Source organism: Schistocerca gregaria, chromosome 2 (assembly GCF_023897955.1).
Source record: "Schistocerca gregaria isolate iqSchGreg1 chromosome 2, iqSchGreg1.2, whole genome shotgun sequence".
Classification (NCBI taxonomy): Eukaryota; Metazoa; Arthropoda; class Insecta; order Orthoptera; family Acrididae; genus Schistocerca; species Schistocerca gregaria.
In genome coordinates this window covers 498849131-498921219 of record NC_064921.1, presented here as the reverse complement: position 1 = coordinate 498921219, position 72089 = coordinate 498849131, and the positions used below count along the sequence as shown (strand labels likewise).

The 72089-nt window shown below is 42.9% G+C and overlaps 1 protein-coding gene across 1 annotated transcript; it reads right to left on the bottom strand.

Moving 5' to 3' along the window:
• Nucleotides 1-28237: 28237 nt before the first annotated feature.
• Nucleotides 28238-39333, bottom strand: LOC126328190 (cuticle protein 79-like). Its single transcript, XM_049995988.1, has 2 exons — nucleotides 39255-39333; nucleotides 28238-29458 (listed from the first exon to the last, which is right to left on the bottom strand). The coding sequence occupies exons 1-2, from the start codon at nucleotides 39264-39266 to the stop codon at nucleotides 28898-28900; spliced, it is 573 nt and encodes a 190-aa protein (XP_049851945.1). The 5' UTR covers nucleotides 39267-39333; the 3' UTR covers nucleotides 28238-28897.
• Between the last annotated feature and the right edge of the window lie 32756 nt (nucleotides 39334-72089).

Below are 72089 nucleotides of genomic sequence, written 5' to 3'. Positions count from 1 at the left end.
ATAGCCCAGCAGGTAGAACATCCAGTAGAGCCATTCAGCTACAGGAAACATATGAGGAGAGACTGGGAAGTAGGCGATAAATGAAGGAAAGAAACACTGAATGTTGTACATGCACCTGGCCGAGTTACTGTACAGCTCCATGTTCTACCAGCTATATGATACCGGCACCGACTTCCTTTAACACTGAAATCAACTACACAGAGTGGTGTATTATTGACCCAAGGCTTACAATATTATTAAAGCAAGGTTGCAAATTAGGAACTGCTCAAATGTCAAGTGGACAGATCACCAATGCCCTGTGAGGGAAATGGCGCAGTTGTTAGACACTTGACTCACACTGGTCCTGTCTTCTAGATTTAGTTTTTTCGTAGCTTTCCTAAATCGCTTAAGGTAAATACCGCGATGGTTTCTCTGAAAAGGACGTGTTCAATTCCGTTCCGCAAACAGAGTTTGTGCTCTGTCATTGATGATCCAGTCGTCGACGACCTTCTTTCCCTCTTTTACCTGCACCCCTTGGATTCTCAAATTAATTACTGTCAACTGGCCGATGACTAATAATAGAGATCAACACGCTAAAATTCGAATATTTCCACATTCTTTATATTATTCATCACATATATGTAGAAGGTTCGTGGCGGTAAGAACCACGACTCCTAACACGAAGTACCAATATTTATTAAATTAATTGGTGAAGTTCTTTGACAGGAGGAACAGGACTTCTGGTGGTGCGAACACAGGGAGATCAACACAAAATCAAGTGCAATGCAGGAATAAGTCTAATAACAGTAAATAAGGAACTGGGAAATCGGGTAAGCTACTATGAAGAACATAGTGAAAGCATCATTTTTGTCAAGACAAAATGGTTCAAATGGCTCTGAGCACTATGGGACTTAACTTCTAAGGCCAGCCTAACTAACCTAAGGACATCACACACATCCATGCCCGTGGCAGGATTCTAACCTGCGACCGTAGCGGTCACGCGGTTCCAGACTGTAGCGCCTAGAACCGCTCGACCACCCCGGCTGGCTTTTGTCAAGACAGATGCTAAACCAACACCATCACAGCAGTGCAAATTTATATGCCTGCTATCTCCCTCCGCAGATGATAAAAAGATTGCAGGAATGTATGCCGAGATAAAAGAAATTGTTCAGAAAGTTGAGAAAGATGAACGGTTAGTTGTCATGGGGGACTGGAATTCGATGGTAGAAAAATGAAGAGAAGGAAAAGTAGTAGAACAGGGACTGGGAGGAACAAATAAAAGAGTAGGTCACCTGGTATATCCCTGCTCAGAAGACAGTTGAATCATTCTTTATACTTGGCTTCAGAATCATAAAAGAGGGTTGTATATGTGGAAGGGACTAGGAGAGATCTGAAGGGGCTAGGGCAAGAACAGATGTGGATTCTGACCATTTTTTATTGGTTATGACCTGTACAGTAAAAGTAAAGAAATCAGAAAATTAGGCATTTAATGAGATAGAACTTGGTTAAATTTGAAGAATAAAAGGTTGTTGAGAGCTTCAAAGGGAGCATTAGGCATCTGTTGACTGAAATTACAGAAAAGAATACAGTAGAAGAGGAATGGGTAGCTTTGAGACATAGTATAGTGAAGGCGGCAGAGGATCAAATAGCTGAAAAGACGAGATCCGGTAGAAATTCCTTGACAACACACGATGTATAGGAAATTAAGCAACGAAAGGAGAAAATAAAAGAAATGAGCAGGCAAAAAACGACGTTCAGTAGAAATCCTTGAATTACCATGGACTATGGACGTTATCAAGGTGGAGTGGTTTGCGTCTCCCATTTATCTGCCGACACCGGGAAAGCGACTATCAACAAAAATGTTTCGCCTATACGGGAATATACGTAATGGATGTGCGACTACACGTGGTTGATGACATATGAAATTTGGGATCTGGCTTTCAGTCGTGCACGGATGTTCAAATGGTAAGGCGATAAGCGGGAAATCCAGGACTAGAGTGCCGGTCCAGCACAAATTTTGACTGTCGTTATTCCATTCTACAGCTGATGGTTGTGCACATTCGCAATTGCAAATAAATTTAAACTTTTCAGTAGTTACAGGTGAATCATTCTGTATGACTGACTGATTTGGACTTGTAACATCGGCCAACATGACCTTGCTGCGGTGGTACTGCGAACACCTGAAAGTAAGGGGAAACTGCAGCTGTTTGGTTCCTAAATTCATGTAGTTGTACTGTATGGCGCAATGATAATGGCATCTTCTTGGATAAAATCTTCAGGAGGTAAAATAACCCTTCATTCTGATCTCCGGGTGAGGGCTACTCAGGACGACGTTCGACAAGTCGGAAACTGGAATGTTAGATCTCTTAATCGAGTGGGTAAGTCAGGAAATTTAAAGAGGAAAACTGAAAGGTTGAAGTTAAGTATTGTGGGAGCTAGCGAAGTGCGGTGGCATAAAGAAGAGGATATGTTTACGGATATAACGCAGAAGAAGGTTTACTAATGATTAAGAAAACAAGAATGTGGATAAGCTACTATGAACAGCATAGCGAAAGCGTTAAAGGGAAACAAAGCCAAAACCCACCACAGTAGTAAAAGTTTATATGCCAACCAACTCCGCAAACGACGAGACTGAAAGGACATATAACGAAATGAAAGAAATTATTTAGGTAGTTAAGGGTGACAAAAATTTAATTTTGATGGAAGAGATGGAAAAATAGTAGAACAAGGACTGGGGACAGGAATGAAAGAAAAATCAGCCTGCACAAAGTGTTTTGCACAGAGCATTATTTGATCATTACTAACCTTTGCTTTAAGAATTATGAAAGAGGTTTGTATGGGTTTAAAAGACCTGGAGACGCCAGAAGGTTTCAGATAGATCTTGAACTTCAGATCATGTTCAGGCCAGATTTGAGTCTAATCATAATTTATTGGTCATCAACAACAGATTTTTTTCTCATCAGTCTTCTGACCGCTTTGATGCGATTTGCCACGAAGTGCTCTCCTATGCCAACCTTTTCATCTCGGAGCAGCACTTGCAACATACTATCTCAATTATGTGGTGAATATATTCCAGTCTCCATCTTCCTCCACAATTTTACCCCCTATAGCTCTACCTCCTCTGCTACCATGAAAGTTATTGTCTGATGTCTTAACTGATGTCCTACCATCCCGTCCCTTCTTGTTGTCAGTGTTTTCCATATATTCCATTCCTCGTCGATTCTGCGGAGAACCTCCTCATTCCTTACCTTATCAGTTCTTTTAACTTTCAACATTCTTCTGCAGCACCACATCTCAAATGTTCGAGTCTCTTCTTTTCCGGTTTTCCTGCAGTTCCTCTTTCTTTACCGTACAATGCTGTATTCCAAAGTACTTTCTTTGAATTTTCTTCCTCAAATTGAGGTAAAAGTTTGATACTAGTAGACTTTTCTTGGCTAGGAATGCCCTTTTTGCCAGCGCTAGTCTACTTTTTATGTCCTATGTCCTCCTTCTACGTCCGTCATGGATTTTTTTTGCTGCCTACATAGCAGAATTCCTTAACGTCATCCACTTCGTGATCACCAATCCTGATGTTTAGTCTCTCGATGTTCTCATTTCTGCTACATCTGATTACTTTCATGTTTCTTCGATTTACTCTCTGTCCATATTTTGTACTCATTAGACTGTTCATTGCATTCAGCAGGTCTTGCAATTCTTCTTCAGTTTCACTGAGGATATCAATGTCCTCAGCTAATCTTATCATTCATACCGTTTCGTCTTAAATCTTGATTCCAGTCTCAAATCTTTCTTTTATTTCGATCGTTGCTTCTTTGATGTGCAGACTGAAAAGTAGGAACGAAAGACTACATCCCTGTCTCACCCACTTTTTAATCCGAGCACTTCCTACTTGGTCTTTTACCCTTATTATTACCTCTTAGTTCTTGTACATATTGTACGTTACCCGTCTTTCCTTATAAATTGCCCCCATTTTTCTCAGAATTTCGGACATCTTGCACCATTTTACATTGTCGAACGCTTTTTCCAGATCGACAGACCATACGAACTTGTCTTGATTTTTCTGTAGTGTTGTCTCCATTATCAACGCAATATCAGAATTCCCTCTTTGGTGCCATTACTCTTCCTAAAACCAAACTGATTGTCATCTAACACATCCTCAATTCTCTTTTCCATTTTTCAGTACATTATTCTTGTCAGCAACTTAGCGGCATCAGCTGTTAAACTGATTGGACGATAATTCTCGCACTTATCGGCTCTTGCAATCTTCGGAACTGTGTGGATGATACATTTCCGAATGTGAGATTGTGTATCGACAGACTCATATATTCTACACAAATGTGAATAATCGTTTTGTTGCCACTCTAATGGAATATTATCTATTCCTTCTGTGTTATTAGGTTTTAAGCCTCCCAGAGCTCTTCTAAATTCTTGTTTTAATACTGGGTCCCCTAGCTCTTATATCGACACCTGTTTCTTCTTCTAGCACGTCATCAGGTAAGTCCGCCCACTCGTAGACGCCTCCAGTGTATTCTGGCTATCGTTGATGCTGTACAGTCAGATGGAGAGTGTACTAGTCAAATTATTCGAAGTTGCATCCTTTGTACCACGGTCTGACACTGAAGGATTGTGGAAGAGGGTTGAGCATTGTGTACTGTTGAATGGCAACTGTAAATGTTGCTTAAAAGGTCTGCATTTGTCGTCGATGTCAAAGGGCACTAAGCGATCCATTTACGGTGTTGAAAGGAAGCGAATACTCAGCCTTCCTGAATGAGATTTTTATACAGTGAAACTGAAACGTCCCCTTAGAAAAATTATACAAGACTGTGCTTAAACTGGCACACAATATTTTTTAGCGCAACGCAATCTGACTTCCAAAAATCCCTACGAAAGAATGGCCCTGACTAACATTAACCTATACGTTTCACAAATCACTTACGTCACAAAAATCTTCGTTACTCAAGCTACTGCAATACAGCGAGCGCCACTACTGCCAGCTAAATAAAAGATTCAAACTACGGAAGGCACTAACTACTGATAGGTATAGTTAGCAAATGAAAGATTTTAATAGAGAACAAACTATGTATTTACCTCACTAGTCATAACATATATAGCAGTTCATGACACCAATTCTTACAAATTTCAAAACTCCGCCATCTCTCTCCACACGTCCACCACTGCTGGCAGCTCACTTCCAACTGCGCAACTCTACGCGCTGTTAGCATCCAGCTGCCGCTGCCCAATACTACAATGGCGAGTATTACAACAATGCCAACCAGCCACAGACTGCACACGGCACAGCCAGTGATTTTCATACAGAGCGCTACGTGGCGGCGGCGTTACCAATAAAAAAACCTAAACAGCCTACTTACAAAACTACCGCCCATACAGAGCGTACGTCGACAGTAGTTATGAATCTCTCAAAGACGTGGGCTGTATGAATCCAGCTTGTTAGTCATACGACATACAAACAGACGCACAAACGCACGCGCACACACACAGAATGGTGCAAGAGACGACAATGTCGCAGGAATAAGCTAATAATACAACCCCCCAGCTCTGATCAAAGTTTTTGCGAGATTAACGGTGTTTATCAGCGAATACCGCGACGAGTACCCCCCCCCCCCCCCTCGCCCTCCGAAGTATATCTTACAGGTAAACTCTTTCGCCCCACTCCCAGTTTGCTGTGATCTGTCTGAAAGGAACCAAGTTTAGAAGTGGTCCGCACTGCTGTCATGGGTATGTAATGAGATACACTCCTGGAAATGGAAAAAAGAACACATTGACACCGGTGTGTCAGACCCACCATACTTGCTCCGGACACTGCGAGAGGGTTGTACAAGCAATGATCACACGCACGGCACAGTGGACAAACCAGGAACCGCGGTGTTGGCCGTCGAATGGCGCTAGCTGCGCAGCATTTGTGCACCGCCGCCGTCAGTGTCAGCCAGTTTGCCGTGGCATACGGAGCTCCATCGCAGTCTTTAACACTGGTAGCATGCCGCGACAGCGTGGACGTGAACCGTATGTGCAGTTGACGGACTTTGAGCGAGGGCGTATAGTGGGCATGCGGGAGGCCGGGTGGACGTACCGCCGAATTGCTCAACACGTGGGGCGTGAGGTCTCCACAGTACATCGATGTTGTCGCCAGTGGTCGGCGGATGGTGCACGTGCCCGTCGACCTAGGACCGGACCACAGCGACGCACGGATGCACGCCAAGACCGTAGGATCCTACGCAGTGCCGTAGTGGACCGCACCGCCACTTCCCAGCAAATTAGGGACACTGTTGCTCCTGGGGTATCGGCGAGGACCATTCGCAACCGTCTCCATGAAGCTGGGCTACGGTCCCGCATACCGTTAGGCCGTCTTCCGCTCACGCCCCAACATCGTGCAGCCCGCCTCCAGTGGTGTCGCGACAGGCGTGAATGGAGGGACGAATGGAGACGTGTCGTCTTCAGCGATGAGAGTCGCTTCTGCCTTGGTCCGAATGATGATCGTATGCGTGTTTGGCGCCGTGCAGGTGAGCGCCACAATCAGGACTGCATACTACCGAGGCACACAGGGCCAACACCCGGCATCATGGTGTGGGGAGCGATCTCCTACACTGGCCGTACACCTCTGGTGATCGTCGAGGGGACACTGAATAGTGCACGGTACATCCAAACCGTCATCGAAACCATCGTTCTACCATTCCTAGACCGGCAAGGGAACTTGCTGTTCCAACAGGACAATGCACGTCCGCATGTATCCCGTGCCACCCAACGTACTCTAGAAGGTGTAAGTCAACTACTCTGGCCAGCAAGATCTCCGGATCTGTCCCCCATTGAGCATGTTTGGGACTGGATGAAGCGTCGTCTCACGCGGTCTTCACGTCCAGCACGAACGCTGGTCCAACTGAGGCGCCAGGTGGAAATGGCATGGCAAGCCGTTCCACAGGACTACATCCAGCATCTCTACGATCGTCTCCATGGGAGAATAGCAGCCTGCATTGCTGCGAAAGGTGGATATACACTGTACTAGTGCCGACATTGTGCTTGCTCTGTTGCCTGTGTCTATGTGCCTGTGGTTCTGTCAGTGTGATCATGTGATGTATCTGACCCCAGGAATGTGTCAATAAAGTTTCCCCTTCCTGGGACAATGAATTCACGGTGTTCTTATTTCAATTTCCAGGAGTGTATAACAGGATTCAAAAAATAAATATTCATGCCAATGGATCGCGGAAGTGGCAGAAACATGGGACAATAGACACCTCATGTCAGTAATAGAGATGGACCACACAACTTCGTCTCAAGTTCACTGTTGTCTGTTGTGATACTGACATCGTAAATGTAGTCTTTGCAAACGTATGATCCTGTTGCTCACCAGGAAGAGATCCACTTCCGTTGGAAGTACAACTGCTGAGTACTTTTGGGATGCTACACTGGAGAAAAACACCGCATTTCAGATATTCCGTCGATCTGGAGAAATACTGACATTGTGTCTGGAGAAATGTTCGATATCATAGGCCATCTCAGTTACCTGGATTACGAATAATACAAACAGCGACCAATTCATAATGTAAATTATACGAAGGATGGACGAAACTATCGAAGGAATAAAACCACGACACATTACCATGCCTAAAACGGCATAGGAAACCCGTTGGCATTCAAGACGGCTTCCAGTCGCCTGGAAATGGATAAATACAGGTCCTGTAAGGATTTGAAGGGACTCTTATGCCATTCTTCGTCCAAAATAGTATCACGTTCAGGTAACAGTGATGGAGGTGGATGCCGATCACGCGCACTTCTCTCCAAAATGAATTATAAAGGCACAATAGGCCGCCCGTTGTGACCGAGCGGTTCTAGGCGCTTCAGTCTGGAACCGCGCGACCGCTACGTTCGCAGGTTCGATCCAACGGCCTCGTATCACTAGCAGTCTAGATGACAGGCATCTTATCCGCATGGCTGTAACGCATCGTGCAGCCACGTCTCGATCCCTGAGTCAACAGATGGGGACGTTTTCAAGACAAAAACCATCTGCACGAAGAGTTCGACGGCGTTTGCAGCAGCATGGACTGTCAGCTCGGAAACCATGGCTGCGGTTACCCTTGACGCTGCATCACAGACAGGAGCGCCTGCGGTGGTGTACTTAACGACGAACCGGGGTGCACGAATGGCAAAACGTAATTTTTTCGGATGAATCTAGGTTCTGTTTACAGCATCATGATAGTCTCATCCTTGTTTGGCGACATCCCTGTGAACGCACATTGAAAGCGTGTATTCGTCATCGCCATACTGGCGTATCACCCTGCGTGATGGTATGGGGTGCCATTGGTTACACGTCTCGGTCACCTCTTGTTCGCATTGACGGCACTTTGAACAGTGAACGTTACATTTCAGATGTGTTACGACCCGTGGCTCTACCCTTCATTCGATCCGTGCGAAACCCTACATTTCAGCAGGATAATGCACGACCGCATGTTGCAGGTCCTACGGGCCTTTCTGCATACATAAAATGTTCGACTGCTGCCCTGGCCAGCACATTATCCAGATCTCTCACCAATTGAAAACGTCTGGTCAATGGTGGCCGAGCAACTGGCTCGTCAGAATACGCCAGTCACTACTCTTGATGAACTGTGGCATCATGTTGTAGCTGTATGGGCAGCTGTACCTGTACACGTGATCCAAGCTCTGTTTTACTCATTGCCCAGGCGTATCAAGGCTGTTATTACGGCCAGAGGTGGTTGTTCTGGGTACTGATTTCTCACGATCTATGTACCCAAATTGTGTGAAAATGTAATCACATGTCAGTTCTAGTATAATATATTTGTCCAATGAATACCCGTTTATCATCTGCATTTCTTCTTGGTGTAGCAATTTTAATGGCCAGTACTGTAGTTCTAAGTCTAGGGGACTGATGACCTCAGACGTTAAGTCCCATAGTGCTTAGGGCCATTTGAACCATTTGCAAGGCTCAATAATACTGAGATCCAGTGTTTGTGGTGGCCAGTGGATATGCGAGAATTCTTCCTTGTGCTCACCAAACCAATCGTGGACAGGGACCCTGTTGTCTTGAGACACAGCATCATCATTTGGGAACAAACATTGTACAATGGTCGGGTAATCCTTGGCAGTAGTGCTATCTTTCAGAGTAACCATGGGGACCATGAAATACCACGATATGCCTGCCCAAATTATCACCAAACCGCCGCCATGTTTCACCTTTGGGAAGTTAAACTCGCCCAGATATTGGAAACAGTGTGCAGCAAGACTCATGTGACCAAAAAAATTTCTTCAATTGCGATGTAGTTCAGGTTTTATGGCTTGGGCGCCATTCCTGTTACGCGCAGTTGCATCACTGATGAGTGGCTCTGGGATTCAAGCTCCCCATTCAATTCAACGTTTACATCTACATCTACATTTATACTCCGCAAGCCACACAACGGTATGTGGCGGAGGGCACTTTACGTGCCACTGTCATTGCCTCCCTTTCCTGTTCCTGTCGCGTATAGTTCGCGGGAAGAACAACTGCCGGAAAGCCTCCGTGCGCGCTCGAATCTCTCTAATTTTACATTCGTGATCTCCTCGGAGGTATAAGTAGGGGGAAGCAATATAGTCGATACGTCATTCAGAAACACACCCTCTCGAAACCTGGACAGTTTGTGGTCAAATACAACAGTACAACCTGTAGGCTTGTCCAACATTTGCATTTATGTTGAAGCATACATTTCTCACGGTGTTTCCATACTTTTGTCTAACCCCTGTAGAACTCAAAGTGCTACACTTCCTTGAGCTTATCCCTCTCTCTCTATTTCAAGTGCGCTCATTAAAATGTTTACTTACGCTTGATACTCTTCCAGTTGCCAATCAGACGAACTTTAGAGTCAGGTTAGAAACTCTTTGGAATGCCATTCCTCACGGTAACAGTCAAAGTCCTTCAGATTCGATGTCATTACATGTAGAAACACTTATCGCAGCATCGGGCAGCTTTGCCAAATACTGATTTAGGGAGCGTGGTTATAATGCTTTCTAGATCTGCTCGTTTCTTGTCATCACCAATATGGACTTCATGTCTGACATTTCCTTCCTCGTCTTATTATGTTTACAAACGGCAGTGTATCATGAAACGCAAAATCGTTTGTATAGCTTCACTCACAAGTCACTAGCTCACACACTCGTGTGGTTTTATGCCATTTCCCACACACTGTTAGACAAATGTCTTGGTGAACACCAATCCCTGCCTCAGAATTTTTTAAAATAAGGTGACTTACAGTACAAAGTTTACCCAGTTTACAGACGGATGATGCTTGAGGCTCACCGTAAAACAGGAAAGGCATCCTGCCACGAAATTAATAAAGGTAAATGCCAAACCAGGAAATAGTAGCCCTGTCACAGGCAGAATAGGCACTACAAGGAGCAAAACGTAAATTTTAAATCTCTAGGCTGGAAGTGGTGGATAGCAATCGGTAATGCAATGTGTGCAGCCAAACTCATCTGTGTTTAATCTCACGATGATTATTTGTAAAAGCTGAAATGCGAATATTTCATCGATGGTTTCTGGAGCTGTTGAACGTGTGTTCGCGACCTCCGTGCAAACGATTACAATGACCATGACGTCTGGTGTCGCTGGACAGAGAACATGTACTAAGCAAGTGGCACTAATTGTAAGGTTGAGGTGGGACTGGTGGTTAATTTGAAATGGTTCGCTGCTCAGAAATAACAACTTGCGTTATCTGCCACAAAATCAGACTGACACACTCGGATTCCGCAACGTTCTCGTTAAAATGTTTTACGAGCTCTCCCTAATGATACCAGGCAAACGTCGGCGTACGTTATGGGCCAAGATCACTGTCGGTCGGTCCTTATCAAGTCTGTGTAGTGGTTCGTCGCAGCTGCTGGGATACTACGCCCTATGAAAAGAACTTTTTCGCATTTCAATTTTTCGTATACACAGCAGTATCACAGCAATGACCTTAACTACTCGTATTAGACTGCAGGATTTGTGTTTTATGATCGTTCATTTCGCATATTTAATAACAAGAATGTGACAGACGCGCCTGAATCAGCACAAATATGTCACGTCCCGGGCAGAATGCGCAGTCTTAAAACATAGTAGAGACTGTCTATTTAATGGCACGTGCACGCAGCTTCGATAACTGATGTAATACGTTGCTTCTTAATATACCTGTTTGAAATAATAATTTCTTTGTTATTAAACGGATAAAAACACGTGGTCTCAGTTGAATGTTTCCTATCGAACGACTTCGAGGGACAGCAAAAACTTGATTTTGTTATTTCATACAGACGAAAACTAAATCCTCGTCCATGCCGTGAAGGCCCAAGGGATGTTTACAGGCCACCGTGTCATCCACTGCTATTCGGCATCGTGCTGATGCGGTCTGAAGGGGCATGTGGTCAGCATACAGCTCTCCCAGCCGTTGCACAGACTTTCTAGACCGTGAAACTGCTGCTTCTCATTCAAGTAGCTCCTCAAAGGGCGTCACGGGACTGAGTGCAACCTGTAGCAGTCCTCTCACAAAAAAGTTTGGCAGAACCAGGAATTGAACTCAAGACATCTGTGTGGCAACCATCTACGTTTTATTCATTTTCATCGTTACCGTTCTTGGTGTTTGGTGTGGGCGGACGTCGCAGGACACTCCTTCAAACTCAACGCTGAATACTTCATTCAGCTTTTTTACTACAGAGGGCAGCTAGCCAACAGTCGAAGCAAGCTGAGCTACCGTACCGGCACCATTCTGCTACAGAGGCGGACATTTCATATGCACTACATGATATAAAATAGGATGCACCTAAAAGGGGGAGGAAGGAACGAAATGAAATTTAACGGGTTTAACGGGTATTTGATGTTGTTCTAGTGGTTACAGTATCGCTCCCACTTTACAAAGAACTTGGTAGTACGAGACCACTTATCAGGACTACGAAGCACCTCCTCTTGCCTGGATGCGTGTACTGATTCTGTTGGGAAGGGTATCATAAAGCCAGTGTGCCACAACTGTTATAGATGGTCCTTGATATCCTCGATATCGGCGCTGGCATGGAGTTGACAGCAGAGCTGGTCCCACACATCATCTATTGGGACAGATCTGGGGAACTTGCTGGGCATGGGAGTACTTCAGTATCTCACAGCCAGTAGAAACATATGTCATGTGTGGGCAAGCATTGTCCTGTTGAAAAATGTCACCATGATACTGTCGCATGAGACATAACACATCAGGTCACAGGATGCAACGCATCATTGTTACAGCAGAGCGCCTCACTCACAAATAGCTGTGACCTCAAGTCATACTCGATGGCTTCCCATACCATGAAACAGTAACACCACTGCGTCTGTCCAACAAACTGTAAGAAGCGTCTAACGTATTTTCCCCCTCAACACTTTTCCCAAGTGCAGGTCCTTCACGTCTTACTGAAATTTCACAGCTTATTTGTAAGATAACAACTATCTACAACGACTTTTAACTAACCTTCATTATTTTTATTTTTGTCTTTTAGATTTTGTTTCTAAATTAAAAACAAAGAAAGTTAGCATTATAACGCCATATAAAAACTTTATTTTTTATTAATTCTAAAATTACATCATTCAGTTATATTGTTTCATCCTTACGCTGAAGAGCTGTATGTGTATGCAAATGACAGTCCATCTTTGCTCATATGGGGAAAGGGGATGAAATGACAATAAATAAAAAAAGCCAATTGAGTATAATTCGAAAATGTTCCTTGGAAAAACGAATGAGCAGATATGTGTGGGAATATTTAGTTACATATTGATGTCTGGAAGAGGATCTTATGGAAATGGAAGCAGGGCAAATACAGTATTGTGTGAATATTTGAGCCGAGTGGCTGTTCGAGATACTCGTTTTTACAACCAAGTGCAGGGATATGTAATGAGTCAGTATTAATCCAAACATGAGGAACGAATTAATGTACAGCATGAAGAATACGCTGTCTTTTGCTTCTTAGCGGTGTCTAGCCACAAGATGTATATTGTTGGCAGTAGCAGTTTACTTTGCATTGTACTGTGATATGTAATATACTGACCCTTGGTGAACACACTGTGAGATGAGCTGTTATTGTTTGTGAAGCCAGTTTTCTCAAAACTGACTTAAGAGATTTCCTCTACTAATAGCACTATGTGGGCCGGCTATCCGCGCGGTCTAACGCGCTTGCTTCCCGAGTGGGAAGGCATGTCGCTCCCCTACATGAATCCACCCGGCAGATTAGTGTCAAGGTTCGGTGTGCTGGCCAGCCTGTGGATGGTTTTTAAGGTAGTTTTCCATGTGCCTCAGTGAAGTCTGTTTCCCCTTATTACAACCATTTGGGGTTACAGTCGTCTTATGTGAGACATGCCGTGGGGGGGGGGGGGGAGGGGATGAACCACACAACCACACAATAATCCTGGGTTCGGTGAGGGGCAGTGGTGGGGTGGGTGGACTGCTGTGGCCTGTTGTGGGGTTGTGAACCACTGAGGGCTACAGCAGGACAAAGTCTCTCCATTGTTTCTAGGCCAATACTACTCCAACATGATACATCAGTCATGCAGGGCAGCCTACATTTCAGAGCTGTGATACACAGGCTGCCCTTCAAAGCATGTTGATTCAGCAGGCCATACTTCTCCCACACAGCATACATGTCTTGCAGGATGGCCTATATACCAGGGGCTGAAAAAAGAAACGTTTTTATCTCCAACTCTGCTCCTATTGAAGATAGGAGGTTATAAACCCTGCAGTGCTGATACTCATAAGGCCTGTTGTTTCTGTACAAAATTTGGCTCAAATCTGTCCAGGGGTTTATGGAGGGATCCCAAACATACACACATGCACTCTACTTTAAATATATAACAGCTTAACTTCCATTGCTTATTTCAAAGTAATCTTCTTATGATGATGGTATCAGTGAAACTATTACCTTAGAAATTTATTCTTTGATTTAAAGTATGAAATTAATCAAATGCAATATCATAAATGAAATACTTTTGTAGAATGGTATGGACAGACATGTTCTGAGCTACCAAAAGGTAATAATTTTCGTTCTTCAGGCTTCCAGAAAGCACTCCAAGCGAAAGATAGCTGACTGCAATCACAGAGTATAGAGTGTGCAGATTTAAACTATAAATTCAATTAATAGATTGCTTTTATTCAACCAGCTTGTAATACTGGCTCTATAATTCTGACTATATTTTCAGTTCTACTTTGAAGCTGAATATGACATTCTGCTATCTGATCCCAAGTTCGATTTGTGAAATCCTAAGCAATAATTATAAATAATTATTTGAACTGTTTCTACATTTTTTATGCTTGTGAAAAGAACCTTTTATAGATGGCATTCAACTGACAGAATATTCTCATATGAAGTACCTCTTTCTGTAATTGAGTCTTTCACTTTATTATTTTTGATAGACATCATAAGCTTTCATTACTAATCGATACTTCTCGAAGATTCTCTCCTATAGATATTATTTCATTGTCATGTGAATTAGTGCCTGCTACTTTTAAAGCTAGCAAAAAGCTAATTGTTCCACCAATTCATTCGGGTTGTTCCAGTGAGCCCAGTCACGAAAACTGACAACAGCTGGCAGAGCAGTGTGCTGACCACATGCCCCTCATATCTGCATCCGGTGACGCGTAAAGTCTGAGGATGATACGGCGGCCGGTCGGTACCATTGGGCCTTCAAGGCCTGTTCGGACGGTGTTTGTTTGTTTATTCCAGTGAACGAAATTGACATGTTGGGGAACATTTATTAACAGTTACTGAGTTCACAACACTCAACACAGATAAAATAAAATAAAAATATATGTTGGAGATGCCAGTTGCGAATGGTAAGTACGTTTCTGTTATTTCCAACATCGATATGTACGCAATCATCTCTCAATAATGATTAACCATTTTTTTTGTAAATCAGGTTTAGCAATGTGTGAATATTTATGACTGCTGTTAGAGTTTAATGCTCTGCGAGGAGATAATCCTGCTTATGTGCATTGTTAGCTCTGGGAATTATACCACGATTTTGAAGATCTTGTGTTGTGCAATTGTTTTAGGAAACTAATTTTAAATAATAGATTATATAATCCTCACAGTCCTTGGTATCTTACACCACGAATTATTAAATCATCTCCTTAGACAGTTACCTGTGAATTACAGTCGTCTCTGCGGTTCCTGTCTGTTGAAATCTGATGCCATATTCGGTATCAAGTGTTTTGACTGGTTGTTTTTACACAATGATTCTGCTATATTTTCTTTCATGACTTTCTTCATCTTCGTCTTAATCTTCTTCTTCTCCTCCACTTTCTGGTTCCACAAATACGTATTTTCTTTGGCTTCATTTTCTGTGTCTTGGCCTCTGTCCTTCTCCCCCTTCTGGAATAGCTTACTCAATTTCTGTAGCGGCTGAGAAACCGGTTTAAATACGTTTTCCACTAAAGAGACTGCTGCAGTTCTTTTTTTTCCCCCACCAAGGCCAGTTTCCTGCAGAGACTCCAACGTCCGACTTTAAAGCCTAATCTCTCAATCTCTCATCCAATTTAATTGAGACACATGTTGACATTCAAAAATCTCATTCAGTATCTGAACTGATTACAAGTAAACATCTCAGTTTATACCACTGCTCACATGTAGCAGGCATGTTAATGTATGTAAAAGTATAGTTATCGAAGTTTATACAATAATGCCCATCATTTAAAACATAATCTTTGATTATAACCAGAAAAATGATTCATCCTCACCCCATGCATATTTATACATTTTGATAAATGCATTAAAATTCATTTCTGTGTTGACACAAATGCTGAAAACAAGTCTCAAATTGCGTTTGCCTTGTTTGAAGAGAATAATTACATTAATAATGAAGTTTTCATTTTGTAGTGGACTTTGCACTGATTTGAAACTTCCTGGAAGATTAAAATTTCTATAATGAGACTCAAACTCGAGACCTTTGCCTTTCGCAGGCAAATATTCTATCGACTGAGCTAGCCAAACACAGCTCACGAACCGCCCTCACAGGTTTACTTCCTCCAGTACTTCGTCTCCTAGCTTCTAAATTTGACGAAGTTTTTCTGCGAAAAGTGCGTGATTAACACTCCTGGAGGATAAGATATTTCAGAGATATGGCTTAGCCATTACCTGAGGGATATTTTCAGAATCCTTTCTTCCAAATTTTGCATGAGAACTTTTGTGAAATTTGGAGTGTAGGATATGAGGTAGTGGCAGAAGTCAACGTGGGAGGAGAGGCAGTGAGTCATGGTTGGATAGCTCAGTCGGTAGAGCACTTGCCTCCAAAAAGGAGAGGTCCTAGGTTCGAATCTCAGTCTGGCACGCAGTCGTAATCTGCAAGGAAGTCGCTGTAATTACATTAGCATTGTCTCTAAATAAATGTCTCTGAATGTTGCTGTATTTTAACAACGCTACAAGGTGACCAATAGGAAACTATGCCTTCATATGATCTTACTTATCACAGGCAATGTCATCAGCAATAAAAATTGAATAAAGTAGCACTTCGTTAGGTGATATTATATCTGTCTTACTTAAAAGTGAAGTATCCAATAGCATTCAGTTTTTCTAACATTCATTCTAGGTATTTATATCGATGAAGACATTTGGAATAAGCCGCACGGGGTAGCTGTGCGGTCAGGGGCGCCTTGTCATGGGCCGCCCGGCTCCACCCATCGGAGGCTCGAGTCATCCCTCGGGCATAGGTGTGTGTGTGTTGTCCTTACTATGAGTTGTTTAAGTTAGATACGTAGCGTCTAAACTTAGGAACCGTTGACCTCAGCAGTTTGGGCCCATAAGACCTGACGACGAATTTCCAAATTTCCTTCAGCAATATAAATATCTAGGATGAATGTCAGAAAGACTAAAGTAAAAATGATTATGGGCATATAAAAGAAAAAAAAGAATGCAGAAAATATAATGAATAGAATGAGCCAAAAGTTTATTCTAGTCTAAATTTGTAGAATGCCAAGTCTGGAAATTGGCAAATGGCTCTAATTGGCACATTCGAAGTAAATCTGGTAATCTGGTAGAAGGCCAAAGCTGTAAATTGGTAAAATTAGTAGGATGGACCAAACTGCAGATATACCAGTATCGTCTTGTCTTAACAGGTAATAAATGAGATTGTTCTTGCAATTTGTCATGACCCAACATGTGCAAAAGTGATTCCAATAAATATAATTACAGGGAATAGTTGTTGTCTATTTTAAGACAAAGGTACTGTTCCTGCCTCATTGGAATATTGTAGGAACGTTGATGGCAGCTATTCTGAAATCTAAACCCTAGGTGAGTAACAGCACATTTCTATCCAGGTTGGGTTCAAACTGCGTTATGAGAGTTAAGTGGATTCGTGCAAAGAATGCAAACACAGCATTCACTTATTATCAACCAGAGGCATGTTTAGAATATCAACAGCAGCAGTATATGATATACGGAAGTAGGATTTGGTATGAATAGGAAAGTTGCACAGAGAGTGAGTTACCGTGAACATTTCGCTGATAGGCTTATCAACAAATTCGACTGCAGACTAGTGCCAACGATAACTCAGGTGTACACGTCGACGTCACAAGCAGAAGATGAAGAGACAGAGAAATTATATGAGGATATTGAACTGGTAATTCAGTATATAAAAGAAGATGAAGATCTAATAATCATGGGGATTGGAACACGGTTGTAGGGGAGGGAATAGAAGACAGGATTACGGGAGATTGTGTGCTATGCAATAGAAAAGAGAGAGGAGAAAGGCTTACTGAGTTTCTCCTTAAATTTCAGAAGGTCATAGTGAATGCTCTGTTCAAGAATCACAAGGGGAGGAGGTATACTTGGAAAGACCCGAGACATGGGAAGATTCCAGCTTGATTAAAATATGGTCAGACAAAGATTCCAAAATCAGATATTGCATTGAAAGGCATATCCAGGAGCAGATATAAGCTCTGATCGTAATTTAGTAATGATGAAGATCAGACTGAAGTTCAAGCGAGTCATACGAGAGAATCAGTGTGGAAGGAAGTAGGATACGGAAACACTGAGGAATGATGAGACGCATTTGAATTCGCTGAGGGCCTGGACAGTACGATAAGGAATATCACAGTATGCAGGTCAGTTGAGGGGGAATGGACATATCTAAAAAGCGCAATTACAGATGTTGAACAGTCAGACATGGGTATAAGGAAGGTAACTCCTATAAGAAACCTTGAGCAACAGGAGAAGTATATCTATTGATCGACGAAAGGAGGAAGTATAAACATTTTCAGTGATGACAGAAATAAAGCAATATAAATCTCTTAAGAATGAAATAAATTGGAAATGTAAGGTAACTAGGGCACAATGATTGCACTAAAAACGTGAAGAAACCGAAAAATTAATGATCGTTGGGAGGGCAGACTCGGCATACAGAAAAATTGTAGCTACCATCGGTGAAATTAAAAGCAAGAATAGTAACATTAAGAGTGCAGTGGGAGTTTCAGTGTTAAACGCAGAGAAAAGAGCGAACAGGAGGAAAAAGTACTCAGAAAACATGTATCAGGGGGAGGACGACTGAAGACTTGATAGAAGAAGAAACTGGAATCGATAAGAAAGGCGTAGGTTACCCAATATTAGTCAGAATTTAAAAAAGCTCTGGAAGACTTGAGATCAAATAAATCAGAAGGGACAGATAGCATACTATCAAAATTTATAAATGGTTGGGGGTAATGGTAACCAAACGACTCTTCAAATTGTTGTAGGATCTATGAAACTGATGACGCTCCATCGGATTCTCAGAAGAATATCATCCACACAATTCCGAAGACAGCAATGAAGGACAGCTGCGAAAACTATCGCATAATCAACCTAAAATGTAATGCATGTTGTTGACAAGAATAACGTACAGAAGAATGAAAAAGACAGTTGAAGATCTGTTAGATGACGAACAGTTTGGCTTTAGGAAAGGTAGGGGCACCAGAGAGGCATTTCTGACTTTGCGACTGACAATGAAAGCATCAAGACTGAAGAAAAATAAAGAAACGGTCATAGGATTTTTCGATCTAGAAAAGGCGTTCGACAATGTAAATTGGTACAAGTTGATCGGAATTACCAGAAAAATATGAGTATGTTACAGGGAGAGACGGGTAATGTACAATATGTTCAAGAACCAGGAGGGAACGATACGGCTGGAAAATCAAGAATGAAGTGCTCGGATTAAAAATAGTATAAGACAGGGATGTAGTCTTTCGCTCCCATTGTTCAGTCTGTACGTCGACGAAGCAATGACAGAAATAAAAAAAAGGTTCAAGAAGGAGTTTGAAATTCTGGGTGAAAGGATATCAATGATAAGATTCGCAGATGACATTGCTATCCTCAGTAAAAGTGAAGAAGAATTAGTGTTGAATGGAATGTGCAGTCTAATGACTACAAAATATGGATTGTGATTAAATAGGGAAAAGACTATAATGAGTAGTATCAGAAATGAGAAAAGCAGAAACTTAATATCAGAATCGGTGTTCACGAAGTAGACGAAGTTAAAGAATTCTGCCACCGCGGAAGCAAAGTAACTCGCGACGGACGATGCAAACAGGTAATAAAAGACAGAGTAGGGCAGGTAAAGAGGGCATTTTTGCCCAAGAGACTTCTACTTACTAGTACCAAACATAAGCCTTACCGGGCGCTGTGGGCGAGCGGTTCTAGGCGCTTTAGTCTGGAACCGCGCTGCTGCTACGATCGCAGGGTCGAATCCTGCCTCGGGCATGGATGTGTGTGATTTCCTTAGATTATTTAGGTTTAAGTAATTCTAAGTCTAGGGGACTGATGACCTTAGATGTTAAGTCCCATAGTGCTTACAGTCATTTGGACCATAAGCCTTAATTTAAGGAAGAAACTTTTGAGAATGTACGTTTGGAGCATAGCATTGCACGGTAGTGATTCATGGACTGTGGGAAAACTGGAACAGAAGAGAATCGAAGTGTTTGAAATGTGATGCTTCAGAAGAATACTGAAAATCTGTTGGCGGACTGTTACAGTAACGAATAAGAAGATTTTTCGCAGTATCAGCAAAGAAAGGAACACAGGAAAAACACTGAAGAGAAGAACGGAGGAGATGACAGGACATGTGTTCACGCATCAGAAAATAAACTGAGTGCGTGGTACAAGAAGGAACTGCAGACGGTAAAACTGTAGGGGAAGTCAGAGAGTGGAATGCACCCAGTAAATAATTGAGGGCGTAGTGTTCAAGTATCACTCCGAAAGGAACGGGTTGGCGCAGAGGAGGAATTCTTGGAGGGCTGCGTCAAACCAGACAGAAAACTGATTACTTAAAAAAATCTAGTTGGCAGAATCATACGAAGGAAAGGAAACAAAAATTTCTTTAATAATGTCTGGGTTTTGATAAAACTCACAACTCATGGAATACTTTGTAAGAGAGTGTATGTGTAATGAGTATGGCAATGCAGACATTACGCACTGTGTGTGTGATTTCTGTGAATTCAGGCAAATCCAGACTCGACAAAGCTACTGACAGCTCTCCTTCGTCTCCAACGGACGTAGTTAGCTCTCACGAATCGTGTACAGATGTGTGTGGGTATTTTTGTGCTTGCAATCACGAAATATTTTTGATAAATAATGGAATACCTCCGTCTGGCACTGTGAGCGGCTGAATTTCCAAATTTGCTTCCATCCGCCATCTTTATTTTCTTTAATTTTCCATCATCGGCCATCTTGAATTTTTAAAATTTTTGCCGACCACCATCTTTAAATTTTAAACTTACCACCATTTTTAATTTTATTATAGTTAACGCCATCCGCCAGCCTTTTTTAAAACTTTTTATATTTTTCTTTTTTTTTTAGATTTTTCACCGTTCGTCAGCTTGTTGAAATCGTCGAAAGAGGGGCGTGGCTTTTGACGCAAGAATGATGACGTTTTAGATAAGGTGATGTGACCTGTGAGGTCGTAGAGTACTGATCTGGTCATGTGAAGTCACAAATGAAAACAAAGTGGTCCAGGTAGTACACTCCACTACATAGTTTAGCGCATAGGAACTGCAAAGACACGTAGACGAACCTATTATGAAGTGTGTGCTCTTGTTCGGATTGCCTCCTTCTTCGTCATTACTTTTACCTGTTGAGGGCCTCATACTGGTGAAAAGCAGGCACAAGTACAAAGAGAAATTGCTCCGAACGCATATCTGTGAATATTTCCCACTTGTTATTGTTTCCTGTGATTGATTGGCAAATGTTTAATCAAACAATAGTCAGATATTGATAAGTCCTCTTAAACACCTTGGTGTTAAAAATGAAGTCAGCATACTGTATACGTCACTGCTCGCAAACCTGCACAAGGTATTTGTTTCCTTTCAGTTCTCGCAAAGTCGATCACGCGAGGTTTCAATCTATTTTTGTTTCACCCTCTGCCTAATGTGTCACAGGACGATAATGCGAGGTTATCGTAACATTGGCTTTAAATATGGAACCACTACTTTGGCAAGTGGCTTTTTTTTAGCCCTCACGAGATTTTGTGGGCCACGATCCAGTTGCCTCTATGTGGCTGACCGGAGACTTTAAATGAATCTCAGTGTGGCGTCTGCGTTTACTGGTGCAAATATTACTTGGTTGTCCCACGCCATTCAGTTGTTACTGTTTCTTGTGCTTAATTACCAATATCCAGTCCTTCTTCATTGTAGGGTACTGGGAGTTAAATGTGCTAATTATATCAATTCTAATTTTATTTGTAGTACGTGAAAAAGGTTAATTTTAATCGCAGTTCAATAGCATGAAGGTTCTATGTGAATTTTCTGTTATTTGATCGTTTAAGAAGTGAAAGGAGTTCATCTAAACGTGTTTGCCACCTCTAAAACTATATTTTCCTACATCTACATCTGCATCTACATCTACGTGATTACTCTGCTATTCACAATAACGTGCCTGGCAGGCGTACAGTGAACCACCTTCAAGCTGTCTCTCTTCCGTTCCACTCTCGAACGGCACTCGGGAAAAGCAAGCACTCAAATTTTTCTGTGCGAGCCCTGATTTCTCTTATTTTATCGTGATGATCATTTCTCCCTATGTAGATGGATGCCAAAAGAATGTTAACGCAATCGGAGGAGAAAACTGGTGATTGAAATTTCATGAGAAGATCCTATCGCAACGAAAAGCGCCTTTGTTTTAATGATTTCCACTCCAATTCACGTATCATGTCTGTAGCCCTATCTCCCTATTTCACGATAATACAAAACGAGCTGCCCTTCTTTGAACTTTTTCGATGTCATCAGTCAGTTCCACCTGATGCGGATTCCACGCCAGACAGCAATACTACAGAACATGCCGGACAAGCGTGGTGTAAGCAGTCTCTTTAGTAGACCTGTCGCAACTTCGAAGTGTTCTGCCAACGAATCGTAGAGTTTGGTTTGCTCCACGCACAACATGATCTATGTGATCGTTCCAATTTAGGTTATTTCTAATGTAATACCAGAGTATTTAGTTGAATTTATAGTCTTCAGATTTGTGTGACTTATCGCGCAATCGAAATTTAGCGGATTTCTTTTAGTACTCATGTGAATAACTTCACACTTTTCTTTATTCAGGGTCAATTGCCTCTTTTCGCACCACACAGGAATGTTAAGCGAAAGGGTATCATTTTTGGACGTTAATTACTCCTAACCTGAATTACGAGAAATCTAATAACATATAGAAAGAATCACTCTGCACTCTGCATTTCTCTTTTCACGGAACCATATCCTCGTACTTCAGTGTTCATTAGGTTACCGAAGGATGATTGTCTGTTTGGCATCGAAAGTTTCCGGTGAAATATTCTCTGCAATAAGTTTCAGGTTTTAATTTGCGCAGCCATGCATTAGTTTACCGCGCTTCCGAGGGAATAATTTTGGAAATTTTCATGAGTTCTTAAACATCTTCCAGTGATAATATACATTCTTTGAATATATATTCAGTAATATTTCGTCATCATAATCATCATCGACATCATGGATTAGGCCTATTGGTTTGTTCTACCTCGGTACTGCGCACGCCATCTGTTTAAAGGTAACCAGTGTTTCGTTTTCGTCTGGGGCTACATTGTAATGCAGAGTTAGTTACTCTGTTGTTCTCCATGCGTTGAACATGAACGGTTTATTCTGTATTTCTTTACTAGATCTGCAACTGTAACCTTATCAACTTACTTCTCTTCGACAGGCAAGGCTGAAAGTTGTTAGTTTACATAAAATAAGACCAAGGTATTCTACATCATCCTACCACCTTACTTTATAAAATGGTATTTTTGCTGTGAAATTCAGGTTTAGTATCATTTAATTAGTGAAACATTACTGTTGTGTCATCTCTGATTATGTATATTGTCGGCTAATAATCATCCTGTCTTGACTTCCAGATCCAACGGATATATAGAGTCAGTAAGTAATAGACCACTTACTCAAAGATTAAAGAAGCCTGCAACAAAGCACAGAAGCCTGTGGGAAGCTTCATAATTTCGGATGGATTTGTGAACTTTGTCTGCTGATTTGTGTTCTGAAGTTTTCATCTCTTCAGAAGAAGTGCAATATAAGATGGCACTGGTCTCACGTCGGGGTTCTGAACCCCGCCCGATGATGGTGATTTGTGCTTTTCGTGGTTCCTTAAATTACTTATGCGAATTCTGTCACAGTTTCTGCGCATAAGTCACGAACGAATTCCTAGGTTAATATTATTCAATGCAGATTTTTGCTCTGTCGCTAACGAGCTCCTCATCGACGGTACGTGACGTCCTAACCTTCATTGCTTTCTTCGCGTTTAAGGTGAATGTAACAGAATGGAACCGGAGCTGTTCGATGATTTCCAATGTCAAGTTATTTCGACAAATTTTATCGAGTGCCGTTTCTCATCTACAGAGGCAGCTGCAGTGTCTTTGGTGTAGTTCGTGTATCTTGTGATATGTTCAACGTCGTATGAGACCTGTGGTCATTAGAAGTCTTTTCCTGTAAATCAAAATGTTGAGCTCTAATACTGCCTTGGTTCAGTATTAGCTGATGGATTCTTGTGAGTAGAATACATTTCACCATCTGACCTAAGGTACAAAGATAACTAACTTTGTGACAGTTTAGTGGCTACACCAGGTTTTGATGTGGCATAATATTTGCTAAGACGAAGGGCACTGCAAAGTATTCTGTTTAGCAGGCAATTTCTGTGAATTTCAACTAATAACATTTTGTGAAATATGAGCTTGGTCAGTTTCATATACAACACTTCGTTAATGTATGCTTCACAAAGCTTATAGGCCTACGGTGGAAGGGTCGTGCGAAATGTGCAGAGAAAGCTGCGTATGAGCGTATGAGCGGCCCCTGGGAAGCTGCTGCAAGTAAAACAGAATTCTTCGAAAAGGCAAGATCGCATTGGCCCTGTTCAGTAGCAGATCCAGTAGTCATCACCTGTTCGTATTACGACCAGGGTCTCTTAAGTCGCACATAACAATTATAGGTGCAGGAGCCAGGGTTGTTGATCCAGGGACCTGTCTTCCGACTACTAGCAGCCATTAGTGAAAACATAACCATGAATACTGTCTATTCCTTGCTTTACTCGGCATTCTATGAAATTATGCTTAAAGAAAACTTTACCTATCTGGATGACACCTCAGACCCAACCCTTCTAGTCTCACTCGACCAGATGCTGGCCGCTATGAACGACCTCGTGTGGAGGGAGTATTTGCATGGGCATTTGAAAATATCGTACCGATCATCGGCACCGATTCATCGCTGTGCGAACCACCTCATCCATCGCATTTGTAATCTTGGTGATATTAGGCATTGTTTATTGGTACCTCAAGCGTAGGACTGTCCAGATTCCGCCCGTTTCATCCTCCAACATGCAGGTCCATACTAATAGTCTCACAGGCTGCCACACCGTCGCGAAAAAACACAGTGACCCGTATATGTAATAAGTTTCCTTTAATTTACGTCTATGGTCACAATCTTTTTGTTTAACAGATTACCGGTTTCGGTCTTAAATGACCATCATCAGATCTGCTGAAAAAATGGGGAAAATATAAATACACTCGCAAACTGTATACAGCTTAAGAACAATACATAGACCATAGTGAAAAGTAGTACTAATAAAATTTACATTTGTGCGCTTTAAATACGAAGAGGCATACCTGTTCCATAAAAACAAAGTCCATAGTGGCATCGTCAAATGTTAAATGCGGAATAAGCACCAGCATCGTCAAATACATACAAATCACATCACATGCACGAGTCATGTTGTCAGTAATAACTACTGTTAAAAACAAGCTGCCGTACAGTAGCCACAAGATGTTTGTGTTGTAAGTTCACCAGATGTCGCTAATGTCGGCATACACTAGTTTTCAATAATTAATTGAAACAGCAAAAATAAAGGGGGATACAATAGTTGAAGTCTGTAATAAGCTTATAAAGTATAAAAGGCATTACAGCAATAAAAAGCAATAAAAAGAAGAACACGACAAAAGTAATATTGTTAAAAAGAGGAAGAGTTAACAAAACAGTCGTTCACATGTGCTCTAGTGCCAATATTCTAGATAATGACATCAATATTAAACACCGTTGATAGTGCACCGGATAATATTAAACAACCATAAAACAAACTGCTGAAGGAGCCACAAATGAAAGAAAACATAGTGCTCCACGTAATTAGCGCCCTCTGTTAGCGCTAACGACAGAATTCCGCACAGGCGGGAAGTAGTTGGAGGAACGTGACCGGCAGAGGGCCCTTGGTACCCTGCGGTACTCCGTTGCAAGAAAAGAATGATAAAATTCCGTAATGCAGAATGATAAAATTCCGTAATGCAGTCTATGAAAGCAATAAATAAGGAACAAGAACATACTAGAGTCATGCGTAAAACTGGTGCACTCACAACACAAACATCTTGTGGCTACGGTACGGCAACTTGTTTTAAACAGTAGTATTACTGACAACATTACTCGTGCATGGGATGTGATTTATATGTATTTGACGATGCGGGTGCTACATCTACACCCATACTCCGCAAGCCATCTGACGGCGTGTGGCGGAGGGTACCTTGAGTATCTCTATCGGTTCTCCCTTCTATTCCAGTCTCGTATTGTTCGTGGAAAGAAGGATTGTCGGTATGCTTCTGTGTGGACTCTAATCTCTCTGATTTTATCCTCATGGTCTCTACGTGAGATATACGTAGGAGGGAGCAATATACTGCTTGACACTTTAGTGAAGGTATGTTCTCGAAACTTCAACAAAAGCCCGTACCGAGCTACTGAGCGTCTCTCCTGCAGAGTCTTCCACTGGAGTTTATCTATCATCTCCGTAACGTTTTCGCGATTACTAAATGATCCTGTAACGAAGCGTGCTGCTCTCCGTTGGATCTTCTCTATCTCTTCTATCAACCCTATCTGGTACGGATCCCACACTGCTGTAACCTACTTACTTTGTTTTCGGATTGCATTTCCTTAGGATTCTTCCAATGAATCTCAGTCTGGCATTTGCTTTACCCCGATCAACTTTACATGATCATTCCATTTTAAATCACTCCCAATGCGCACTCCCAGATAATTTATAGAATTAACTGCTTCCAGTTGCTGACCTGCTATATTGTAGCTAAATGATAAGGGATCTTTCTTTCTATGTATTCGCAGCACATTACACTTGTCTACATTGAGATTCAATTGCCATTCCCTGCACCATGCGTCAATTCGCTGCAGATCCTCCTGCAATTCAGTACAATTTTCCATTGTTACAACCACTCGATATACCACGGCATCATCCGCAAAAAGTCTCAGTGAAGTTCCGATGTCATCCACAAGGTCATTTATGTATATTGTGAATAGCAACGGTCCTACGACACTCCCCTGCGGCACACCTGAAATCACTCTTACTTCGGAAGACTTCTCTCCATTGAGAATGACATGCTGTGTTCTGTTATCCAGGAACTCTTCAATCCAATCACACAATCGGTCTGATAGTCCATATACTCTTACTTTGTTCATTAAACGACTGTGGGGAACTGTATCGAACGCCTTGCTGAAGTCAAGAAACACGGCATCTACCTGAGAACCCGTGTCTATGGCCCTCTGAGTCTCGTGGACGAATAGCGCGAGCTGGGTTTCACACGACCGTCTTTTTCGAAACCCATGCTGATTCCTAGAGAGTAGATTTCTAGTCTCCAGAAAAGTCATTATACTCGAACATAATACGTGCTCCAAATTCTACAGCTGATCGACGTTAGAGATATAGGTCTATAGTTCTGCACATCTGTTCGACGTCCCTTCTTGAAAACGGGGATGACCTGTGCCCTTTTCCAATCCTTTGGAACGCTACGCTCTTCTAGAGACCTACGGTACACCGCTGCAAGAAGGGGGGCAAGTTCCTTCGCGAACTCTGTGTAAAATCGAAGTGGTATCCCACCAGGTCCAGCGGCCTTTCCTCTTTTGAGCGTTTTAATTGTTTCTCTATCCCTCTGTCGTCTATTTCGATATCTACCATTTTGTCATCTGTGCGACAATCTAGAGAAGAAACTACAGTGCAGTCTTCCTCTGTGAAAGAGCTATGGAAAAAGACATTTAGTATTTCGGCCTTTAGTCTGTCATCCTCTGTTTCAGTACCATTTTGGTCACAGAGTCTCTGGATATTTTGTTTTGATCCACCTACCGCTTTGGCATAAGACCAAAATTTCTTATGATTTTCTGCCAAGTCAGTACATAGAACTTTACTTTCGAATTTAACATTTGACGATGCCACAATGGACTTTGTTTTTATGGAACAGGTATGCCTCTTCGTATTTAAAGCGCACAAATGTAAATTTTGTCAGTACTAGTTTTCATTATGGTCTATGTATTGTTCTTAAGCTGTATACAGTTTGCGAGTGTGTTTATATTTTTCACATTTTTGCTGCAGATCTGATGATGGTCATTAAAGACCGAAACCGGTAGTCTGTTAAACAAGAAGATTGTGACCATAGACGTAAGTCCGCAGCTCGTGGTCGTACGGTAGCGTTCTCGCTTCCCGCGCCCGGGTTCGATTCCCGGCGGGGTCAGGGATTTTCTCTGCCTCGTGATGACTGGGTGTTGTGTGATGTCCTTAGGTTAGTTAGGCTTAAGTAGTTCTAAGTTCTAGGGGACTGATGACCATAGCTGTTAAGTCCCAGAGTGCTCAGAGCCATTTGAACCATAGACGTAAATTAAAAGGAAAAAAAGATACTAATAGTGTCGACTCGGGTGAAGAAACGACCCAGCCTTGACGTGGGAGAGTACACAACTCAGGAATCAAAGAGAGTAATGTCTAGTGGGAACAGAAAAGGAATATGTAAGACACAAAATACTGTACAAAAAACATGTTTAATAACATGTATATGACTTATACAAAATGGGAGATCTGTACATACAACTGAAATGAAAAAACAACAAATAACAGAGAAAAGAGCACGATAAAGTGAGAATGACGTCGTCCACGGTGCTGACAGCTGACCGACTCCTGTGGACGGCTCTGTCAGCTGGCTCCGTCTGGCGGCGCGTTGTGCGGCGAGGCTTGCCAAGCGCTGGCAGCCCGCGGCAGAAGAGGCGGTACGGCCGGTCGTTCAGGTACGCGGTGGAGGTGGCTACCTGCTGAACTCGAGAGCGAGGGACTCGAAGCGAACCAGAGGCGTGGGGTTGGAGGGGCAACTGGTCACCGTCACTGTCCTAGAAGTGGACCAATTTCGTCTGCCGTTGAGAAGCTGTTGGTTTCGTCTGGCACGACTTCCTACACAATGTACCTAACTGGTTACATACTTGCAGGATACGGATTGTGGGTGACTGGGTCTCTGCTGAGGACCACTGATGTGATATGAATCAAGCCCAGCCATCTTCTCGCTTCAGCATCAGCAACCACCTTCGTGGTCACGGCCATTGGAAGGAGTATGAAGGGATGAAATGGCGACGGATGTAGAAAAAAAATCAGTCTCTCAGAACTGTCGATCCAGATCGGGACCTCGAGGCACCTAGTGCCAGCCGTGGCTGTAATGACTGTAGTGATGGATGTGGATGGGCACCTTCTTCTTTATGACGATGGGGTAGGGCTTCGGGATGGGCACGGGGACGGGCACCTTGACCTTGACTGGGTAGGGCACGTGCTTGACCACGGGGTAGGGCACGTGCTTGACCACGGGGTAGGGGACGGGCCGCTCCACGGGGTACGGCACGTGCTTCTCCACCTTGTACGGCACCGGCACCACCTTCTCTACGGGGACCGGCACCTTGACCTCGCGGGTGATCTCGACGGTCTTGCCGATGTCGTAGCCGCCGGATCCCAGGGACAGGCCGCCGCCGTAGCCGAGGCCGCCCCCGTAGCCGATGCCCCCGCTGTAGCCGAAGCCGCCCAGGCCGCCGTAGCCCAGTCCGCCGTAGCCGAAGCCCAGCAGGCCGCGCTTCTCGTGGTGCTTCTCGGACTCCTCCGCCTGGGGCTCCTCCACGGCCTGCGCCGCCTCCTCCACCGGCTCCGCCTCGACGGCCTCCGGCTGCTCTTCGCACACGGCCACCGCCACGCACAACAGCAACGCTACCTGCAAAACCACGGGATATCAGTAAATGGTGTCTACGTAACCTCATTTCACATTCATAGTTTGGCGCACGTGGGATTCACACCGACATTTGCGCCATATGAAGTAGTACTGATAAGGGGTCTACCGGACCTCGTAATCACCAATTGCAACGAGTCTTAGATATGTTGTACATCAGTGGTCATCGAACTTATTTGTTCAAGTGCCAACTCTGACACTGTAGGGTAGCATTTCGGGCCGCATATATACCAATCTGATGACTGATTGGTAACTTAGAAAATTTGTATATTATGAGCCCCCAATAGACAATCTGTAGTAAGGACGCGATAAGTTGGCTGCCAGCCCCCTCCTCTCTCCCCCCCCCCCTCCCCGCCCACCCCTTATACTAATCGCTAGAAGTAGGCACCATTCGGAACGCTTCGTGAAGACTATTCTGTTTCAGAATGCTGCCCCCCTCAGAGACCCCAAAGTCTAAATGTTGTTGTGAGCAGAAGATTAAGTGATTAATAACAGTAATTGTGCCTATATTTAAAAGAATTGTGCAATATGAAAAACGATTACATATGTTTACTGAATCTTTTGACTGTCTTTCTTCTTCAAATCATAGCATTTTATTACAACAATCTAAGTTACTTTCATATTCCTTGCTTCAAATATATACCGCATTTGAAGATCTCCTTCTTTATAATGGGCATTCACGATTCAACGTTACTTCTGTTTGAAATTTATACCATAGCAGCTAAATAATATCGTGTGACGAGGGCCTCCCGTCGGGTAGACTGCTCGCCTGGTGCAAGTCTTTCGATTTGATGCCACTCCGGCGACTTGCGCGTCGATAGGGATGAAACGATGATGAGTGGGACAACACAACACCCAATGCTTGTACAGAGGAAATCCCCGATCCAGCCGGGAATCGAAGCGTGGCCCTTAGAATCGACAGTCTGTCGCGCTGACCAATCTGCTACCGGAGGCGGACACCCTAGCAGCTGATTCGTACGAAACACACACGGCCATGACTCGGCAGCAATGGAAGATAAGCAGTAGAACATTCCCCCGTGCCCCCTCCTCAGATCCTCTAATCCCTCAGTGGCTACTTATCCCTCTGTTCCTCGGCCAGCTTTGCTTACCTCACGACCGAATTTACCAACGCCAATTAAAAATATTATTGTATCTGTTGCTATTTTATTTATTGCTGATTCTGAGCAGGAAAACTATTCTCTGAAGGCGCTTCCAGAGTTAGCTGACTTTTTGAATTCGTTTGTTAGTTACTAGATGCATATAATTATAAAATACGGCCGAGAACCACAGCCGCACGTATATATGATTCGGGCCGCATGCAGGCCGCAGTTTGATGAGCACTGTAATGTAGTTAGACCTGCCAGAGTACCTTGCCAGCAGCTTTCCATGCGACAGCTTCTGCTTTCCGAGAAGATCGATGTTGAAGTTTTATGCATTCTACCTACGCTTGTAACGTTAGTCATGTTTCGACCATGCGGAAATAGCGCAGTAGCTAAGGTTTAATGCTATTACGCTGACGATGAAAGCTCAAAGTGAGCCCGGGTAGCTCTTCTTTTTATTCAGTTTCATTGTACAGAATATCATTAAATAGTGTGTGTCATGCAAAATTATTCAAAATCGTAATTTTCGCTGTATTAATTTCTATATCAATCATTACGGCAAACTTTCTTTAAATGTGTGTTCCGTTCGTGGTTCGTACTTAAAATGCCAGGTATTTGGATAGCGTTCGCTTGATTCGTGGGGAAGGCAGACTGATCAGATACTTTACGATCAAATCTTTGTAGATAAAAGACATGTAAGCACCTGCACCGTAAAAATTATCTCACCCATTTGCACTCCACTTGGCCGATGCTGTGATTTTATTTTTACAGGTACATTTACAGTTTGACGAAGAAAAATCAAAATGTCCCCAACTTGTTAAAGACTAACAGAGAAATCGATCGAGGGAAGATTCCATAAAAACACAGTCTTTACCTCTGCGTCAGTTTGCACCTGCTTTAACAGTAATGTCCAAATTCACGTGGTTCACATAGAAGTAGATCGAAAAAAGAACAACTTTTTTTTAGTTTAAATGAACTGTGTTTACCGATATCGCTTCTGAAAAATCGCTGTGTCAGCAAGACATTAACTTTCATTCAATGTGCATAGTGCTCTACGAATTTGTGTTTCGGTTGCTTCTACGACAAATACCATCCGGATTTCTGTTCTAGAACAGGAAGCGGTGCTATAATTAACGAAATTGCTACGGACTTCCTAGAAATTACTCAACAGATTTTTATCTGAATTTGCACATGCAAATGAAGAGTAGGAAATAGACAAATAGGGCATCAAATATACCAGCGTGAGCTCTAGTTTTGCAAAAGTGTTTTAACTGGTTAAAGTAAAAAACTGAAGTATAGCTGCTAGCTATGTAAGTGAAGTGTCATCAAGTATAAAAATCACAGCGTGAATTGATCTACTCTCGCTTGAACCATATGCTCTCAGTAATAAGGAAGTACTGACTGATTTTTAAATATTATGTATTTCATGCTTTAACGAAACTTGAAAAAAGTTTGAAAAGATGGTCAAATATATTGTGAAATGATTGAGCTAAAAGAAATAAACAAGATTAGAGACGCCTCTGACGCGCTGTTGAATGATCGAATACAGCAGCTGAGGTGTTCATACGTTTGTGACGTAAGGAGAGCAGTGAGTGAAATTGTACCAGACAAATATCTTTTAATACTCGTTAAAATTCTAAGATTGTAAGTTAAACAGCAAACTTTAAATTGTCAGTCTGCACCACATTCGCTGTACACGATTTCGACCTTCAATGTGCCGTTCTATTTTGAGTTAGGGATACGAGGGCTTTTCGGTTACTCCTGCATTTCTCCTCTAGACGAAAATATGAAGCCAGCAGTTAGAAATTCGGTTAGCTGTTCGTTACTTTATATTACAGTTCATCTTTTACCTGACGAAATAACCGATATGTGTATGGGCTGCCTCTCCTAAGAGTCGTCAGGCGCATTTTCTCTGTTGTTTCGGCAGATACTCTTTTCTGCAACGTGTAGCTGGAATCAGGGCAAACAAATGCTGCTCACCACGTCTTTCTTGAGAAGCCCAGCTGTCCAATTACAAGCCATTTACAGTTACAGATATCTGCCGAAACATCAGAGAAAATGGACCTGACGACACATAGGAGAGACATCAGGTATATGCATGTATGGCGTTGGTTCGGATTAACATGTCCGGTAACAACCAGTGCCAGACTTGATTTACGGGTAGCATGCGGGGAAAGCATCAGTGTCTGCCGTTAGAGGCGAGTTGGGGAAATCAGCAAACACGCTATTCAGGGAACTGCACGAAGGAAGCACAGAGTGCAGCGAGGCTGGCGAGCCAACAGAGCGCTTTACAAACAGCCGCGGCTCCGCCTGCTGTCAGCCAACCGCTGACCGTGCCGCAGATGCTGTTTGCTAAGTGGTGCGGGCAGGTACGGAAAGTTTTCAATGGCTGCTTTGTTCATCGTGAAGTGCCCGGACTGTCGGAACCGCTTTAGCTCACATGTCTGATACGCAGTCTGCCCTGTCAGGGACTTAGCGTTCCCTCATTCATGGAATTCTGCAAAAGGCACTATGAGCTGTTTTCTTTGTTTGATAATTTCAGAAATGGGCAGCAGTCGAAAGCCTGTGCCGGAGCTTCTAAAACTGCTGGTAATTTAAGTGGTGCTCCCACGTCGCCATTAAGTGATGGAAAGTATGAGCTCTAATGTGTAAAGTCTTCTTATACAGCAAAAAAATGCTAAAAGGTAAAAGCAAACTGTTTATTATTTCAAAAGGAATTTTTAATATATTTTTCCCACTCCGAGACAAGGCAGTCAACGCCTTTTCTGGAAAAACGTTTCCAGCTGCCTACGGAAGCATGATTGCTCCCAGACGTGCGCTCCTTTGTCCGAAGGATGCCGACGGCCACGAATATCTTTCTTCATGTCTCCAAAAACACGAAAATGGTATGGGAAGAGATCGGGAATGTATTGAGGATGTGTAAGGGCTTCGTGGCGAAACGTCTGCTGTGTAGTCGAAACAACCTTGAGAAGACGGGGGCCCTTCGTACAGCCCCGATATCTCTTCATGTCATTTCCGTATTTTTGGAGCCCTGAAGAAAAACGTTCGTGGCCATCGATTTGCTTCGAACGAAGATTTGCACGCCTGCGTGTGATCATGGTTCCGTAGGCAAAGGCAAACATCCATGAAAGCAATTGCCGTCTTGTTTCACATTGGAATGAATATATTAATAGTTACTGTGATTACATTTGAAATAATAAATTTTTTGCTCACTTTTCTCCATATACCTCGTTATCTGACAGCCTCTTATTCTTACTTAACGCAATTTTCTCGTTGCTTATAAATACAGCAACCTAAAAAAATTATACATCAAATGTTTCTTATGGCGAAATACGTTTCAGAAGAGTTCTAATTTGTTTTCGCTCACTTCCGTTTGAGGCGTCATGTCACGGACTGCGCGGCCCCTCCCGCCGGAGGTTCGCGTCCTCCCTCGGGCATGGGTGTGTGTGTTGTTCTTAGCGTAAGTTAGTTTAAGTAGTGTGTAACTATAGGGACAGCTGACCTCAGCAGTTTGGTCCCTTAGGAATTCACAGACATTTGAACATTTCGCTTCTGTTGAATCCATTTCCATTTCTCTAGCCTTATGAGAAACAGTGTTACAGAAGCTCTTGTTTCCTCCATTTCATTACCGGAATCACACACTACATTGCACGAAGTTTTGTGGCTCTTACGGTCCTCTATTCTTCATTTTTTTCTCCATGGTTTTCGGCTACCGTCGGTTCTCATTGCATTTCGATTCCTTTCCGATGATCCGCAATCGGAACAACCATGTGTATCTAAGTACATTCTATATTTCTTCAGATGCTCCGACAGTATATTTAAATAAATGTAGTGACAGATAGAAATAAGCACCACTGCAAATATAAACAAGCAAATAATGATCTAGATTTTTAAGGTAAATAATCTCTGTACGAAAGAGTACAATGTGGACGGCCCATAATGTTACATAAGTTGCTACGTATAAAAACATCTTTGCAACTGTTAGTTTAAGTACATTTCCAATTTTGTTTTCGGTGCACGAAAAATTGAATATGATCTGTAATATGTGTGAGTTTCTCGTCAAGTGGACCTCAAGAAAACCGTAAGTATAAGTTCTTCCCAAATTTCACCACTCTGTTTAACGACCGACCATTAATTAATAAATGTGCCTGCTTTTATGCGTTATAATAAAGATAATGGACACTGCAGCACCTCACACATCTAAAACGTCACGAATTGAAGGCACAGGATACAGAAAACGCACTTGAAAGTGGGAATAATTCACCGAAATACGTCATGCAAAAAATAAATGAAAATAAAATCGTGACTGGTAGCAGAAAACTTATTGCATAAACAAATCTATTGGTTTCGCAGTCGCAGGTTTTCGCCGGACATTTCTAACGTGTTAAATCAAACTAATTTAGATGACACTGTAAACCCGCAGTGACTTTTAACGCTCTCTTATAGAACTGACGACATTTGTATGTCCAAACACTTCCTTACAGACCACTGAAGGGTGGTCTCAACTAGAGCCATATTCCAACGTAGAGAGCTGAGGCCTAGTTAGAGATTCTCTTGATGGAATTGGGTATTATCACACAGGAAATAGGCACTATTCCACTACATTCCTGAGATGGGAGAAGAAAAACTGCGAGATTCGTCACGGGGTGTTATAAGAAGCAACAGTCACAATACCCTTAACAAACTCCATTGAGAGATGAGAAAACTGACGCTTTGTAATACATTTAAGATTCTGAGACCCTTCCTTCCGAAAGATAATTTAACTTTATCTACCACACGCAGGGCGTAGTCCTCCCAGCGTATACTTTGCGAATGGGGTAGGAAGACGCACTTACGATAACTGTACGCAGAAAACGGGATCTAGTAAGACGAAAAAAATACTATTAAGCTCTTTCCAAATTAACAGCGACGGGAAAAAATCACTGTTAATCCTACACTTGTCACAGTAATCTTACTGCAAGCAAATGGGTTAACATTTCTTTTAGGGAGTGCCTCCACATAGTGGTATTATGAAGTCTTATAATGCGCAACTGCTTGGTGAAACAATCTTCAGATACATGAGATGCACGACGCAGTTTTAGGAACTAATTTTTCCATAAGTATTACAATAAGATTACCTACCAAATAGAATGATAGTACAGAGTGATTGGAAGAGAGTGAGAGATATGATGGAAGAAGAGGTAGAGCGACTGGCTACTGACAACAAGAAAAGGAAGCATTAACGGTGGATAGGTGAATGTGAGAATGCAGTCTAGACCAGGAGGAGAGCATGGACGAAATGGCAATCCTGTAAAAAGCAAGAACACTGGTCGAACTTCCAGAATGCGAGAAAAATTGCTAGTAAAACGATCGTAAATGCCAAGAGAAGTACATGGAATGAGAAACTTGAAGAAGCAAACACAGCCTTCAAGAAACACAAATCAGGAGTCTTTTGCAGAGAAATGAAGAGCAGAATTACAGGCTTTGAGGCAAAAGAACAATTCGTAATAGGACAAGATGGTACAATAAAGATTGGCGAGAAAGAGGTGCCGAGGAAATGGCTAGGTATTTTAGGGATGCAGATGCACCGACAGTAAAGTGGACACGCGCAATACATAGCAACTGTTAGAAATGCTGCTCTGTATGCATCAGAAACGATCACACTCGGCAAGAGAGCTTGTATGCAGTTGGAGAAGGAGGAGCGGAAAATTTTGAGAGACACATGGAGCACCAAAAACATGTGGATATCTGGATACACAGAACATGACGAGAACTGTATGAAAGTATTGAACCCATATCGAGCGAGATACGGAGGAGGAGGTTACGAGTTGTTGGGCACATCATGAGGATGGACGAGGAGAGGTTCACTAAGAAAATATGGAGTGCAACATGACATACGGGAAACAACTGGGTGAAGGAAGTCAAAGATGATTGGAAGGCTGTAGGAATAAAAGAAAGGAATCTGCAGGCAGTAGTACAGGTCAGGGAGAAGTATAAAGGGTTGGTGGATGATCACAGGTGGCCGGACACCAAAATCAAAGTTGTCTTAACAGAAGAAGAAAGAAACAGAAGAAGCGAGAGAATGAAGAGGTATTGGGAAGAAAGAAGAAGTGCAAAACAAGTCACCCGTGATCCTGAAGGGTCCTAACAAAGCAGAAGAAGAAGAAGAAGAAGAAGAAGAAGAAGATTACCTACAATACTGGCGAAAACTGAAGTATTTCACGGCACCATGAGCACCGCATGGCTCGACATTCGGGTTTTAAATCATTCGCGTTCCTCTGGCTCATCAGAGCGGGATATTACTTTTATCGAGACACACAGTGCGTTATTTAAAACTATGAACTGAAGATGGCTGTTCCAAACGCTGGTAGGCAACACTGGTTTACGTTAGTACAGTTTTTGTGAATTACTTCAAGTTAACATTAGGATGGCTAGTAGCTCGCGTTTCATTCATTGTCCTTTAGTTATAGAACTGCTTCGTGAATACATACACCATTTTACAAGGTATATTACAGAAAGCGACTATAATTTTGGGTTCAGTTGTTGTTCTCCAACGGCGAATGCTGGAACAACGTGTACATTTAATTTCCACAAGAACGAAATGTGAATAGAAGCTCGTATTAATCTAGTCTAAGAAAAAGTTTTGAAAAGAGAGCACCAAAGTTATGTGGTCACTTCTGACCATATTATCGACAGAATAGTTGCTGGTACACAGTATATTACAGCAAGTGTTTCGGCTGTGTTTCAAACTTAATTGCGCGACAGACCATAAACTGCTTTACCTAGAAAGTTTATGTCGTCAGTAGAAACAATACTCAGTACAGGTTCATCCCGCGTCGCGTCTGCATCTTGCTGTCTGTCTCCCCATATTGGTCGTATACTCTTCTTGTCTGAATTTAAAAAGTGATGAATTGTTATTGGCATTCCAATTGCTTAATCGCTTCTTGTAGCCGATTCCAATCAATTAAGCACGGCGTTCAGACATCCAGTGATGTTTGAAAACAAATCAATTTTGTTTTGCTGTCCTGAAAACTGCTGACACAGCCTTCGCAGTGGAGCTGGCAGAGATAACCTCAGATCACGGTATCTATGGGGGCTTTTAAAAACGATCGTATAGAAATGATATTTATAATTTTGTAGTACAATATAGGGGAGCTAGTAGTATAATACAAAGAACTGGGAGGAGCAGTTGAACAGAACTAATAATGTCTTGAAAAGAGCATATAAGATGAACAAAACCAAACGTGGAACAATGGTAATGGAATGTAGTCGGGTTAAATGAGGTAATGCTGAGAGAATTGGAATAGGAAATTAGACACTGTAATTTGTTATTTGGGTAACAAAATATGTAATGATGGCTGAAGTAGAGAGGATATAACACGTAGACGGATTACTGAATGAAAAACGTTTCAGAAAACGAGGAATTTATTTCCATGTAATATAGTTTTAAGGGATAGGAAATCTTTTTTGAAGATACTTGTTTAAAATGTAGCTTTGTGCGAAATTGAAGCGTGGACGACAATCATGTAAGGCAAGAGGGCAACAGAAGCTTTTGAAATGTGAGGATGTTATAGAAAAATGTGAAGATTAGATTGGTAGATGGAATAACTAATGAGGAGATATTGAGTAGAATTGGATCAAAAAAATTGTGATCCAACTTGACTAAAAGAGAGAATCGGCTGAGAGAACACATTCTGAGATATTAATGAATACTCAGTTTGGCACTTGAAGGAAGTGTGGGGATAAAAGTCATAGAGGGAAACCTAGGCATGAGTATGGTGAACAGGCTCAAATGGATATAGGTTGCAGTACTTATTCAGAGGTAAAGACGCTTGCATAGCATATGCTATTGTGGGATCTGCATCAAATCTGTATTTGGACTGAAGACCTCACCAGCAACATCAGTACAATACCTAGTGTAAACGTCTGAAAATTAACCTTGGTATGTACGAGAATCGTGGGGTAAAATAGTCTAGTGGCCTAGCGGTTCTAGGCGCCACAGTCTGGGACCGCGCGACCGCTACGGTCGCGGTTTCGAATCCTGCCTCGGGCATGGATGTGTGTGATGTCCTTCGGTTAGTTAGATTTAAGCAGTTCTAAGTTATAGAGAACTGATGACTTCAGAAGTTAAGTCCCATAGTGCTCAGAGCCATTTGAACAAACCAAAATAATCCAATGGTTCAACCAGTTTTGCAGGTGACCTTCGCAAAGGCACATTCCAACCACTGTGACACTGGTTCGCCTTGACCATCGGCGCCTTGACGAAGACCATCTGCACTAGTTGCTGTAACGTTATCCGATGGAGAAAACCTGCTAAATTAGCTGAAACGTTCGAGCACTTTCACCCAATAACGCCGTCACACACAGAGAAAATTTTTTAAATTGATGCCAGCAGCGCAAACCGGCGGGTCAGATATTCGCACTTTCTTAATAATCACCGTAATTTTGTTGCAAGACTATGATTTATCGACCACATTTGAAGTGCAGCGAAGACGATGTTCCATCTGTCCGACAGATAGTACAGCAAACGAGTAGAGGGAGCTGGGGAGGATATGAAAAGCCTGTAAAGATTCAGTCAGTGTCTTCATACTTCCACTACGGATGCGCGGCTGTCACTTGGTAGGACGGAAGATGCGCACGCAGCGCAGTGCGAGCTGCGGGACGATGAGGCAAAGGGGCGAGAGCAGGTGGCTGTCACTCACCAGGATCCTCATCGCAAGGTACTCGAATGCTGGCTGCTGCGTGTCAGCGGTCTGCGACGCCGGACTCTGGATGCCTCGTGGACCGCACGACGGGCCTTATATAGTGGCCGGGCTGCTGGAGGGGTGCGGCTTTCGCCTGGGCGCCGGTCTGCGCCCGCAGGGGAAAGCAGAGGCACGAAGGCGTGGGGCGCCGCACGAAACGCTTCCGGACGCCGGTCAGTGCAGTGGGGCCGCCTGCGGAACCGGACAGAGCAGAGCTGCCGGAAGGTCGGTCTAGCTGCCCGCTCGTCTCAGTCTCACGGAAGAGCATTCGCCAGCCACCTTGAATTACAGCTGCCAGTAGCACAGGCTGGCGACCAGGAAGTACACGGCGGCTTACTGGCAAGTGCATCGTTCTGAGTTCCTTCCGTAGGCATCGGATTACGTGTCTCAGTAACTGTAGTACACATCAGATTTTTTACTGAGTCACCAGGCTTGTGACTGATTTGATCCGGCCCATCACGAATTCCTCTCCTGTATGAATCTATTCATCTCAGAGTAGCAACTAAAACCAGTGTCCTCAATTACATGGTCGATGTCTTCCTCTATAGTTTTTACCCTCTACAGCTCCCTCTAGTACCACGGAAATTATTCTCTGATGTCTTAACAGATTTCCTATCAAATGTTCAAATGTGTGTGAAATCTTATGGGACTTAACTGCTGAGGTCATCAGTCCCTAAGCTTACACACTACTTAACCTAAGTTATCCTAAGGACAAACACACACACCCATGCCCGAGGGAGGACTCGAACATCCGTCGGGACCAGCCGCACAGTCCATGACTGCAGCGCCTTAGACCGCTCGGCTAATCATACTGTTCCTTCTTCTTTTATGCGTTTTCCTAATGTTCCTTTTTTCGCCGTTTCTGCAGAGAACCTCCTCGTTCTTTATTAAATCAAACCATCTAATTTTCTACATTCTTCTGTAGCATAATGCCTCGAATGTTTCATTTCTCTTTCCCACACTCCATGGGCTCATTACAATACAAAGTTGTGTTCCAAACGTACGTTGTCAGAAATCGAAGCATCGCAGATATTCTGAACAAAATCACGGTGAGTCGTTGGGCGAGACGTTTGTCATCATCGCAATAGGGTTGGGCAAATATTTGCCATCTTCTGCATGCCGTCCGTCAGCACACAGCTGTGTCTGCTGCAGTGTTGAAACATGCGAACATTCTCACCCGAGGTAACCGACGGATCACAGACACCTCACTGCACAACTGAATGTCTGTTGCTATTGCTGAGACAATAATCCTCTAGCTAGCTTACTCAAAGGTGTGTGCCCGTGGGTTCCTCGTCGCTTAACGGAACACCATCTATGAGGAACTACTTGCGCGTTACGAGGGTTCATCACTTCTAGCCCGAAAGAAATCGACAATCCTTGGAGTGGCGCATCACCCCTCCTCCGAAGAAAAAGTTCAGAGCCACGCTTCAGTCGGTAAAGCCATGCCGACGGTCTTCTGAGACTCTAAAGAGGTTAATCAGTTTCATGTCCTCCCTCATGGTGCAACGATCAAACGTATTGTGCTACTCTCAGGAAACCGAAGTAACAGCTTGAGTGTGTTCGTCGCCACAAAAAATGCAAACGAACTTCTCATTCTCCATGACAATGCAATGCGTCACACAAGACTGCGCACCCAGAGGAGGGCACAAAACTGTTCTCCCTCATTTACCCTACACCCCAGATCTCGCATCCGACTTGCATCCGTTTGGCCCAATGAAAGATGTATTGCGCGGGAGGCTGTAAGTCGATGATGGGGGAAGGGGGTTCAAACTGGCGCTGAGCACTATGGGACTTAACTTCTGAGGTCATCAGTCCCCTAGAACTTAGAAATACTTAAACCTAACTAACCTAAGGACATCACACACATCCATGCCTGAGGCAGGATTCGAACCTGCAACAGAGCGGTCGCGCGGTTCCAGACTGTAGCGCCTAGAGCCGCTCGGTCACTCCGGCCGGCGGTGATGGGGAGGTTATTGATGCAGCAGAACATTGGCTCCGACGTCGATCTGTAGAGTGGTATCATGCAGGCACACATTCCCTCCCTGTAAGGTGTCGTAAGTGCGTCACTTTGAACTGAGCTAGTGTTGAAAAATACGTCTTCTAGCCAGAAGACAGGGGAATAACAGAGTGTATTGGAATCCTGAATAAAAAGAACCTGCTTTCAGAAAAGAAGTGTTGCATTACTTGTTGAACGCCCTTCGTAATAACAGTGACGGTAGAAACACTGATAGCAATGGATAAAATTAAGAAATACTGATCATTTCCGTTTCTAAGACTGTATTGCAAATTTTTGGCAATTGGAGCTTAGTTGCATGTCATGTTCACAGGATGTATCTCATTTAATCTACTTAAATGTCCACAGAAAACGTCAAAATATATCGAAGATGAAAATATCTTACTACCTTTATTTTGCCATAAACGCTTTCACTACGTACGCGTACACCACCATTACTCTACCACGCAAACGTTGGGGTTCCACTCGTCTGGTGTGAGACGTTCTCGTTGTGGTCCACTGGGGGCCGAACCGCACAATAACCCTGAGTTCGGTGTGGGGCGGCGGTGGGGTGAGTGGACTGCTGTAGCCTGTTGTGGGGTTGTGAACCACTGAGGGCTACGGCGGGGACGAAGTCTCTCCGTTTTTATAGGTCCCGAGTTCCACACGTCCGCAGCTCGTGCTCGTGCGGTAGCGTTCTCGCTTCCCACGCCCGGGTTCCCGGGTTCGATTCCCGGCGGGGTCTGGGATTTTCTCTGCCTCGTGATGACTGGGTGTTGTGTGCTGTCCTTATGTTAGTTAGGTTTAAGTAGTTCTAAGTTCTAGGGGACTGATGACCATAGTAGTTAAGTCCCATAGTGCTCAGAGCAATTTGAGCCATTTGAACCCAGTTGCATACAACACAATACAATACAATACTTTCCCATGGAGCGATGTCTGGAAATATTTAGGCGAGGGACACTGTCCTCTTCCAGTATTTATGACATAAACTTTGTACTTCATACTACAACTAAAGTCTTTTTGCGTAATGACGCCTATAGTTCATTCTGCCTTGCCCATTGAATTAACTAGCAGCAAACTGCGAGATATGTTTACTTGACGTATGAACTAAAAGTGTTCAGTGTGGAAGTCTGGACATATGTATAACAAAAGAACGTTCCAGGAGCACGCATTCACAACTGAATTAGATACATCTACCTGATAATTTGTAACGTAACAAAATAAGAATATGGCTGGCATTACAGTAAAGTGTAGATGTCGCCCTAACTTTATACGAATCAACTGTGCTTGTTGTTATCTGCTGTTGTCATGTTTTATAAGTTATTGTCCAAAAGTATTGTAGATAGAAGGCAAGAGGAAAGATGGATCGGAACAGGCGCGGTGTTTCAAGTTTTGCCTGAGTGGATCGTTGTCCAAAAAAATTTCCATTCCCAGAAGAAATTGTAAATATCAAATATAAATTAAAAAGGCGACTTTTCAGGGACAAAAACTACAATAAAATTCAAAAGCATTCTTAAAATATTATTTATTTAATGAAATGCTACTCAGTATAAAAAACTCACTTACACAATGCAAAAACTGTGCTGCGCTTTGAGTGTCGCAAAATAAATGTGTTTAATAAATCATCTAAATTTAGTTCATCTGTGATTTCGGAGTGCAATAAGATTCAGTCAATATTGCCACTAAATATGTATTGAATTGGCGTAGAAAGAAAAGAACTCCATCCATTAAAGCAAAATGATCGAGAAATCGTAATAAGCAAGCGAACCAAAACCCACAAACTCTGGAATTAGAACTTTTGTCCAGCCAGCCGCGGTGGCCGTGCGGTTCTGGCGCTGCAGTCCGGAACCGCGGGACTGCTACGGTCGCAGGTTCGAATCCTGCCTCGGGCATGGATGTGTGTGATGTCCTTAGGTTAGTTAGGTTTAAGTAGTTCTAAGTTCTAGGGGACTTATGACCTAAGATGTTGAGTCCCATAGTGCTCAGAGCCATTTGAATCATTTTGAACTTTAGTCCATTTACATTTTTAAAAAAACTTCACAAGTTCCCTCAAGTTTTTTGCCTCCTTATTTTGTCTCTTCAAAATTTGCAAAACACCTCCTTATCACTTATCAATCTCTTTCCATCAAAATAATTTTTTCACCACAATATTACAATGTTATCGACATCTGTAGCATGTCCAAGAGTAAATTTCACAACGATTTAAAAAATTACGCATTATTGTGGTCGAATCGATTGTTAAGTATGGTCAGAATACGATTTGCTGAAAAAGTTTTGGGGCACTTTGAATCTGACGTTTCAGTATACCATGATGGCGGCGTTTCGGAGTTTAGTGCTGGCTCGAAAGTTTATGTTCGTCAAGATCAAAATCAGCAACAACTTTAACACTTACACACCAAATTTACTCCAATCGAAAATCACGATACGCAATTAAAACTTCAGTAAGTGCGTCTATTTTTCTTACAGTTCAGTGACACACTGATTAGACTTTGTAATTCTGTGATTAAAGTTTCAAATTGATGAAAAACTCCAGTGAGCATTGTTAAATTAAAACACCACTCGAAACTTTGCAGATAGTCATAGAATCCTGACTTACTGATTATCATGCTATAAACTCACGGAAAAATCGACTAGCCGGGGCTAAAGACAAACACTCGCTGAAGAGAAATAACTTCACTAATTCTTTTTATATTGGAAAATGGGCATGTGATGTGTCACTTGCTAAGCGCTTAATAATCTAATAAATAGTTTTTGTTACTCATTTACGGTGATCGCTCAGAGTAAGCACCCGATTGCCGCAAAGTTAAAAAACGAAACAAAGTGCAGCGCTTCTCCGCTCCACTTCCGCTCGTTCCTTTTTTGAGTTAGTCACATCGATCACATATTTTCATAAATACATGTGATCGCACAAAAAGAAAGTTGGCGGACCTGCTGTCCCGATCAGAACGGCTGCTATGTGTTACGATGATTAGCAGCACTCTCATCGCTTGAATATGCTCTTCCGAACCGCATCGAACCCGAATCTGCTGCAGCAGCTACACTGGAAGTTAGTAACACCATCACAAGTTCGCAATGCTGCTGTCCAACTTTTAAGTGAATGCACAACCGTTTGGGAGAGTATCTCCTCTAAAGGAGATACGGCTCCCAACCGGCGTTTTCAAGCAGCCTGGTTATTATGTGGGGGGGGGAGGGGGGGGGGGGACCTCTCCCAAAAGTAGGTGCGAAGTCGCGCTAAGACATAAGTACGTCATTGTAACTGCAGTTAGCAGAGTTACTTCGCGAACGTTCCCCCAGATGCAGAGTGCATATTTTACCCATACCAACCGCCGGCCCCGCTGCGAAATATTAGGTGCCTGGTGTTTCCAGGCGTGCAGCCACCTGAGCGGCAATGCGAAAACCCGAGCCACTGCTGTCTGCTGAGAAGAGACACGACAGCCAAATATCACATCTACATCTGCAGACATACTCCGCAATCCACCATACGGTGCGTGGTGGAGGGTACCTCGTACCACAACTAGCATCTTCTCTCTCTGTTCCACTTCCAAATAGAACGAGGGAAAAATGACTGCCTATATGTCTCTGTACGAGCCCTAATTTCTCTTATCTTTGTGGTCTTTCCGCAAAATATAAGTTGGCGGCAGTAAAACTGTACTGCAGTCAGCCTCAAATGCTGGTTCTCTAAATTTCCTCAGTAGCGATTCACGAAAAGAACGCCTCCTTTCCTCCAGAGACTCCCTCCCGAGTTCCTGAAGCATTTCCGTAACACTCGCGTGATGATCAAACCTACCAGTAACAAATCTAGCAGCCCGCCTCTGAATTGCTTCTATGTCTCCCTCAATCCGACCTGATAGGGATCCTAAAAGCTCGAGCAGTACTCAAGAATAGGTCGTATTAGTGTTTTAGAAGCGGTCTCCTTTACAGATGAACCACATCTTCCCAAAATTCTACCAATGAACCGAAGACGACTATCCGCCTTCCCTACAACTGCCACTACATGCTTGTCCCACTTCATATTTCTCTGCAATGTTGCGTCCAAATATTTAATCGACGTGACTGTGTCAAGCGCTACACTACTAATGGAGTATTCAAACATTACGGGATTCTTTTTCCTATTCATCTGCATTAATTTACATTTATCTATATTTAGAGCTAGCTGCCATTCTTTACACCAATCAGAAATCCTGTCCAAGTCATCTTGTATCCTCCTACAGTCACTCAACAACGACGCCTTCCCGTACACCACCGCATCATCAGCAAACAGCCGCACATTGCTATCCACCCTACCCAAAAGACCATTTATGTAGATAGAAAACAACAGCAGACCTACCGCACTTCCCCGGGGCACTCCATATGATACCCTCACCCCCGATGAACACTCACCATCGAGGACATTACGATATGATAATTATTAAAAGTGGTAATAGCGCTGTTAGCTTGTTGATTTTGATGGTTCACAAAAATTTTAACATGATTTTAATTAAGAGCATGACTTTGGTCAGACTATAGAAAGCTATCTGTTAACCGAGGCACAGTCGGTCTTGATTGTACGAGGTTGGGTAAGTCAGGGTGAGAGATTGACTGTCTTTGAACTTCGTGGACCAGTAATAGAATTTTGCTAATTTCGATAGATGTTGTTGCAGTTTCCTAGGAGTATTTTGAAGGCATGGTACAGAGTTGGTGCTGAACAGAGTTTGAGATCTGTGTCCGTACAAGAGTACTTAGTGGGCTCAAATGGGTTGTTGAACGCGGGAAGGATTAAATTTTGATTGCTGTACGTTAACGAATCAGTTGTTGTTCGTGGATATTTGGTTTAATTGTTATCTGGAATCGCGATTGACTCCAATTTTGTTCTGGTTTATTGTACTGTGGCCCTGTGCAGAACACTCTCGTGAGGAACAATGGTTTCTGATTGTGTATGGAATTGTTTGTTGAACTGTATTGAGATCGTGAAGCAGACTCAAGTGCAGTGTATCATTTTAACAGGCAGTAGTTGCTCAATTACGGAACGTGAGATTTATCGTACAATGTCATTTGCACGCAAGGTGACAAGATCTCTCTCCAATTAAGGGAAAGTTGGTTTTCTCTGGTGAAACTACACTACTGGCCATTAAAATTTCTACACCACGAAGATTACGTGCTACAGACGCGAAATTTAACTGACACAGAAGAAGATGCTGTGATATGCAAATGATTAGCTTTTCAGAGCATTCACACAAGGTTGGCGCCGGTGGCGACACCTACAACGTGCTGACATGAGGAAAGTTTCCAACCGATTTCTCATACACAAACAACAGTTGACCGGCGTTGCCTGGTGAAAAGATGTTGGGATGCCTCGTGTAAGGAGGAGAAATGCATACCATCACGTTTACGACTTTGATAAAGGTCGGATTGTAGCCTATCGCAATTGTAGTTTATCGTATCGCGACATTGCTCCTCGTGTTGGTCGAGATCCAATGACTGTTAGCAGAATATGGAATCGTTGGGTTCAGGAGGGTAATACGGTACGCCGTGCTGGATCCAACGGCCTCGTAAAACTAGCAGTCGAGGTGACAGGCACCTTATCCGCATGGCTGTAACGGATCGGGCAGCCACATCTCGATCCCTGAGTCAACAGATGGGGGCGTTTGCAAGACAACAACCATCTGCACGAACAGTTCGACGTCGTTTGCAGCAGCCTGGACTATCAGCTCGAAAACCATGGCTGCGGTTACCATTGACGCTGCATCACAGACAGGAGCGCCTGTGGTGGTGTACTTAACGACGAACCTGGGTGCACGAATGGCAAAACGTCATTTTTTCGGATGAATCCAGCCAGGTTGTGTTTACAGCATCATGATGGTCGCATCCGTGTTTGGCGACATCGCGGTGAACGCACATTGGAAGCGTGTATTCGTCATCGCCGTACTGGCATATAACCCGGCGTGATGGTATGGGGTACAATTGGTTACACGTCTCGGTCACCTCTTGTTCGCATTGGAGGCACTTTGAACAGTGGACGTTACATTTCAGATGTGTTACGACCCGTGGCTCTACCCTTCATTCCATTCCTGCGAAACCCTACATTTCAGGAGGACAATGCACGACCACATGTTGCAGGTCCTGTACGGGCCTTTCTGGATACAGAAAATATTAGACTGCTGCCCTGGCCAGCACATTCTCCAGATCTCTCACCAATTGAAAACGTCTGCTCAATGGTGGCCGGGCAACTGGCTCGTCACAGTACGCCAGTCACTACTCTTGATTAACTGTGGTATCGTGTTGAAGCTGCATGGGCATTTGTACCTGTACACGCCATTCAAGCTCTGTTTGACTCAATGCCCAGGCGTATTACGGCCAAAGGTGGTTGTTCTGAGTACTAATTTCTTTGGATCTATGCACCCAAATTGCGTAAAAATATAATCACAAGTCAGTTCTAGTATATTTGTCGATGAATACCCGTTTATCATATGCATTTCTTCTTGGTGTAGCAATTTTGATGGTCAGTAATGTATTAATTTGGACAATGTACAGTGTTATCACACACTTAAAGCGAAAATTGTGACTAGTGATCATTAGATCCTATAACACACAGCGGGAAAAATCGATAGTTAGCTGCCAACGACAGAAGAGGAAGAGAATTGGTTGCCGATTTTAAATATTAGGATAATGGTGGTGGTGTCACTAGCTTTTTTTTATTGCATGACAGGTTTTTTGTGTTAGTCTGGCTTTGCGCTGGCACTCGTTCATAACAACTATGGTATGTAATGAAATTTGAAATTTCATGAATACAGCCTCGCTTCGTTAAAATCAAAATTCAGCTCCCTATTTTTCATTCCACATGTCTGTCTAATCCCAAAGGTTTGTAATCAGTATTAAAAAAAAAGTCACGAGTACATAAAACGAAAAGAAACAGACTGAAAAAGGAACAGTTATTATATCTCCATGGTTATGACATAAAGTGTCGAGAAGGATAGTATATCAGTAATCTATATATAGAATAGGTATATCAAAGAATATTTTGAAGATAGAATTAACTTTATTGTGAAATTTGCAAATACTGATGTAGTTGTGCTTCAAGAGAATGTTAAAGAGAGAAAAGTATTGAGTAGCTTGAGACGTTTTCTATTAAAAAAAATCATAATATAAGTAAGCAAAATAACGAGATAAATATACAGAAAATATAGTTATCGAACTCAATACTATTATAGAAGTGTAGAAATTACATTGTTCACTTTGTAATTAGATAGATCTTTGGTTTCTTGATAACAAAATCATAGAACAAAAGATAGGGAATTACAGGTTTTAATGTATGCAACAAGAATCGTAAGTAAAGAGTTAATTACTATATCAGAATTCTATCTAGGATATTAATCTCATTTGGTAAGAAAGTTATAAAGTGTTCATGGCGGAAAGATTGAGAATAAAATAAATAAAAGTCAAGGATATGATTATTGTTTTCGTTACGCTTAAGCGATGTCTTTTTTCGGCTTTATGAGCTACAAAATCATTGTAAATTTATTTATTTATTTGCCCATTGCATGTGATGGTTAGAATTATAAGCATAGCGGAGAATACCTGTTAGTGAACCTATTTAATTTGATCATTGTATACGAAGTATACAGCAATTAAGTAAGAGTTGCGATCTCTTTAACTACGTTGATGTTAGTGCAATATATTTCAGAGTTGTAGTAACCAATTATTCATTGTAGTTATCAGCCACTGTAGCTGATACCATAATATTGAATTATAAATACCAGTGAATATTGTTAGATGCATGACATGCTTACATGGATTACAACATCTGCGTAAATTGTGTCGGCCCATATTACATCGCTCTGCACAGCAGACAGAGGACCTGCACACTTCGAACTTATTTTGTATTTCGTAGAACTGGATAAAATAATATACATACAAGCAGTCTCTTAAAAGTAACCTCGAACTTCTTCAAAATATGTGTAAATCAGAAGTTATGGCGTTTATGACTGCAGTAAGTAAAATTTGCATTTGGAAAAAGGGATGTAGTTTTCAATAGATACGGGGATACCCCTTGAATCACAATACTGACTTACGGTGATGGTGTGTCGCTCTAAGGACTCTAAGTCACAGTGAAAGTATTAAGGAGCTGTACTGATCCAAGATGAATGGACGTGAATTAGTGAGGTTCCTTGAAACTGTCACCGTCTCTAGGATTCCATACGAAGACGCACTAGCAGCTTCTGCATATTCTACGAACAGGAAAATGTTTGTGTGGCTGAGCAAGTCATCTGAGTCCATTCGTTCTGAGCACAAGTGGTACAGATGGCAGCAAGATTTTATTTATGACTTCCTCCGAGCGCGAGTTGTGGGTTTCAGGTAGGTGTTTGTGTATCAGTCGTCATGATCGGTTTTGCGTCCCAGTTGTCTGGGTGTTGGTGACGAGAGCACTCCACTTATTTCAGTCCAATTCTTCTCTCAGGGGTGAATCGCAGTACAAGAAGAGTAAGAGGGGATACCGTTTGAAGAGAAACGCGATACATGAATAGACACAAGTGGAACGTGCTTGTAATTAACACACGGGTAACTCATGCGGCCTCCAACACTGTGCAACTCAACGTGAGGAGCAAAGTATGAAAATCTTTCTGGACATCTTCCAGAGGTGGTGAGCCACGCAGGCATCCCGCTGTTCGTGGGGTATGTATCTGTCTCCTTTGATACAGTTTAGAAGCCTTGGGTGACACAAGGTTGGGCTGCAAGTGCAGGCCGCCTGTAAGCATGCTGTACATGAACAAATTGCTGCCTGTGTTCGGTATATAGGTTCCTGTTTCGTCCCCCGGTTATAGACAAAAGGCAGACGAGTAAGGGGCAGTTTCATTGCCAGTAAACCTCACCCATACGAGAACACCTCCAACACCTGCCTAAACGGCTTAATCGCCTCATGTGCTTTTCGACGTACTTGCAACTTGCTTTAGCATGTACCAAACCGTGTCGCCATATTAGTCCAAGCAGCCTTTTTCCTAGCTCTGGTTATAAGATTATGCTAATCTCCGAGCCAAAAAGGATCTGCTGCGATCAGAGGTACTAGACGTGGTGGCCTCTGTGCCACAAGGGAGATGTTATTTGTAGATCTCCCTGTAGTTTTGCTGCCCAGGAATGAACCAATGATTGATCTACTGCCCTAAGCTCTGTCAGCCAGCAGGTACGACCGGCAACAGCCGCCAGCGACTACTGTCCACATGTTTTGTTCATGGGCCTTGGCGACGGGAGCGGCCTGCCGAAGTTTCGTCTGAGCTATGAAACACATGCTTGCTGTTATCACAGTGACTCGTAAAAAGCCCAGTGCGTGCAAATCGTCGTGTAAGTAAATAATTTGCGTAGGTAACTGAACTCTATTGAGGCGTGTGAGAGATGTGGATAAACAGAGGTGCTTTTCGATGTTGTGGTGTGTCGCACAGCACCATTGTTTTCCCTGCTTCCAAAGAGTCGTTTTCGGTGGAGTGTCGCGCTGGAGCCGCGAGAGGGCAGACATGATCGCCACGAGCTCTGTCGTGGCCGAGGCAGTACCAATCATGGCCGGCGGCCAAGTCATTGAGCCGCACCAAGGGAACTAGCACCATCTTCCTGAGGTCAACATCGTTGTCACGGTAGTATGGTGGACAAACATGCGACACATCACTAGGGACCGGAATGCCCAAGCGGCCGAGGCGTCCATAACGGTAAGGCCCTGAAGATGTTGGACTAGTCAGTCGCTGCGTGGAGGCGCTCGGGTGGGTCCTGGGCAGAGCTGAGAGGTAGGCCTCGAGGAACTGGTGTGTTGCAGTACTGTTAGCCGGACATTCTTGTGGTCTGCGCGGGGCGTGGCCGCTGTGTAGACGCAAGAACCTGGCGTATTGATTGGTGTCTTTTCCCAGCCGGACGGACAACGATCCAATTGGAGATGCGGAAAGAGGCTACTGAGTACTTTCGCACCTGGCAGTGGCCCGCTGGCGGTCTGGTGGTTGATGTGCTGCTTGTTCACTACGTGCTCTGAGCATGGGTAATTCTACTTAAGTGTTTTGTTTAAACTACTCCCTGAGTGACTGTTGAGAATTCATCTTGTCACTTGAATAATCAATTTGAATCAATAATTAACTAGATTCCTTCTTCTTCTTCTGCATTTCAAGGTTTAGGAGCTTGTGCTTTTTCCATCTTCACTTTTCAGTGCCACCTCGTTCTGCGTCTTCCTAGGGCTCTTCTTCCTCTTGCTGGTAACACATGGCCTGATGTGCAACTCCATCTACACTCATTCTTTGTAGGCAGTGTTTTCATGTTATATTTTCTTCAATATTTTCATTAATGTTATAAGTATCTAGTTGATTCCTAATATCCTCATTTCAGATATTACCTTCCCTGGCAGCACATTTCGCTTTCCTGAGAAATCACGTTTTGATGGGATCAGTGACTCACGTTCATATGGCAAGACAGATGGGCCAGATGGTATTAATATGAAACTTTCAAAATACCCTGTTCCTTTAGTGAATTTAGGTTATTAAATTTATTTAATGTGTTTTGGCACCCTTGGAAAATTTGAGATTTAATACGATCTTCTCTCTCTCTCTCTCTCTCTCTCTCTCTCTCTCTCTCTCTCTCTCTCTCTCTCTCTTTAGGTTTAAGCTGTTTTTTAAAAAAGGTGAAATAAACAATTATGAAAATTACAGAGGTCTTACTCTCCTAACTAAAAATAATTAATAATTGTAGACAAACTGTAACAGACACTCTCGTATTAGAAGAACAAAGTGGATTCTAGTATGGCCGTTCATGCAGTAATAATGTATTTACCATAAAAAGAATTTTACCAGTAGATACGCGATGAGAAGTCAGTTTTGAGATACAAATAGTTTACTGACTTCGAAAAGATTTTGACAGTGCCAGCAGAAATGACTGACGCAACGACTGAAACTGTAGATCTTATTGAAACTATAAAAGCTTACTCAAGGATACAAAAATAATATAAAAATTAGCAAAACTTAAACTGAAAAAAATTAATTTCCTTAAGGTACTTCAACTAGGCTCTATACTGTCATTCACCTCATAAAATTTGCGTATAAATTATTTGATTAAGAACTGGAAACACGAAGTAAGTGTGGGTATACAGATTAATAGAAATAAATTTGTACGCAGGTGAAGTAATAGTTTTGGAAGAAAATGAAAATGAGCTACAAAAAGGTGTGAATAAAATATATCTTTAGGGAAAAGAGAATATAACCATTGTAAAACAATAAAGAAAACGAAAATCATGGCTTCATCACCGGAAATATCAAATCTGCTAAAAAAAATAGCAATAGTTAGTATCCCAGTTGAGCAGGTCTTCAGCTTTAAACTTTTAGGATGTGATATAAGCAATAACATGGACAATGATATAGAAAATAAGATTAAACCATATCACTCGATACGTGAAATGATAAACGTAACAGTCCGTACAAAAATATGGGAGGAAACAAAGTTAAAGTCTTATAAAACTGTGGCTACAGATCAGATTATGAGACATATTTCATGACTGTTATTGCCGGCCGCGGTGGTCTAGCGGTTCTAGGCGCTCAGTCGGGAACCGCGCGACTGCTGCGGTCGCAGGTTCGAATCCTGCCTCGGGCATGGATGTGTGTGATGTCCTTAGGTTAGTTAGGTTTAAGTAGTTCTAAGTTCTAGGGGACTAATGACCACAGTAGTTAAGTCCCATAGTGCTCAGAGCCACTTAAACCATTTGAACCATGACTTATTAGATTATTAGAAATGAAGTATTAGATATTTCATAATGTAGTTAAGGAGTCTCAGCAAGTCAGTGAAGTAGTGATGGACGATACAATTAACTGCAGCAGTTCAGCTGTGTCCTTCTTGACATACACGTTTTGTTCGCGAATACCAGGAGGCATTATAGATCAGACCTATAGTTAGAAATTAGATATAGGTCTACCTTAAATTCATATAAACTGCATATGTTGAATGAGATCAGTAAAACATTTTGCTACAATTTACGTAAAAACGGAGACTGTAACATGAAATAATGGTAGGCCTTTTGAGAGAAACCCACTCTGTTAAAGTATTGCTAGCTAATTGAATACCAAGATCTTTGCCCACTGCAACACTGTTAACTGAACTGTGTGCAAAGGAATTAATAAATGCTAATGGTAATTTCTGCCCTAGCAATGCCTCAATAGGAGGGAGTAATCACAAATTTTCATCAATTATGCAAAGGGACGACTAACAATGAAAGTAGATTCAGAGGTAAAATAAACCCTTTAGTTTATCAACAATAACTGATTTTTCAAACTTTATCAAATAATTCTGTAAAACCTTGCTCATGATATGAGAAACATTAATAATGAAACAAAGAAACAAATATTGAATAAACTACATTTGGCAAAGTTTTCTATAGGTGAGTATGTGATGGTAAATTGAGCTTCCTATTGTACGAAAACTGACTGAACAAAATCGCTTATCATGCTCAAAATAGAAGCGAAGTTATTGAGGAACTATGCCCACGCCATTGGCCAAGTCGAATCTAATCGTGAAATCATGGAAGGGTCTAACTTCCTCGCGACCTGTACTGTCGATGCTGCACGTTGGTCTCAACATAATTAAAGTGTGAATGTGTCAGCTGCAGGTAGTGCCGGCAGCTCACTAAGCGCGCCTGTTTGGACACAGCTGCTCCATTGTCCGCGGACGACGTCTGAACCACTAGTCTGCAAGGTAAAGTACCAAATCGAAGTGTCCTGATTGAAGTCTAAAATCGAAATTACTTTAATTGAATCCAAAATCGAAGTGTCTCAACTGAAAGCAGAATCCGAAGTTTCGAAACAGTGCGGAATGTGTCTGTCCTGGAGAAGTCTTTCGTGCCTCAAGTTGCAATTGCCAATCAGAAAGATACATTTGGTGTCCCACCAATAAAAAAATTAAACTGAAGCTGCTGCACTCTCACAATAAGCAGGGGAAATGCGACCATCCCACTCAAGCGTGGCGATAACCTACCTCCCAAATATCTGCGTCTAAACAAATTTAGTCACGAAGTTGCAGCTAGTCCTAATGTTTAATTTTTAGTGCCTCTGGTATGCTATTTTCTGACATAGAAACACAAAAAGAAGGAAAAATGCTGAGCTATGTGGCAAACTGGCAGCTGAAGCATGTGATCATTTTCAGAGACTGCACATGTCTTTTAGAAAGTTTCCAAGACCTATAGTTCCTCTACAAAGTTCCACTTACGAATGTCTGAAAAAGCCACCCAAGCTGTATAAGAATCCTCCTTCCACCAGGGAAGCGTTTTGCCGACGACGAGAGCAGTAAAACTTCTGGCTGAGTTGCCTGACTCGCGTCGTCTCCCCAGGAAGCCAGTGCCATATATGTTGTATTCCACTGACTTGCCGGTGCGGCCTGGCTCTCTGCACAGTAAGCTAGCGGTCCAGCGGCAGTCTGTGGTACCTACTACGTACGGCCCGGCGCTTACCCCACCTCATAAGGTCAGTGGGTATTTGAAAGTCCTGTCGGCTTTGCAGCGGACACAACTCGCTGAAATCGTCCTAGGCCACACCCAGTACACGTGCATGATCTAACTACAAATGAACAATTGAGCAAAGAAAGAAAAGAAATCGCGTATACAATCACTGTTGGTAAATTTCAAATAGAAATAAGAATGCACAGATGCAATCTCCCCGTTTTTGATTCAATTTAATAGAGATGTTACTAGTAGCACTCAGCGCTCCATCTTCAGGCCACAAGTGGCCCATCGGGACCATCCGACCGCCGTGTCATTCTCAATTGAGGATGCACATAGGAGGGGCATGTGGTCAGCACACCGCTCTCCCGGTCGTTATGATGGTTTTCTTTGACCGGAGCCGCTACTAATGGGTCGAGTAGCTCCTCAATTGGCATCACGAGGCTGAGTGCACCGTGAAAAATGGCAACAGCGCATGGCGACTTGATGGTCACCCATCCAAGCGCCGGCTACGTCCGACTGAGCTTAACTTCTGTGATCTCACGGGAACCGGTGCATCCACTGCGGCAAGGCCGTTGCCGATGTTACTAGTAGAGGTGTTACTAATTTCCGTATTGAAACTGTCTCTAATTAGCATATCCAAATGAAGCTAATTTGCATGTTAAAGTACCGCGACCTGAAAAGAGACATAGCACATGGCTTCGAAGTACTTCACTTTCTTTGTTTATGTAGTAGCTAGTACAGTTGCCCATATTCACTAGACTGAACACCTTGGAAACGATGGCAAATAAAATAGTGTCACGTACATTGGGAACCCGTGGTCTCACCCCGATCAATTTCGCGAACATCGTGTTCTATTTTTCTCGTACTCGATTATCAGTCCGATCGCGACTGCTTAGTCTGAGAACATTTCAGTCATGTGAAATGTTGTACAAATACATTCGCTGTGGTGAGAGAAGTGCAGCAGCTATAGCCAGTTTAAAAGTATTTGCTGTTTTATTACGATTATCAGTAGTAGAGGCCGTCGTAGATGTCTGAGGACTGTCACTGACAAAACTTGAAATGAGTTAAGAGATGATCTTTCCTGGCCTATAAAAGTATATTACCGTCTTCCCTCATCAGATATCCCAAGCTATCTGTTATAATTTTTATATAGTTCATCAACTCTAAGTGCAATGGTCGTACCTAGTTCTATCCACAGAAAATTATATAGTTAAGCCCTGATTTATGATGGAGATATTACAATTCAATCCTACGCAGGGTAACGCGAACTCGGTACTGACTTAGGATGACGACTACTAGATCGTTGCGTGCAGTTGGTACATTTCTGATTTGTACTACCGATCATGACTACGTGGAACTGGGAAACTCGTAATTTTAATGAAATAGTGCGAAATACAACATTTATTAACATTGTCTTGTCCAACTGACATGGAATTTGACATTAAATCGAATTTGACATTAAACCAGTAGAAACTTAGTTCATCTAATTATCCCGTGCTCATTCACAGCTGAGTGAAACTTGGCCGCAAACATATCATCAGCGTGGGGTGTATACTTTGCAGTGAGGAAACTGATACTACAGTGGATGTTAATCATGCAAATGCGAGATTCGCTCCAATAAAGGAAACTGTGAGAAACGAAAGCGAATACTGGTAATGTAGCAATGAAAGCAGCAGAGCATGTACGAAACAAACCAAGGGGAGCGAGTTAGAGCTTCGCTAATTACAGCTTCGGCAGTTAATAACCGGATGGACTATTTCTGGACAAAGTAATTTTGTGCGCTCCAAGTTGTTTTAAGCGTGTTCATCCTGGTATTCTGTCACGAAAGCTGATGTTATATCCCTGTGCCCTCTCACCAAGGCAGAGCAGAAATCCGTTCAAAAACTCAGGTCAACTTAGATATTCACGCAGTACAGTGTACCAGCACACAGTTAGAATTTGCTGATCAGAAGGGGCACTTGAAAATTAAAAGCCAAACGCAGGTTACACGGAAACTTCCTCTGGGCATCGGCATCACACCACAGAACTGAAAACAGACGAAACGTAATATGATACCAAATAATTAATCGATCGTAGAATCAATGAAACAGATACAAAAACAACGTGCGTCTTACTCTTATTCAATTACTTGTGTGCGTATACATGGGCATACTTCACTTATCACTTCAGAAAAATAAAGTTACTTGATTAGTATTTTTTTTCAGATACATGTATGTAACTCTGGTGCTCATGAAACTCCCGCACTGCAGTACTGTGGCACGCCGCCAGATGAGCCAAAGCAAGCGAAATGGTGCAATCCATCTCGACCGTACGGGTGGGCTGCGACGTCTTCTTTGTATTCTTTAGTGGCGTGCTACGTTATTATGGTGCGGGTATTTTAACCTGTACCAGGACTGTTAACATGTACCCGAATCAAAACAAAAAATTGACTGAAAGATTTAATATTGTCTGACTGTCGTAAAAATGATATAGATGTATTAGAATAACCATTAGTTATTTACTTGTATTAATTTTACTCTTATATATGTATTTTTGTTTTAATAATGAGTACTCCAAGAATCCACATTTATTTGAATAATGCTTTTGTAGCACTAAACGCATTTCACTAGATTCCATCCTCATTTAAGGAGGAAATCAACGGTAAGACTCACCGATAATGATTTTCTTGTATCGTCAATGGAATGTGAACAGAAAGCTGTGATGGTGCGTTTCTTTTTCTGGTCGATAGTCAAGATTATGGGTTTCCGTTCCTTTTATAAGCCCCTCTGTGTGGGTAACACACTCTTTTATTTACTCAACGTGACAGGTTTAGATAAGTGATCTACACATAAGGACGTGTACTTCGCAGTTTTATGCATTATATTGATTCGTCTAGACGCATTCAATTGGAATACAGCTTTCACGCTTCCATCGTCTGCACGACTACCAGCATGGTCATCAGGTCTCGTCATATGTCTTCTCACCATTCACAGTTTACTGGCTTACTTTGCATACGACTTCAACGATAAAATTTTTACTACGGCTTAATTGTTTTAAAATATTAAATCTGTTTCATGTCTCTCCATATGCCACGAGGTGTACTCTTTTTTGAAAGTAGGATACAGAAAATCTAATTCGATTGTCGTACGTCTAAACATTCATGGTGGTGTCTGTTTGTTCTATATCGTGTCTCCCTACCACTTTCGCGCAACGACGCTCTGAGCGTGTTTTTTAGGGAATTAACTAGTTTGAACCTGGGATCTGTTGCTGGTAAGGAGACGCCACACCACACATGACATATAGAATTCAGAAGAGTTCAGTGAGACTAGCGATGATATAACCAAATACTAAATGATCTCAGTGTCAGCTCTACTGCACTCCCTGTAAAAGAATCTTAATACCAACTAAATTTAGAGAATGGGGTTCAAGGCTTTCCTATTTTTAGTTAGCTGGTAAAATAACGTCGAAAAAGCAGTGACGTTTACCATTGGAAATTTTATTCTACTCACAAAACATCGTTTATAAATTGCACTATTGATAAAAGGAAATGTTTTAATGCAGGATGGTAAAAACCAACTGCGTTCAACAAAAATGTGAACGAATATTCCCTGAGTGGGTTTCCAAGTTCTACAATGGATCGAAGGATGACCTATGCCATATCACATCTATAATCTAGGTTTACATTAAGTTTCACAAGAGAGAAAACTATCAAAATGGTCTACAGTGACCCTCAATTATCTTTAATTACTTATCTAACTTGTCGTAAATTACAGTGGCTGATGTGGCTTCTCAATAATTATATAACAGAGAAATCATCGCGTTTCAGATGTTTAGTTCAAGTGGCAAGAGTGAGCACCATGAGCTTTAATTTACGATCGACACTAGTATTATGCAAAAAGGGGGTGTAACAGATGAGACTTCTGCAGTTCTGAGTGAAGCTTTATGCGCTGTTATGTGGCATCGCGTGCGTTCATTACCTTGTCGGTGTTCGTCAGGGGGGCGGCGGCCGGCGCAGCAGCCATCCAGCTCGCCGTCTCGGAACTAACTCTCTCCTAACTTCTCCTTACTACAATTTACCGAAGTTGGTTTAAAAAAACTGTCTGGCTGTGTTTTCATCTGACCAGTCAGGGTCTCAATGTTAGCCTTAAGCTCCGCCTACAAAAATTCTGTCTATCCAATGAGAAACGTTATACTTTTCGTAGTGGGGTAATGTTTTTAAAGTTAGCAACGTAACAGAGACGCGAAAAAGTCCCACGCTAAAACCTGCAGCTGGTGTGGTCCTTTTAGCGTTATCGTAAGATCTATACTGTTCTTCTGGAGGGCTCTATCTTTTAACATGGGCTGGAGGGTGGTCCTAATGTAACAGACACGTGAAAAAGTCTCACGCTAAAACTTGGGGGTGGTAGTGGCCCTTTTTGTGTTATCATAAGATCTATACTGTTTTTCTGGAGGGCTCTAGCTTTTAACATGGGCTGAAGGGTGGTCCTTGACGTAACAAAGACGCGAAAAAGTCTCACACTAAAACGTGTGGGTGGTGTGCCCTAGTGGTTAGCTGGCGACGTGGGTGTCCAGTCCGTCCCTTATCGTAGGGCCTTCTAGCTTAACACGGTTCTGCTCTCGGCTTCTGTTCTCGTTTCTCCCCTCGGAACTGCGTTGGTCTCACGGTGGGAAGGTACGACATGCATTTAGGCATTCTTGTGTTAGTCTGTGGTATTCCATTTGCTCACTCGTTACTCGTATTACTTTGGTTAATTTAATGTCACGATTTATTCGGAGCTATGTGACATACTACTGGATTTGCTTATCATGTCAGCGTTTTCATGGAAGGTGTTGGATTTACCTGACACCTTACATATGTACGAGCGGTATGCCCTTTGTGGTCATCAGCACATTGTCTGCAGACTTAATTAGTGGAGGTTAGAATTCTTCCTACCCCTCTAGTTTTCCTTGTAGCGGTGAATTGGATATTTAGCTGCTTATGATATGAACTCACTGTTCACGAAATATCTACAAGAATGGCATTATATGCTGATAAGCCAGAAGATTATGGTCACCGACCTACTAACGATATAAACCCTTCCAGATGATAGCAGCGTCACCTGCCGAGGAATGACATCTAGTCTGACACAAGCACAGTGGGTGTAACGTCAGTGAGCATGCTCTCCATGTGTAGAATGGGGAAAGGGCGCGATCTACACTATGTGATGAAAAGTATCCGGACATTTGGCTAAAAACGACAAGCTTCTGGCGCCCTCCATCGATAATGCTGGAGTTGGCCCATCCTTAGCCTCGATGGCAGCTCCCACTCTCGCATGCATACATTCAATCAGGTGGTGGAAGGTTTCTTGGGGAATGACGGCCCATTCTTCACGAAGTGCTGCATTGAGGAGAGGTATCGATGTCGGTCGGTGAGACCTGGCACGAAGTCGACGTTCCAAAACATCCCGAAGGTGTTATGTAGGATTCAGGTCAGGACTCTGTGCACGCCAGTCCATTACGGGGATGTAACTATCGTGTAACCACTCCGCCACAGGCCGTGCATTATGAAAGATGCAATCGCCATCCCCGAATTGCTCTTCAACAGTGGGAAGCAAGACGCTGCTTAAGACATCGATCTAGGCCTGTGCTGTGATAGTGCCACGCAAAACAACAAGGGGCGCAAGTCCTTCCATGAAAAACACGACCACCCATAACCTCCGGGCATTCGCCATAGCCACACCCTCCCATCGGATCGACACACTGTGTACCGTGATTCGTCAGCCCAAACGTTTTTCCACTGTTCAGTCGTCCAATGTTTACGCGCCTTACACCAAGCGAGGCGTCGTTTGGCATTAACTGACGTGATGTGTGGCTTATGAGCAGCCTCTTGACCATGAAATCAAAGTTTTCTCACCTCCCGCCTAGCTGATGCAGTTTGGGATTCCTGTATGATGATCCGCCTATTACACATTACGACCCTCTTCAACTGTCGGCGGTCTCCGTCAGTCAACGGACGAGGTCGACCTGTACGCTTTTGTACTGTACGTGTCCCTTCTCGTTTCCACTTCTCTATTTTATCGGAAACAGTGGACCTAGGGATGTTTAGGAGTGTGGAAATCTCGCGTACTGACGTATGATACAAGTGACACCCAATCTCCTGACCACGTTCGAAGTCTGTGAGTTCCACGGAGCGACATGTTGTGCTCTCTCACGATGTCTAATGACTACTGAGTCTCTGATATTGAGTACCTGGCATTAGAACTAGTTAAACCTAACTAACCTAAGGACATCACACACATCCATGCCAGAGGCAGGATTCGAACCTGCGACCGTAGCGGTCTCGTGGTTCCAGACTGCAGCGCCTAGAACCGCACGGCCACTTCCGCCGGCACCTGGCATTAGGTGGCAGCACAATGCACCTAATATGAAAAACGTATGTTTTTGTGGGTGTCTAGATACTTTTGATCACATAGTGTATCTGAGTTTGACCAAGGGTCGATTGTGATGGCCCAGAGACTCCGCACGTGCTGTTTGGAAACTGCACAACCTGCCGGGTGTTCGAGGAGTGTTGTGAAGAGTGTCTTCAACACGTGGCGAAACCAAGATGGAACTACATCCAGACGCCGTGGGGTTGGGCGGTAACCCCTCATTACTGATGTTGGACGTCGTAGGCCGAGCGGACTGTGGCGTAACTAACATCAAACTTTAATGCTCGGCAGAGTACAAGAGTGCCTGCACACACAGTGCAACGAACGCTTCTTAAGATGAGCTTCTGCACCTGACGACCCATGCGTGTGCCAATGTTAACACCACGACATCGGCAACTATGACTGAAATGAGCACGTGACCACCGACATTGAACGTAGGCGCAGTGGTCGAGCGTTGCACGATCTGATAAATCTCGATACCTTCTTCATCGTCCCGATGGGAGGTCGCGAGTCCATTGCCTTACAGGGGAAAAACTCCTTGATACCGGTACCACGGGACGGAGACAAACTGGCGGCGGATTCTTATGCTCTGGGGAACATTCACATGGGCATCCTTGGGTCCAGTAGCGCTCGTTCAAGGCACCATGATGGCCAAGGAGTATCGTACACTGGTTGCAGACGACGTACACCCATTGATGATGATCATGTTTCCCGATGGTAGTGACATTTTTCAACAAGAAAATGCGTTATGTCACAAGGCCAGGACCGTTATGGCGTGGTTCGAGGAACACAGTGGCGAGTTCCAGTTGATGTGATCGGTCCCCATCTCACCATATGTGAACCCGATCGAACACATCTGAGATGTGGTTGAACGTGGTGTCAGAGCTCATCGCCACCCTCCCCGGAATTCACGGGAATTAGGTGACTTGTGTGTGCAGATGTGATGTCAACTCCGTTCAGCGACCTACCAAGGCTTCATTGCCTCCATTCCACAACGCGTCGCCGGCGTTATACGAGCCAACGGTGGACATACCGGCTACTACGTAGGTGGTCATAATGTTTTGGCTGATCAGTGTATATCGGGCGTATCTCCAAGTTGTTGGCGGGTACATTTTCCCAGGTGTTTTGGTAGAAATTTACAATTTAGTTTTTGCAAATCTGTAAATCGAGTCAGATAAATGCCGATTATCGCGGCTTTCACTCGACACCCAGCGCCGATAGAGTCATTGATATGTTTCTTGTTATGAACAAAATGATTTTTGGAGTGCGATTCGATATGGTCGGAAATAAGTCTACTGCGATGTTCGGTTAAACGAAATGCCATAACAGGGACAGAAAAACACGAAGAATGGTCAGTATTGCAGCAGCAACTCCGTAGCGCTTCTGCATGGCGACAGCACGCAGCCATCAGCATCACAGGAAACGCGGCAAGTTGAGTAAGAAAGGCGTGGCATTCTTTTGGTTTCTGTTGTAGGTCAAATCACTTAGCCACATGGCTAAAACAACGCGATGTAGTATGACTTTCAACAGAACAGCCTGGCGTAATTTTCCATTTTCCAACAGAATAATATCTGCTGCACCTCACTATACTTTGCGATTTTAGGGACAGCTAGCTACAGTTCTAGCATTTATCATATCGGTAAACACTTGTCCCATGCGGTAATGCTACTAATACGCCAATGGAAGCAAAATCAGGGCTTAGCGCCCCTTCGACGACGGGTTCGTTAGACATAGGGCAAAAGCTCGAATTAATGGTGGACAGAGAAGGAAATCGGACGGGCCTTTTTCACAGGAACCATACCGATATTCCCCTTAAGCGATTTAGGGAAATCACGGAGTACTTAAATCTGAACAGCCGTTCTCCCGAAAACAAGTCCACCGTCGTACCACTGTGTCATCTCCTTTTGTCCACTGCTAGAGTTCACGATACTGTTCGTGTTCGCTGTTCCTGTTACGACACATATAGCTCAACCAAATGCAGCACTACAGTAATATAAGATCACTCTACCTAATGCGCATATACACTACCTGACCAAAAGTATCTAGATAGCTGTTCGCGGACGTTAATATGGAGTGTGTCCATCCTTCGTCTTTATGACGGCCAGGTGTCTGAATATCTCTGGAGGACTGGTAGCCCAGTGTCCCTCAGAAGCCGAGAATATAGAAGATAGTGATGTTGGACGCTGGGGTCTGGAGCGACTGAGTACGTCGAAAAAGTTTAAAGAAAGGCAGCACGTTTTGTATTATCGTGAGATATGGGAGAGAGCGTCACAAAAATGATACAGGATTTGGGATGGACATCATTAAAATAAAGGCGTTTTTCGTTGCGACGGAATCTTCTCACGAAATTCCAATGACCAACTTTCTCCTCCGAATGCGAAAATATTTTGTTGACACCGACTTACATAGGGAGGAACGATCACAAAGATAAAATAAGGGAAATCAGAGCACGTACGGAAAGGTATAAGCGTTCACTCTTTCTGCGCGCTATACGAGATTGGAATAATAGAGAATTGTGAAGGTGGTTCGATGAACCCTCCGGCAGACACTTAAATGTGATTTGCAGAGTATCCATGTAGATGTAGATGTAGATGTAACGCAAAGGTGCTCCACTGCGTTCACATCGGAACTCTGGGCAGGTCAGTCCATTTCAGGAGTGTTACTGTCAGCAAACCATTGCCTCAAACATTCTAATTAATGACAGGTCACGCTGATACAATCATCTTCTCCGAACTCTTCCACTACTGTACGCGGTACACAAGTCTGTAAAATCTGTCCATATCCTTTCCCATTTAGCGTTTTATTAAACCCAATAAGGGAATCACTCCCTAACCACGAAAAATGACCCCATATCGTAACACGACCTTTTCAGTATTTCATTATTGGCGCTGCAGTTGATGATAGATGGTGCTCCAGACATTGGCCAAACACAAACTCTTCCATCAAATTGCTATAGGACATAGCATGACTAATGACTCGTTTCCAGGCGTACACTACTCACCTCAATCGTCACGTAGAGCTGTCTAGAGAAACGTTTGGTTTACGAATAGCCGCGACTGTACTCCATTCTTTTTAATTCCATATTCGCAGTCATTGGGCCAAATAGACTGCTCGTAGCACTTTGGAACTCACGAGTAATTCCTTCTGCCGAATTCATGTGATTTATTACAATCACACTCAACAATGCTCGGCGGTCGCTGTCCGTCAGTACGTGTGGTCTGCCTGAACTTTGTTTATGTTATACTGGTCAAGGTAGCCCATGAGGGCCGGCAACCATATATTACACCACAGAGGACGAGGTTGTCTACTTCCAAGGCGTACCAAAAGCACCATTGTAACCCACCGGCTATTTACATACAAGATAATGGAAACAGACTTTCCGAGCACTACTTCCTGCAGGGGGAGCTCGATCCACGGCCTGCAGGAAGTATCACAACGCCAGAACCGGATTGGCTGGAGACAGCTATTTAGGGGCAAATACCAGCCCCAAAGTTCAGCTCACTCCGGATGCCGACCTCGTGTACTTCTACCGTCGAAGATTACGTCTTCGTCTGTAAATTGGACTGTCACCTTGTGTGTGTGTGTGTGTGTGTGTGTGTGTGTGTGTGTGTTTTACCAGGAACCTGAAAATTATAAGTGAAACTTTGTTTGCCTCAATTAGGAGACTTTCACTGGCCTCGTTATTGTTACCTTTCCTTTGTTGTTCAGTCATCAACCTTGTTAACTTACATCAATAAAAGTCGTGTTGGTGAAAAATTGCGAATTGTCAGTCAAAACAGTTTACCCGCGGGTATTCCTTCGCGCTTCCACTTCCCAGTTACTTCAACAATAGCCAACTCGGGCAACTTTAGAAGGTCTGAAATATTCCTGCTGGGTTTGAGACTCAGGTGACATCCGGTAACTAGACCGCGTTCGAAATCACTGAGCCCGCCTGACTGACAAAGTCCGCTGTTGCTACTTCTCTACTGACGACACGATACTATCCGCCTCCTTTAATACTGGCGAGTCCGCCTGTTGTGAAATCTAGTGGCCAGTTCAGCATTACCTAGGGATGTTGAATACATTTGATCAGATAGTACGCAGTAAAATCCAACATTAAAAATATTTTGTTTGTGACAAGAAACAAATCAGCGAGTTCCGTCGCATGAGAAACTTGATGAACAGTAGAGGAAATGGTCCAAATACTGGCTAGAGTCAAATGTGGGCTACTTGTTACCGAAGGGCATACAGGTGCCACAGCCGAGTGGTGGCAGTGTTAAACTGTTAGAGAGGAAGCCGAAGTTTTTGGATGCAGTCGTACAGAATGCGTCATTTTGCCATTTCAAAACCCATGAAACATTTAGTAGGTACATTTATTTTATTTTATTTTATTTAACAGTAGTTGTTACAACAAGGCATTTTTTAACATCGTCTTACTACCGATATTCTGCAGTTGGTTTGACATATGTTACACTACGGGCCATTAAAATTGCTACTCCAAGAAGAAATGCAGATGATAAACGGGTATTCAATGGACAAATATATTATACTAGAACCGTACATTTTCACGCAATTTGGGTGCATAGATCCTGAGAAATCAGTACCCAGAACAACCACCTCTGGCCGTAATAACGGCCTTGATACGCCTGGGTATTGAGTCAAACAGAGCTTGGATGGCGTGTACAGATACACATGCCCATGCAGCTTCAACACGATACCGCAGTTCATCAAGAGTAGTGACTGGCGTATTGTGACGAGCCAGTTGCTCGGCCACCATTGACCAGCCGTTTTCAATTGGTGAGAGATCTGGATAATTTGATGACCAGGGCAGCAGTCAAACATTTTCTGTGTCCAGAAAGGCCCGTTCAGGACCTGAAACATGAGGTCGTGCATTATCCTGCTGAAATGTAGGGTTTCGCAGAGATCGAATGAAGGGTAGAGCCGCGGGTTGTAACACATCTGAAATGTAACGTCCAATGTTCAAAGTGCCGCCAATGCGAACAAGAGGCGACCGAGACGTGTAACCAGTGGCACCCCATACCATCACGCCGGGTGATACGCTAGTATGGCGATGACGAATACACCCTTCCAAAGTGCGTTCACCGCGATGTCGCCAAACACGGGTGCGTCCATTATGATGCTGTAAACAGAATCTGGATTCATCCGAAAATTGACGTTTTGCCATTCGTGCATCCAAGTTCGTCGTTGAGTACACCACCGCAGGCGCTCCTGTCTGTGATGCAGCGTCTAGGGTAACCGCAGCCATGGTCTTCGAGCTGATAGTCCATGCTGCTACAAACGTCGTCGAACTGTTCGTGCAGATGGTTGTTGTCTTGCAAACGTTCCCACCTGTTGACTCAGGGATCGAGACGTGGCTGCACAATCCATTACAGCCATGCGGATAAGATGCCTGCCATCTCGACTGCTAGTGATACGAGGCCGTTGGGATCCAGCACAGCGTTCCATATTACCCTCCTGAACCCACCGATTCCATATTCTGCTAACAGTAATTGGATCTCGACCAACGCGAGCAGCAGTGTAGCGATACGATAAACCGCTATCGGTATAGGCTACAATCCGACCTTTATCAAAGTCGGAAACGTGATGGTATGCATTTCTCCTCCTTACACGAGGCATCACAATAACGTTTCGCCAGGCAACGCCGGTCAACTGCTGTTTGTGTATGAGAAATCGGTTGGAAACTTTCCTCATGTCAGCACGTTGTAGGAGTCGGACCGGCGCCAACCTTGAGTGAATGGTCTGTAAAGCTAATCATTTGCATATTACAGCATCATCTTCCTGTCGGCTAAATTTCGCGTCTGTAGTACGTCATCTTCGTGGTGTTGCAATTTTAATGGCCAGTAGTGTATTTATTGTATAACGTATTTTGGCAATATGCTACTACTGCTCTTGCTCTAAGCGTTCTTATCCAACTGGTCTACATATGGACTATACAACTGGGTCCAAATATGGGCTAGTCCATATTTACAATTTATTCCGCTACACCCGATGCAAAACGATTGATTTATGGTACCTGTTGTTTCAGGTTGCCAAGAAAAACGCCAAAGTATATGTCAAAGAGTAAAAGAAAGTGCTGGAATGAAGAGGACCTGGAGAAAGCTGTTGTAATTCTTCGAGAAGACCGAATGGCGGTCCTGAAGGCAGCAAGGATGTTTAATATACAGCGTACCACACTCCAGATCTTAAAAAAGCAAGTTATGACTCGTGCTGTAGCAGCTCGTGATAAATTAGGGAGAAAACCCCATTTCGGTGCCAAATTAGAGGAACAGCTACCTACTTACGACGGAACAAAAATTCCACGGATATACTGGAGCAGATAAGAGACAGATGGTATTTTAACTTTCTACGAGAAATGGTCTGTAAACTGGTTTCATGCCAAATGACGCTGCCAGAGCCTGGCTAGATCTTTTTCTGAATCGACACAAAGACTGTTTACTATTTCGCAAAACCTTGTGAAATATCGTTTGCAAGGACACTAGGCTTAAACAAAGGTAACATCCTCTTTCACCTTCTGGAAACGTAACAAAACCGCAAATTCACTGCAGAAAGAGTATTCAATGTTAGTGAAACAGGTCTTTCGATTGTCCAGAGCAAGATCCCGTATCGGGCAAGAAGCAAATAGCAGCTCTGATTTCTGCGAAGAGAGGTTCTAAAGTGACGTATTACCTGCTTGAGAGCACCTGGGCAGTCTGCTCCGCGTATGGTCATTTGAAAAAGACTCACGTTCTAATGAAACCGCACATAAAAGAAATAGCTAAAATAGAAGACTAATCACGGAGACTTCCCATGGGGGGCGCCAATCAGTGGACTCCTAGCCAACATCTTCCTCACTCACACTGAAAACAAAATTGTTGAAACAACAGTAATACGCAAACAGTACAGGACAGTATATTGGTATCGCTATGTCGATGACATTATATGTCTTTTAGATGAAACAGCCAGCTGCATCCAATAACTCGATAACGATATAAATACAGTTCACCCAAAAATAAATTCACCATAGAAACAGAAAATGAAAAAAAATGTTAAATTTTCCTAGACCTCACGATACACAGAGACAACTATTAATAACAATTCTCCATTTTTAGGAAAGCCACGATCACCAGCACAGCCATACACAAAAACTAGTCATACGATTGTGCACAAACTAACCGGTTTCCAGTATATGCGCCATAGACTCAGCAAAACTCCACTCAGTGAAAAGAACTACAAAAATGAATTACTGGCAATCAAACAAACAGCTATAGAAAATGAATATGATACAAACATAATAGAGAAACGGAAAGACAAAATTAAAAGAAAAATAAAGGCGCAGCTAGAACACGAAGACAAACTACCCATCAGCAACTTAAGGGCACTGCCAAACAGAACACAAACGCACAAAAGACAAACACACAGAACACACACAAGCAAGCACACGTGAAAAAGAAACACCCATAACAAGAAGCAAGTAGTACACTGTCACCTACAACAACGAAGCAAGAATAGGCAACATATTCAGAATTTGTTGTTGTTGTTGTCTTCAGTCCTGAGACTGGTTTGATGCAGCTCTCCATGCTACTCTATCCTGTGCAAGCTTCTTCATCTCCCAGTACCTACTGCAGCCTACATCCTTCTGAATCTGCTTAGTGTATTCATCTCTTGGTCTCCCTCTACGATTTTTACCCTCCACACTGCCCTCCAATGCTAAATTTGTGATCCCTTGATGCCTCAGAACATGTCCTACTAACCGATCCCTTCTTCTTGTCAAGTTGTGCCACAAACTCCTATTCTCCCCAATTCTATTCAATACCTGCTCAATAGTTATGTGATCTACCCATTTAATCTTCAGCATTCTTCTGTAGCACCACATTTCTAAAGCTTCTATTCTCTTCTTGTCCAAACTATTTGTTGTTGTTGTTGTCTTCAGTCCTGAGACTGGTTTGATGCAGCTCTCCATGCTACTCTATCCTGTGCAAGCTGCTTCATCTCCCAGTACCTACTGCAACCTACATCCTTCTGAATCTGCTTAGTGTACTCATCTCTCGGTCTCCCTCTACGATTTTTACCCTCCACGCTGCCCTCCAATGCTAAATTTGTGATCCCTTGATGCCTCAAAACATGTCCTACCAACCGATCCCTTCTTCTAGTCAAGTTGTGCCACAAACTTCTCTTCTCCCCAATCCTATTCAATACCTCCTCATTAGTTACGTGATCTATCCACCTTATCTTCAGTATTCTTCTGTAGCACCACATTTCGAAAGCTTCTATTCTCTTCTTGTCCAAACTAGTAATCGTCCATGTTTCACTTCCATACATGGCTACACTCCAAACAAATACTTTCAAAAACGACTTCCTGATACATAAATCTATATTCGATGTTAACAAATTTCTCTTCTTCAGAAACGCTTTCCTTGCCATTGCCAGTCTACATTTTATATCCTCTCTACTTCGACCATCATCAGTTATTTTACTTCCTAAATAGCAAAACTCCTATACTACTTTAAGTGTCTCATTTCCTAATCTAATTCCCTCAGCATCACCCGATTTAATTTGACTACATTCCATTATCCTCGTTTTGCTTTTGTTAATGTTCATCTTATATCCTCCTTTCAAGACACTGTCCATTCCGTTCAACTGCTCTTCCAAGTCCTTTGCCGTCTCTGACAGAATTACAATGTCATCGGCGAACCTCAAAGTTTTTACTTCGTCTCCATGAATTTTAATACCTACTCCAAATTTTTCTTTTGTTTCCTTTACTGCTTGCTCAATATACAGATTGAATAACATCGGGGAGAGGCTACAACCCTGTCTCACTCCTTTCCCAACCACTGCTTCCCTTTCATGCCCCTCGACTCTTATTACTGCCATCTGGTTTCTGTACAAATTATAAATAGCCTTTCGCTCCCTGTATTTTACCCCTGCCACCTTTAGAATTTGAAAAAGAGTATTCCAGTCAACATTGTCAAAAGCTTTCTCTAAGTCTACAAATGCTAGAAACGTAGGTTTGCCTTTTCTTAATCTTTCTTCTAAGATAAGTCGTAAGGTCAGTATTGCCTCACGTGTTCCAACATTTCGACGGAATCCAAACTGATCCTCCCCGAGGTCTGCATCTACCAGTTTTTCCATTCGTCTGTAAAGAATTCGCGTTAGTATTTTGCAGCCGTGGCTTATTAAACTGATAGTTCGGTAATTTTCACATCTGTCAGCACCTGCTTTCCTTGGGATTGGAATTATTATATTTTTCTTGAAGTCTGAGGGTATTTCGCCTGTCTCATGCATCTTGCTCACCAGCTGGTAGAGTTTTGTCATGACTGGCTCTCCCAAGGCCGTCAGTAGTTCTAATGGAATGTTGTCTACTCCGGTGGCCTTGTTTCGACTCAGGTCTTTCAGTGCTCTGTCAAACTCTTCACGCAGTATCGTATCTCCCATTTCGTCTTCATCTACATCCTCTTCTATTTCCATAATATTGTCCTCAAGTACATCGCCCTTGTATAAACCTTCTATATACTCCTTCCACCTTTCTGCCTTCCCTTCTTTGCTTAGAACTGGGCTGCCATCTGAGCTCTTGATATTCATACACGTGGTTCTCTTCTCTCCAAAGGTCTCTTTAATTTTCCTGTAGGAAGTATCTATCTTACCCATAGTGAGATAAGCCTCTACATCTTTACATTTGTCCTCTAGCATTGCCTGCTTAGACATTTTGCACTTCCTGTCGCTATCATTTTTGAGACGTTTGTATTCCTTTTTGCCTGCTTCATTTGCTGCATTTTTATATTTTCTCCTTTCATCAATTAAATTCAATATTTCTTCTGTTACCAAGGGTTTCTACAAGCCCCGTCTTTTTACCTATTTGATCCTCTGCTGCCTTCACTATTTCATCCCTCAAAGCTACCCATTCTTCTTCTACTGTATTTCTTTCCCCCGTTCCTGTCAATTGTTCCCTTATGCTCTCCCTGAAGCTCTGTTCAACTTCTGGTTCTGTCAGTTTATCTATCTCCTTAAATTCCCATCTTCTTGCAGTTTCTTCAATTTTAATCTACAGTTCATAACCAATAGATAGTGGTCAGAGTCCACCTCTGCCCCTGGAAATGTCTTACAATTTAAAACCTGGTTGCTAAATCTCTGTCTTACCATTATATAATCTATCTCACACCTTCTAGTATTTCCAGGATTCTTCCATGCATACAACCTTCTTTTATGATTCTTGAACCAAGTGTTAGCTATGATTAAGTTATGCTGTGTGCAAAATTCTACCAGTCGGCTACCTCTTTCATTTCTTTCCCCCAATCCATATTCACCTGCTATGTTTACTTCTCTCCCTTTTCCTACTCTCGAATTCCAGTCACCCATGAATATTAAATTTTCGTCCGCCTTCACTAAGTGAACAATTTCTTTTATTTCATCATACATTTCATCAATTTCTTCATCATCTGCAGAGCTAGTTGGCATATAAACTTGTACTATTGTAGTAAGTGTAGGCTTCGTGTCTATCTTGGCCACAATAATGCGTTTACTATGCTGTTTGTAGTAGTTTACCCGCACTCCTATTTTTTATTCATTATTAAACCTACTCCTGCATTATCCCATATTTTATTTTGTATTTATAACCCTATATTCACCTGACCAAAAGTCTTGTTCCTCCTGCGACCGAACTTCACCAATTCCCACTATATCTAACTTTAACCTATCCATTTCCCTTTTTAAATTTTCTAACCTACCTGCCCGATTAAGGGATCTGACATTCCACGCTCCGATCCGTAGAACGCCAGTTTTCTTTCTCCTGATAACGACATCCTCCTGAGTAGTCCCCGCCCGGAGATCCGAATGGGGGACTATTTTACCTCCGGAATATTTTACCCAAGAGGATGCCATCATCATTTAATCATACAGTAAAGCTGCATGTCCTCGGGAAAAATTACGGCTGTAGTTTCCCGTTGCTTTCAGCCGTTCGCAGTACCAGCACAGCAAGGCCGTTTTGGTTAATGTTGCAAGGCCAGATCAGTCAATCA